A 72,089-nucleotide genomic window follows, 5' to 3' on the forward strand; every position below is an offset into this window, starting at 1 on the left:
TCGGTGATGCCATCCAGCCATCTCATTCTCTGTCGTCACCGTCTCCTCCCACCCCCAATCCCTCCTAGCATCAGACTCTTTTCCAGTGAGTCTTTATTTTAATTAATAGTATGAATGGGGGCTTCTCTGGTGGTCCATACAGTAAAGAATCTTGTCTTCAATCCGGGAGATGGGGGCTATTACATGTAAAATTGAATAATTTTAACCATCAAATATGCAGAGATCTCTAATTGTTCTATTTATGGGGTTATTCAGTTCAGTTCAGTTGCTCACTTGTGTCCAACTCTTTGTGACCCCATGGACTGCAGCACTTCAAGCTTCCTTGTCCATTACCAACTCCCAGAGCTTTTTCAAACTCATGTCCATCGAGTCAGTGGTGCCATCCTCTGCTGTCCCCTTCTCCTCCTGTCTTCTTCAATCTCTCCCTGCATCAGAGTTTTTTTTCCAGTGAATCAGTTCTTCACATCAGGTGGCCAAAGTATTGGAGCTTCAGCTTCAACATAGTCCTTCCAATGAATATTCAGGGCTGATTTCCTTTAGGATTGACTAGTTTGATCTTCTTGCAGTCCAAGGGACTCTCAAGAGTCTTCTCCAACACCACAGCTCAAAAGCAACAATTCTTTGGCACTCAGCTCTCTTTATAGTCCAACTCTCACATCCATACATGACTACTGGAAAAACCATAACTTTGACTAGACAGACCCTTATTGGAAAAATAATGTCTCTGGTTTTTTAATATGCTATCTAGGTTGGTCATAGCTTTTCTTCCAACGAACAAGCGTCTTTTAATTTCATGGCTGCAGTCCATGTCTGCAGTGATTTTGGAGCCCAAGAAAATAAAGTCTTTCACTACTTACATTGCTTCTCCATCTGTTGCCATGAAATGATGGGACTGGATGTCATGATCTTAGCTTTTTGAATGTTGAGTTTTAAGCCAGTTTTTTCACTCTCCTCTTTCACTTTCATCAAGAGCTCTTGAGTTTTTCTTCACTTTCGGCCGTAAAGGTGGTGTCATCTGCTTATCTGAGGTTATTGATATTTCTCCTGGCAATCTTGATTCCAGCTTGTGATTCATCCAGTCCAGCATTTTGCATGATGTACTCTGCAAAGAAATTAAATAAGCAAGGTGACAATATACAGCCTTGACGTACTCCTTTTGGGCTTCCCTGGTAGTTCACCTGGTAAAGAATACGCTTGCAATGTAGGAGACCCTGGTTCAATTACTGGGTCAGAAAGATCCCCTGGAGAAGGGATAGGCTATCCATTCCAGTTTTCTTGGGCTTCCCTGGTGGCTCAGCTGGTAAAGAATCTGCCTGCAATGAGGGAGACCTGGGTTCAATCCCTTGGTTAGGAAGATTCCCTGTAGAAGGGAAAAGCTACCCACTCCAGTATTCTAGCCTGGAGAATTCCATGAACTGTATAGTCCATGGGATTGCAAAGAGTCAGACACACCTTTTACTTTCCCAATTTGGAACCAGTCCGTTGTTCCAGGCCCTGTTCTAACTATTGCTTCTTGACCTGCATACAGATTTCTCAGGAGGAAGGTCAGGTGGGCTGGTATCCCCCTCTCTTTAAGAATGTCCCACAGTTTGTTGTGATCCACACAGTCAAAGGCTTTGGTGTAGTCAGTGAAGCAGATGTTTTTCTGGAATCCTTTTGCTTTTTCTATGATCCAATGGACATTGGAAATTTGCTCTCTGGTTCCTCTGCCTTTTCTAAATCTAGCTTGATCATCTGGAAGTTCTCAGTTCATATACTATTGAAGCCTGACTTGGAGAATTTTGAGCATTACTTTGCTAACATGTGAAATGAGTGCAATTGTGAACATTTTTTGGCAATGCCCTTCTTTGGGATTGGAATGAAAACTGACCTTTTCCAGTCTTGTGGCCACTGCTGAGTTTTCCAAATTTGCTGGCATGTTGAGTGCAGCACTTTCACAGCATCATCTTTTAGGATTTGAAATAGCTCAGCTGGAATTCCATCACCTCCACCAGCTTTGTTCATAGTGATGCTTCCTAAGGCCCACTTGACTTCACATTCCAGGATATCTGGCTCTAGGTGAGTGATCAAACTATCATGGTTATCTGGGTTATCAAGATCTTTTTTGTATAGTTCTTTTGTGTGTTCTTGTCACCTCTTTTTAATATCTTCTGCTTCTGTTGGGTCCATACTATTTCTGTCCCTTATTGTGCCCATTGTTGCATGAAATGTTCCATTGATATCTCTAATTTTCTTAAGTGGCAAACCACTTCAGTGTTCTCACCTTGAGAACCCCATAAACAGTATGGGGTTATCAGAGAATTTATTTAATAAATCAATTTATAACCCTGCCAGGTGGCTCATCCAATCATGGGATACAGGTTGAAGGTCATTCTCTTTTCACCCTTACTTGTGTGTCTGTCATTGAACCTAAAATTTCATCTGGAGATAAAATCAGTGACATAAGCTACAGATCCTTTGTGAAGGGGGACAGGCCCAAGGGTCCACTCTGGCTCCCATAAGTCAGGCAAATGCCCCTCCGTTTCTTCTCCCCCGAGATTCCCCGAGAGGACTCCTAACCTCTTCCCTCTTTGTCTGCACTCAGGAGGACCACAGGAGCCCGGTTCCTCTTCCTTGGAGCCTGGAGGTGAGGCTGGAGCCCTGGGCTCGCTCTCTGCCCACTCCAGCAGGCACCAATCCCTGCTGGCCACTACGATGATGTGCATAAGGCACTGTTTGCTCTTGGCCTCCTTGGTGGCTGGAGGTGACTTCAGAGCCAGCCTAGACAAATGTTCACAATAGTGGTTTAGAGTGACCTTCTCTGGAATCCAGTTTCCTAGTGTTACCGAGTCAAAGCTCACTCTGCTCGCCACATGACAGGCCAACAAATCTGAGAGACAAGGTGTTGAGGCGAGGAATATGACTTTATTTGGAAAGCAGGCAGACCAGGAAGATGACAAACTTGTACCTCAAAATAATTATTTAACGGGGTCTCGGTGCCAGTTTCTTTTATAGAACTTGGGGCAGGGTTGTGGGGGACGGGGAAGTGGGTGGAAAGGTGAAGAAGTAAAATAAAAATGCCATTAATCTTCAGTTTTCTTCTGGAATGGCCAGCCTCAGAGAGGGGATGTGTTAATTTCTTCCTTCCTGTAGCCATCCACAGATGGACAAGGTCCTGAAGGAAGGCATTTTGGTTTAACATTCAAGCAGAGGTGCAGGGTTCCCTGAGGCAGGCCATTATGTGTAGATAGTATCCTTTTACCGAACAAAAGCAACAGGAAGCAAAGATTAAAGTAAAAGAAATAGAGCCACCATGGAGTCAAAATTGGCTCTTGCTTGTAACACAAGGGCCCTGGAGTCACCACTTCCAGCGAGAACTGGAGGCTTTCTATGCTCACAACACAGGGATTTGAAATGTACAGCCCCACTCAGTGGTGCAGAATGTGATTGTCTCCCTTTCTCTGTAACTGAATTGCATTAGTGTCTAAAAGCTCCATCTCCCCCTATTTGATCATCATGAATTTTACCTTTATTAGATTTCTCCAAGGTAACCCAGTCCCTTGGGTTTAAAGCAACCATTTTAGTGTAAATGACCAATCAGGATTAAGGTTTACCTTCAAACTCCAGATCTGGCTATTCTGTCTCAGGGCCCTGCTTTTCTTGGTATAAAAGTGGGGGTGGGAGTTGGGAAGACCAGGTGTGTGTGGGGCTGGGAAATTTCTCTCTGTGGCCACCCAGTAAAGCACAGGACCTTCATTTAAATTTGAATTCTAGATAGACAACAGTTTTCAAATTATAAATACATCCTAAAAATTCTTATACTAGACAATACATATATTATTTTGAAACCACTCCCCCCCCCCCCCCCCCCCCGTGTAAACGTCAATCCAACATTTGCTCACACTTTCACAAGTTCCTGGGACTTGGGCAATCCAACATTTGCTCACACTTTCACAATTTCCTGGGACTTAAGCAACCAAAAGGGCCTTGCGGAAGGAAAAAGAAAAAAAAAACAGCCCCTCCCCGGAGGCTCAGGTTTCGCAAAGAAAGTCCCTGAGCTGTATACCCGTGTGATATGCTAATTATGTAAATTTTGGGCTTTAAAACCGGTCTGTAACTGTTGCTAGGGGTCCTCGGCTCGCTTTTGATGCGGAGGGCCCTTTTGCGCAAACGTTCAATAAAATCCTCTTGCTGATTGCATCTGTCGGCGTGGTGCTTGGGTCCCAGGGTCGCCCACCCAGACGTTGGTTTGGGCAAAGGCTGGCCCAACAATTTTTCTATACTGCAGAATTATTTGCATATTCTTTATCTGCTAAATCTGGCAATCCTAACTCTCCCTCGTGATGTTTCTCCCACACCTTTTGGCTATGTGGGGTCATCTCTAGCTACCTTGAGTCTAGAAATCAAAGCTGGGTGTCCCCTCACCACCTGTTATGCCCAAGTCGCGCAATCCCCAATAACTACCGCAGGAGCCGTTTTCCGATGCAAGCGCACAAGGGTCGGATTATTCAAGCTCGAGCAGGGACCCCCACCATCACCGACACAGCGGATCCGGATAGGAGCCCCGATTCTCAAAATACGGAGGTTTATATATATCGCTTGCGAAAGTACTGCAAAAGTTAGTGACTGTTGCATCAGCCTAGAAGTGATTGGTTGACCTTTACCTAAAGAGCATTTGGTGCATTCTGATTGGACTCTTTAAATTTACACAACCTGGCTCCTTTATATTATTTTCTGATTGGCCCTGAGAAGGGAGTTTCTCCAGGTTGCAGTTTTTCCAGGAATCCTTACTCATCCTTACTCAAAAACAATCCCAGGCATCTTTACTTAAAAACAACCTTATCTAAAATGGAGTAACTTTGGTTCTATGAGCAGCAAGCAGCAAGCAAAGTACAGAAGCAAAAATGCATTACAGGAACATTAAGTTCTACATTAGGTTCTACACACCCTGTCTACACAGTGAGCCCACGTCACCTACCGGCTAGGAGGAAGATCCTGGGGCAGGAGAAGCACCAAGGACAGCTGAAGCTGGTCGATGTGTCAGGATGAAGGAGGAAACAGACAGAACAGATTCCATCTTAAAAGCAGGACTCCATCTTGGGCCAGACTGTGGACTTTGAGCTATATGCCCAGTATCTATGGAAATGCCATACCAACTGGAAAACCAGACACCCCGGATGGAAGAGCCCCAGGGCTCGTACCTAGACTCTCCCTCGCCTAAAAGAATACCCTAATTATCTGTGTAACCAAATAGAATCATAAATTCTACTGTGCTTATTGGGGTATGACCACAGGCCTATTGATAATTGTCCACTGTTAACTACCTAAGCTTAAGGCATATGAATCACGGGTTAACTTTGATTGTTTATCTTTCTTTTCCTTTGTTCAAACTAGTCTCAGGGAATTTGGGGAGGTGGGTTTGGGCACGTACACTTAGGGTATATAAGGTTTTCACAAAAACTGGTCAGGGTCCTTGGCAAACAGGAGACTCTGCCTTGGTCTGCCAGTGTAATAAACTTCACTCCACTATCTGCATTGTCCTTCTGAGTGAGTTTGTTTCCTGGAACATGTGGCTACAACAAGGAAATGGGTGCCCCTGCTCAGGATTCTGTCAAACACTCTTTGATGGCTCTCTTTGTGCTGTGTCCACCTCCTCTGGGGACCATGTCCATCTTGGGCTCAGCGAGTGTCTGGCTCATCTCCGCACGTTTGGGTGGTAGGCGTGGAGGTTGGTGGGCCTCTCCCCAGAGCAGCACAGTACCGTGGCCTGGTGTGGGCAGGTGGCTTTGAGAGAGGTGGTGGGTGGTGAGCACCCCATGCCTAAGACACCACAGATCTTGGAAGACCATGCTGCCTACTGTCCTGCAGCTTTCTGAGGAGCACAGCAGGGGAGGAGTTCTAAGCCCAGGGGGCTAGTGGGAGAGGGGGACAAGGGGCAAAATCAAGGGGTCCATGGGGAGTTGAGTCCTCACAAGAGGGTAGGGTGAAGTGTCACTGCTGGGGCAGTGCAGGTCAGGAACACCGCTGTCCACCCTCACCATGCTTGTTGACTACAGTCTGTCATTTAAGCTCAAGGGCAAGTTCTGAGCTTTTTTTTTTTTTTAAGATACAGTGACTTTATTTCCATCCTCTGCAGTCTCCATCTGCTAAGTATCCTCATCTCTATAAACACAAAAATATTTCAAGAAAGCATGTTATAAGATAGCATATATAAGCAAAAGTTTCATAGAATTTTATCGACCCTAGTTCATATCCCCCCAAATCCAAAATTTTAAACCAAACCTTTAAAGTTTAAAAAATAACCATTAGCTTTATTTAGCATATGTTACACCTTAACAGTTAAAATAACTCACTTTATTTAAATATTTCATCCACAACATTATACAATTTCTAAAAATATTATGAAAGTATTTTGCAGTTGTTTTTTTTTTTCTTTAGTTTCTTTTTAATGTGGACCATCTTTAAAGTGTTTATTGAATTTGTTTCAATATTGCTTTTGTTTTATGTTTTGGTCTTTTTGGCCTTTTTCCCTGACCAGGGAACTTCCCCCACGCTGAACTGGAAGGCAAAATCTTAACCACTGGATCACCAGGAAAGTCCCTGCAGTTGTATCTTTATTGTAGAGATTCAATTTATTTAAGAAAATACTTGTCTGCAGTCCTGTCTGGAAACATCAGGAGCTGTCTGATGTGAAGAAAAGTTAGAGAGACAGAGATTACCATATGGAGTCATTATCAGCTGCCGTGACTTGGACAAACAGAATCCAGTATCGCAGTCCTCCCGGCCCCAAGGTGGACAGTCTTGGAGTTGCTCCTCATTCTGGGGTCAACCTCGCTGGGCAGCCTCCTGGGGAAGGCTTCTGACCTCCAGGAGAGGTCAGGAGGAGAGCCAGCTTAGTGGAAGGCGAGGCAGAGCTACTAGAAGTGCTGGAAGCCAGACCTGGCCAATTTTGCGTATCCATCATCAAGGTCTTTTTCTTTTAAAAAATATTTATGTATTTTTAGCTGTGTTGGGTCTTAGCTGTGGCGTGCAGGATCTTTGTTTCAGTATGTGGGATCTTTCATTTCAGGCTCACCTGGGCTCAGTAGTTGTTGCATGGGGCTTAAGTTGATCCCCTGCATGTGGGATCTTAGTTCCCCAACCAGGGATTGAGTCTGAGTCCTCTGCTTTGGAAAGTGGATTCTTAATCACTGGATCATGGGGGAAGCTCCTGTCATCAAAGTCTTGTCCTTGATGTCCCTTCACCATCTCTGACGTAGATTTCAACAGCTGACTTTGAAACTCCAAAGCTGAGGGCTATTCACTGGCGACCCAGCTGAGTGAGGTGATCAGGCCTGAAGGAATCACCAGGTCTCATGGCTCCTTCATTTGTTCCACATGTTGACTGAGCGTCTGGTGTGGGCTGATTCAGTGCAAGGGACCCCCACAGGTATTTGCACAACTATATTCAGCAACATTGTTCATCACAGCCTAAAGAGGAAAGCAGCCTATGTCCATTGATGGATGAATGGATACGGAATTCATTCATGGCGGAATATTATTCAGCCTTAAAAAGAAAGAGAATTCTTTCAGATGTTATAGCATAAATGAAGTTTGAGGACATTACGCTCACTGAAATAAGCCAGTTGCTTACTGTACGGTTCTGCTTATGTGGAGGTCCCTTGAGTGGTGAAGTCCGCAGAGACAGAAAGTAGGATGGTGGATGCCGGGGACTGGGGGAGGGAGAATAGGGAGTCAGTGTTTAATGGGGACAGAATTGCAGCTTTGAAAGATGAAAAAGTTCTGGAGAGGGGTGGTGATGGTCACACACAGTGCAAATGTTCTTAATGCTATTGAACTGTACAGTCAAGAACAGTTGAGATGGTAAATGTTATGTATATTCTACCACAATTAAACAAAAGAAAACAAAAACTGGTATGATCATTATGTTTATGGTAATATCACCTTGTCTCCCCTATGCAGGTGTTCCTGTGTGTGCATGCTCAGCTGCTCAACTGCTCAGCTGTGCCTGACTCTTGTGACCCCATGGACTGCAGCCTGTCAGGCTCCTCTGTCCATGGGATTTTCCAGGCAAGAATACTGGAGTGGGTTGCTATTTCCTGCTCCATCAGGTGTGCACAGGGCTTTGCATTTTATTTCCACTATAATTTTATCTATTTTCAAGCATTCAATGATGAGTCCTTATTGTATAAGGAAATAAATTGTTGGTAATATTTTGTGAGGTCATTTGGGAACCTCCTCTGTGTCTTGGTTTAAAAGTTTTGTGCTTAAGAGTTTGTGAAAGTCATATGGGTCAGCTTGGGCAACAGCTGAAGGCTCTCTTCCTGAATTTAGCAGCTTTAAGAAAAAAGCAAAATCAGCAAGAAGATTCTGTGGTCACTCAAGTGCCACCGTTTCCAGCATGCCCTGAATACTGGTGTCTTCGGCCAGTGGAGATGAGAGAAGGCAGAGTGGGAGGGGTTGAAGTTCCAGACCCCACTCCCCAGAACCCAGGTTTCCCTGTCCCAGCGCTTATTCTCAGCAAAAGGCTAATACTCTGCCACAAAAGCACCCTCCATCCTTTAAAGCAAAATCAAGCTGTGATGTTGCCTCTGTTTCTTTTTGATGTGGCAAGAGATTCACACTGGAAAGTGACATTTGTTAAGGGACACCAAGCTGTACAATCCTTCCCCAACCCATGACCCATACACCCTTCTGTGACACAATTTGAAAATGCACAAATGGTCATACACCTTACACACACGTGCACACACACAACACGAGCTCACTTAATTTTCTCCAGTAAAATTAGCATTCAAACCATGACAATTTAAAGATGGGAAGGAGCCACTCTTTACATTTATGCCAAATCCACAGATGCCCACCAGGACTGTCCTGGGCACACCTGGGTGTATATCCTTCCACCAAGAGGATTCATCATGCTCTGGTTTCTTCCTTTTTCTCAAAAGATCTTTTCACCTCCGTCCTCTTCATCTGCATTCCAGCCACACTGGTCTTCTCTCACCTCAGGACCTTTGCACATCCTCTTCTGTGACCTGAGATACCCTGTGTGTCCTGGCTCATTTCTGCAGATCATTTGGATCTCAGCTTGCATGTTGCTGCCCCTCCATATTCATCCCACAGTTCATACTATCTTGAGGGACCTGCTTTATTTTCTTCCTAGCACATATCAGAGTTGGTAATTACATATTTGTTTCTGTGATTATTTGTTAAATCTAGGCCTTCTCCTCCAGACTGTAAGCTCCACTCAGACAAGAAACAGGTGATCATTTTTACCTTAGTGGTCTGGCATGTGCTGCTACTGGATACTTGCTGAATGTTTGAATGATTCTGTTTCAACACCTTTATTTTACAGGTGGAGAAGGGAAGGCCCAGAGAGAAGGGGATTAAGCCCCTCCAGTCTGATCAGCATCATATCCTAAGGTCCAGAAGTTTTTCTCCTTTGACGCATAGTCCCCCATCAAGGTTGGGTACTCCCTGCCTAAGCGTGGACCCCTTAAAGACTGAGTGAGAATCTATATGCCTTCCCTGGAGAGCACTAAACCTGCCGGCTGTTGCCTTGCAGAGAGCAGGGTGGCAGCCTCCATGCATGGCCCTCTGCCTTCTACCCAGGGTTTGTGTAGGGGGTTAAGAAACGTGTCCCCTCTTCTCCAGGATGTTCCAGGAGATGGTAGACCCTCACTGAGGCCCCATCTCTGGTGACAGGATTTTTGCTCATTTCCAGCCCGGAGTACTGGAGTGATGATGACAAGGCATATTTTGGTTTCCCCGAGAACTGACGTTAATGGCATCACCAAGCCCTGATTCAGCGCCTTCAATCCCTGTGAAAGAACCTAACCTCCAGGACATCCCATCAAAAAAGCTCAGAATAGCAAGAGGGGTTAATGAGCCCGTGAATTAGAATTTATCTTGGTGAAATGAAAGGCAAACCGATGGCAGGGTTGAAAAAGGCCATTAGAGGGAACATGAAGAGAAGAAAATAAAATCAGCTCCGCCTCCCCTGCTAAATTCTCTGAAGCATCCCTGATGCACTGCCCTCAGGATGTCCGAATGGGGCCCAGCAGGCGCCCCAACAATTTCTCAGTGGGTTAGCAACAATGACTCATTTTGGGAGAGAAGTGATTTCTCTCTCCCTCAACCACATTGAATCTGTCAGTTTAAAAGAGTGAACATTTCTTCTTACTATTTGCTAGTTTTTAGCTGATTCTTCTCTCTCTCTGTCCCTCTTTTTAGGTAGCTGTACGGGTTCGCCCATTTCAGTAACAAGTGATAGAATTCTAACTCAAACTTTCTTAAGTGAAACATAAAACCTATAAATATGAGATGAATTTCTCGTGGACCGCAGGAATGTCTGGGTTTCCTGTCCTCTCGCTCATCTCTGCTTCCCTCCTCTGATCATTGATTTTCCTGTGGGTGGCAGGAGCCAGGGTAAGGAGATGTTTAATTTCAGCCTTGCCCAAGACGACAAAGCCCGCCCACTGCCGCCGCCTGCAGAAGTGTTGGCTGACTCAGGCCTCCAAGGAGACTGAGATGATTTCATGCTGGCAAAGCTGCCTCTGTTTATAAATCCTTCACAGTCTCCCGATGACCTGGCAGGGGAACAAAACTTCAATGGTGCTGTGGAGTCCTGCATGGATAGGACTCTGTGTTGAGGCACAAACTGGATCCAATCTTCCACCCCTGGGCCCTCACCTTGGCTTGCTGTAACTCTCTTAAAACCCCTTGATTTGCAAGTTAGTGTAGTGGGACAGGTCAGAGCACTCTAGCTATTGGGAACGGGGTGTTAAAGTGAGTTTTGAAAACCTGATGACCTAGGAGAGGGCTCTCAATTGTACGGTATGTGCGTGCGTGCTCAGTCACTTAGGTTGTGTCTGACTCTTTGTGGTCCCATGGGCTGTAGCCTGCCAGGCTCCACGGTCCATGGGATTCTCCAGGAAGAATACTGGGGTGGGTAGCCATTTCCTCCTCCAAGGGATCTTCCTGACCCAGGGATTGAACCCAGGTCTCCTGCAGCTCCTGCACTGCAGGCGAATCCTTTCCCTTTGAGCCACCAGGGGAGCCCCATTCCTCCAACTTGTACAGTATTTGTTTATAAATACTGGACAGCAGTTCTGATCATCCATCTCCCAGCATACCCCAGAGCCTCCTACTTGCGCCATGGTCCAGACTCAGTGATTATGGAGTGGCTGAAGCCATTCCCTCCATGGGCTCCATAATCCCTCATCCCCTTAGGCAACACCCACACTGTGTCCTATGGCCTGTGGGGCCCTACATGGCCTGGTCCCTCCTTGCCTTCTTTATTCAGTGCCCATTTCCACCTGTTAATTCTGCTTCAGCCTCTCTGACCTTCCTGCTGTTCTTTGAACACTCTGGGCTCACTCCTACCTTAGGGCCTTTGCACTTGCTGTTCCACCTGTATGAAAACTATTCCCACAAGCTTTATCCTTTTGGTCTTAAGTCTAGTATCACCTCCTCAAGAGACCTTCCCTAATGCAGTCTTCTCACACCAAGTCACTCTCACGTCACCCACTTTGATTTTCTTCATTGTACTTATCACTGTCTGAAATTATTTGCCTGTTTGTTTGGAATGTAATTTCTGAGTCCACTGATTGGGGAACCTGCTCTGAATCCCAACATTGTAGCTTCCTGTGTGAAGTTGGGGGAGTGAATTGGCCTCTCTGTACCTTGGTTTTTCCTTTACCAATTAGGGTTAATGAGAGGACCTACCGCAGTTGTTATGAAGTCAAGGAACATAGGCAAAATTTTTATAATAGTATCCGGTTCATAATAACTCAATCATATGAGTGAAGGCTTGAGTGCTGTGTAAGCCTTTACTCATGTGATTGCTCCATCTGCTGTCCCCCTGCTGCTCCTCCCCTTACCATTGTCAGCATCCCCACCTTCATCATCTTCAGCACCATCGCCACCATCATCACCATCACCACCATCATCACCAACATCGTTATTCCACCACAAGAATATAAACTCAATTGAATATAAACTGAATTGTTTGTTCACTCTTCCCAGGGTCTAGAACTGTGGCTGGCGTGCAGTAGGCATGTAAGAATTTATTGAATGAATGTGGAGTTACTAAATGAATACATGTGCAAATACTCCTGTTGACATGGAATTCTGCTGCAAAGCTGACATTACGTGGAATAGACTGCTGATTGCTGGAGTGTGGGTGAACAGGGTCAAAACTGAAAACCGCCCTCCCACCCGCTCTGGATGCTCTTCTAGCCTTGCCTGACTCCCAGCACCTCTGAATCACAGGGGCTCCATGCTGCCTCATTGATTAAATGTCCAGGCCCATTCAATGATGAATTTTGCATCAATTCTATCCTGCCCCTGGGAGCAGGCCTGGGCAGGAAAGCTCTCTAAATAAAGACATCTAATGATAGGTTTGTGACCCTGTGTGAAGGAAGGCGGGGGAGGGAACTTCCTTTTCATTAGCTGAAGCCCAAAGAAGCCAGGTGGGAGGAGGAAAGAGGGCTGGAGCCTGTACTGTTGTCTGAGTCAGAGGAGCCTCATTCACAAAGCCTGCCTGTGAGTCGTCTGGGCAGAGGGTATTAGAGTGACTCGGAGTGAGGTGTCCTGAGGCTGATTCAAAGGGGATGGGAAACTCCTACTTGACTTTGCAGCCTGTCTGCCTGGAGGCTGCAAGGGAGAAAGGGGTGGAGCAGCTTTGGGGCAGCCATCTGAGAGTGCCTGGCAAAGGGGGGAATTCAGATGCTTGTTCATAAGATTCAGCTCAATGTGTTGCAATAAGAATTCAGGTTCTGCAACACTAGTTGAATTCTACTAATCCAGAAAAAAGAAAATAAGAGAAATATGTTTCATTAATGTGTGCTATCAAATTGCATCATTTACAAAATGCTCTTTCCCCCCCTTCTAGATCCTTGAATTGCTAATACTCTTGCACAATTTATAGACCAACACCTGAGGTAGGTTTTCCGTCGGGCTTCTCTTGTGTGTATTACAGAAATCTAAAGCCCTCTCCAAGGCTCCACACATCCCGTTGGGAAATGATTTCCTTTGACACCAAGCTGCCTCCACTGCACATAATTCCTCGTCCCGTATGCCCTGTGTCTATTCTGTTCACGAATGCCCAGAGCTGGGACTCAGCCTTCATCCTTATTTTCCATGAAAGAAAGATAGGAAGGAAGGGAAGGAGGAAGGAAAGAGGGGTTTGCACAGATCACTCAGCATGTTCTGACGACTGCAGGACCCCTGACCCATCCCTTCCTCCTTCTGGATGCTCCTCCCATCCTCCCTGGCTGATGGTCAATTTGCCAAGTTATAAGAAAAGACTCCACTTAAAGTTTAATGAATTAACCTATCAGATATTTTCTTCTTTCTGGTCCATACCCCTTTCTCCATTACATCAACACTGGCTTTACAGCTTTTCAGGGAAAAGTTGATGCTGTGGAATGACTGACTCACAAATCTTGTTTTGACTTTGGAAGACTCACAGCATAGACTTGGAGGGTTCATCTCAGGCAGTTTTTGTCATCTCCAAATAAGACGCTAGTGGCCAGTCTAGACAGTGGTAAGACGAGGTTTGGACAGGAAGCAGGAGAAGAGGGCCTGGAACTGACCCTGTGTTGGTTGAATGAGGTGGGAAGATCTGAGACTAGAAGGGGACCTTGCTCTCTTTCCAGGTGGAGCTTGGGAGGCAGGGAGTCTCCTGGGCTCCCTGCCTGCAGAGAGGGTCTATGTCAATGATGATAGCTGCACAGGATCCCCCACATTCCCAGAGTGTCAGAGAAAATTACTTCTGTGGCACCAAGGGGGTCTTGGCTGGGGGAGAGAGATAGACACTGACATGGGGACCACAGTCAGGATGGTGAGTCTGAAGCAGTTGCCACAGGGACCACAGTGAGAACCAAGGGGAACACAGGACAGCATGGCCTCAGTCATCATGACCCCATGAAACTGGGCACACAGCATCAGGCTCCAGACCCCATACCCGCCCTCCATTGCCTGGGCCCCATGAAGACCCTCCTCAACAACTTGAGGATGGAGTTGAGGAGGGAGACTCTGAGCTGGTCTCTCTCCATTCGCTGGCCTCTCAGCTCTGCTCTCGTGTGGACTGTAGCCCTCAGATGCCATTAACAGCCTCCTCCATTGAGTCTGGCCAAAAGGGCGGCCCAAGGGGGAGGCTGAGAGGCAGGAGGAGGGGAGCAGAATAACTTCTCCCTCACCCCTCCCTGCTGTGTCTGTGGCTCAGAACCCAAGGCCCTCCCTGGGTTCTGTGACAATCTTTCCTCCCAGGCCAAAGGGAGCGGGTAGCCTTCTGCCCTGGCTAGTCCCTGGCATGTCAACGTCCCTGGTGGTTCCCTGTGCTCCGCCCACAGCCCTGAGACCAGACTCTTTACGAGATCACCCTGTGAACCCCCTGAGCTGGATCCTCTTCCCTCAGGACTCTGAAAGTCTGAGCGGGCTGAGGTACACTTGTTGACCAAGGTGGCCTTTCTCATCCATGGAGAAATGAAGGCTCAGGCAGGGACCACGAGGAGACTCCCAGGCACACAGAGCTCCCTTGGTGCACCCCTGAATATGTGGTCTGGGGTCACACTAGCTCCAGTTCCCAAGGCCTCCTTTGCACCCAAAGCTACCCGCCTCCTCCTCCTAGAAGTGGCTTCAGAGCTGCCTGAATCTGCAAACTCGGAATTCCCAGGGACATACTGTGACTGACAGAGACTCACAGTGAAAACTTGCAGAGCTCATGCAAAGCTGAGCCAATGTGAAGAATCTTCAGGAACAGAGCAGTCCTGGCCCGGGCTGTCTGCCCTTGCTTGGACATTCCCTGGAGTTAGAGGATGTAAACAGCACTAGCCCTGTGGAAAGCAGTGGACATAGGGACTCCGGGCGTCTTTCTAGGCAAGTATTTAGAGCAAAGCTTTAGGGAATAGGGATTAAAACTCCGTATTAAAGTCTCTTGCACTTCCCTGGCAGTCCAATGGTTAAGACTTCATCTTCCAATGGCAGGGGCTGTGGGTTCAAACCCTGGTTGGGGAGCTAAGATTCCACATGCCTTGCAGCCAAAACCCCAAAACATAAAGCAAAAGCAATATTGTGACAAATTCAATAAAGACTAAAGAAATGGCCCACATTAAAAAAATCTTTAAAAAATAGTTTAAAAAATGGTTTCCTTTGTAAAAAGTAAAGTCTTTTATTCCCTTGCCAAATCATTTCTGATATAACTGGTCTGCAACCCACAGCTGAGAATCAAGTCCTTGATTCATGGAAGGGTCCCCAACCTGGATGGCTGCCGGGTCTCCCCTTCTTTGGACAGAGGGGCTGGCTTTGCAGAGCTCCCAGCAAGAGGCATTTATCACTCAGGTCATTAGGAGGAAATGGTGTCCTTGGGTAATATTTATATGGTAAACATCCTGGGAATTTATAAGTGGCAAAGACAGCTATCATCACAGTAATTTTCCTCACGCCATCATAATAGCTTGAAGCGTTAAATAGCCTTGTAAAAGTCACAGCTCTCCTTATGAAGGACAGTGTCCTTACTAAAGAATGCTTTAGAGTCAGAGCATACATGATCTACTGAGGAAGGCACCCTGGGCTTCCTTTCTGTTGTAAATTACTTGGCCTGACAGCATGTCTAAGTATTGAATTATTAAGTAGAGAAATGTTGGCCCCGTTTAATATAGTTCCGTAAACCAGGTGTTAGAGAAAAGGTCACAAAGGAAAAGCTCATATAAAGTTGAGGGGAAACCTAGGACCAAGATCCAAATAGCCAAATGCTGCAGAAGAATCAGTCCCTGCTGATGAAAGATAGGAAACAGGGCAGAGTGGAGAACATGATTGTCCTGACTTACTAGAGGATTTTTCCCCCAGGCTGGAGTATGGTCCCTACTGTGAGGTCTGCAGACATGGAGGGTCAGCTTCTCAAAGCAGCTCGTGAAAGCAGATGCCCATCCTAGGGCCAGCATGTGGAAACACTTTGTTTACTCCATTCCAGCCCTGAATAAAGGACCTCCAGCCTCCCTGAATCTGCTTGAAATGCAGGAGACCTGGATTCAGTTTCTGATTCAGGAAGATCCTCTGGAGAAGGGAACAGCAACCCACTGCAGTATTCTTTCCTGGAAAATCCCATAGACAGAGGAGCGTGGCAGATTGCAGTCCATGGGGTCGCAAAGAGTTGGAAACTGAGCGACTAACGCGACTTCTACTAGCCTCCTGGATCGGCTTGGCCCTCTCCAGGGTGCTGAAAACTTCCAGCCTGTGGTTTCCACAGTGACTGAGATGTTGCATGAGTCCTGTAGTCATATCGATACTGGACTGGATATCTTCTCAGTCCTCCCAGTGTGTCTTCACTAGCCAGGGGTGGTCTCCCTTGTTCCTGTGCCGTGTCTACACTGACTGCACCCACTCCCTGCGCTGACCCAGACTCTCTTTGTTTATCCTGCTTTATGGACTTGGTTAGCTCCCTATTTCCTCTGGTGAGTCTACAAAGGCCTGGGAAATTTCCCCAGACCTTTGCTGTGTTTGCTGTGACCTAGAATGTTTTTCAAGTGTCTATACTGCTTGAGATTATCCCCTCATTATCCTGCTGTGTCTACAATGATCTAGGATCTTCCCTAATTCCCCTCAAATATCTACAGTGATCTGGCGTGTGTTTGTTAGCTGCTCTCCTGTGTCTACACTGACCTAGATGATCTCCAAAATTTCTCTGGCAGGAGAATTCTGGCCTTGGATGCCTTCTTAGTTCCTCTGTGTTTCTACAGTGACCTCGGATGATTCACCAGTGCCCCAGGTGTGTCTACACTGGCCTTGTTGTCTTCTTAGTTATCCTGTTGTATTTACACTGAGCCAGCAGTGTCTCCCTAGCTCCCTTGGTCCTGCCTTGGCTACGTGAGCTCAGTCAAGGTTTGATGGAGAAACAGCCTGGAGCAGGTGCTCAGTGCCCGTCTGTGGACATAGGCCCCCGTCCTCAGTCAGGGGCACCAGCTCCTGGTCTTGAAGCATCAATGCAGAACTCTTTCCTCATCTGTCACTCTGTTCCAGACAAAATCTCTTAGTCAGTCAGCTTTATGAGCCACCCTTTATCATGCATTCATCTGTCTAGTCTGAGGCTGGCCCTTCTGTGCTCAAGCTTGTTAAACAAGCCCAAGGTCCCTGGGGCAGCAGCTCATTCATGGTGGAGGCATTGTTGCTGCAGGAGAAGATGGAGTTCCTCTTCCTAGAATAGATCCCGTTTCTCCATGAAGGAACTTGCAGGGTGCAGCTAGAAGGCGTTCAGGCAGCTTTCCACAGTCAAGGCTTCTGAGGACCTTCTGGGCAGTGACCCCCCTCCCCAGGTGAGAACCCAGAAAAGCTGCCCTAGGGGTCTGACCCCAAGGACTTCACAGGTGTAGCAGCCCTGGGCCATGGGGCACCTGACTGGGAGATGGATGGGGCCCTTGCTCTCACCCTCAGACCATTTCTCTGCCTGCAGGATGGAACTAACGTGTCTCCGGAGAACAAAGTTGGACCTGCCCCTACACCCACAGTCAGAGGACCTTGGGGTCCCCGCAGCTCCCTGTCCTCTGTCCCTGGGTGAACTCAGGGTCAGTTGTGGGGCAGGAAGCAGGTTCCATCCACTGTTCATGCCTGCATGAGTCACCAGGTGAGTGGCTTTGAGGGAAATGCAGACCTGAGGGTGGGTCTGAGCCTCCCAGGGGCCCTTCAAACCCTACTTTCTCCGGGTGTCACCTGAGCTGCGCCCAGGGATGAAGGGCAGGTGGGTTTCCTGCTCTGTGCTGTCACTGCAGATTTGAGCTGCAGAAGGGGCAGTTAGAACTCCAGATAGGAAAGATGGAGCTCCTTTGTGGAGAGGGGCTCAGAGGTTTCCAGAATGCAGAGCAGACCTCCTGCATCCAGCCCAGCCTGAGATTGGAACCACAAGATGACTGGCTCCCTAAACCCCAGTGCCCATGGGCTCCACGTCAAGGATCAGTAGAGACCAGACTGCAGGTGAGGATTCAGTCTTTTCCTGCATCATAAATGTCGAAGCAGCAGTGGGAGGCCTGGAGTATGCAAAATGTAAACACACCATCTGGCAGAATCTTCTTTCCCCTCTAACCCCCATCTGTCAAAGGGGCCCTGACACCTGACTTGAGGGGGCGGTGGGATGTTTGCTTTGTCCCTGAGGCTGCAGGAGGGAAGTGGGGGAAGGTCTGCAGGGAGAGGCAGCGGCTGGAGCAGGAGTCCTGGAAACCTCTGTGTTCAGAGGGAACAGCTGGGAGGCGATGTCCAGGGGCTCTGCTGGGGGCCAAGATTCAGGACAGGCAGGAATCTGGGGGTAGAGGATGGAGCAAAGCCACCTGCAGAGCTGGGCTGCAGTGAGAGCTGAGGATGGCTGATCTGGGCCCACAGGGAAGGTGTTTCTCACAATCCCGTGAAGGGGCTGCTTGCTTCACGGGGGGTGAGGTCCCTGTCACTGGGAGGGTTCAAGCGTGTCAGACTTTTAGCTTCTCCCTGCAGAATCTGACTCTGGGAGAGTCAGATCTGGTCTGGGGTGGGGCCTGAGGATCCCTTTACCTATGCAGCTGCTCGTGGTGTCTTGATTCCTGGGGTCTTTACCTCTGCAGCTGCTCCTGAGAGTCCTGATTCCTGGGGTCTGAGAGCCCAGGCCTGGGACTGGCCTTGGACTCTGCTCCATGCAGACATAGCTCTGGGACAGGGTCTCCATCACAGTGCTGAGAACAGCTCTGGCTCCAGGCAGATTCTCAAACAAGGAGGTCAGTGCCCCCTTCCCCTCTCCAGCACCAGGGCTGTGAGACAAGAGCCCTAGTCCTGGGGACACTGAGCATCCAGCCTGTGGAGATGAGCCCTGGACACTGACAGCCCCGTCAGTGTCTGGGAGGAGGCAGCACTCTGGGAAGTCTGATCCCAGCCCAGGTGTCCTCCCCCAGCAGGGGTCTTCCCACTGTGACCACTAAGGACGCAGTGAGTGAGTGAGTCTCCCCTCCCTGAACAGTCGGCAGGTGGTCTTGCTTTGAAGTCAAACTCAAGTTGGGAGCAGCATCCACATTGGGTGCTGTATCTGGACTGATTGTCAGACACAAGGCTTGTTTCTGATTCAGGACCCAAGTCAACTCTGAGGCCCCCGTTCCTCTGTGTACACTTGGGGATCAGAAGAGGAAGTCCAGGGAAATGCATTTATGGGGCAGGCCCCTCAGTATCACCCTTCATCAGGATAGGACCTGGTGGGGAGGGATCTGGGGTGAGCAGCTCTCAGGTGGGAACAGGGCACCTGCTCTGGAAACTGACTCTCCTGCCCGTGCTGCTGGGCCAGAGATGCAGAGGTGACCGGACACACTGAGTCCTAGGAAGGGCCCCCAGCACAGCCCTGCAGCCCTGCCAGGAGCAGATCCATCCTCCCAGTGGAAACTGTGGTATGCTGGATCCCCCAGATTCCCACAGGAAGTGACCCCAGAAACCAGTCTCTGCTGATCACAGTGACGTCAGCACAGGGCACAGAAGGTGGGATGAACTATGGGCTCAGGTGACCAGGCCAGGTTTTCTCCTGCTTGTGATTAGACCCATCAGGGATGGGGAGCAGGCCTCAGGGAGCCTGGGGGAGGGGCTCTGTCTCAGGTGAGGATCCCAGATCACCCTGGAGCACCTGATGGATCCCCAGGTAGCCATGACCTGGACCCTCAAAGTGCGCTTGGACCTGATGCCAAGGAATTCACTCTCCAGGGGGTGCAGAGTGTTTCTCACCTGCGTCCTGCCTGGCACTGCCCAAGACAGCTTCTGCCTTGGGGCGGGGGACTGACTTGCACTTTGCAGGCAAGACCCAGGTGGCTGAGTGATCTCAGTTTAAATAATTCAGTAGGAAGCATGGAGATTAAGCAGGAGATATTTCTGCTTAAGGACAACACATTACAAACTTATGGGTTATTTATTCCTTTAATTTTGCCTCTAATGCAACCATAAATTTACATTATTAGATTTTTCATGAATATTAATTTCTAAAAGAAAATTCGTGGTGGTTCTGGTTTTCCAGTGAAAGGGGAGGGAGGGAAGGAGACTGCATTTCTCTGGCTCTGAGGGCCCTGACTTCTGGGGCAGGTCCTGGACTCTTAGGTGCCCAGTGCAGGAGAACCCACTGTGGGGTCTTCCTGCAAAGGGGCAGCCGCCCCCCTAACCCAGGAATGAGCAGGAGACAGGAAGCAGGCAGAGGCGAGGGTATAGACACACCCCTCGAGTCAAGCCTGGTTTCATGGGATAAGTTTGCTTCAGCAGAGGGGCTGGCTTTGCGGTATTTAGGGTGCAGGTGTGGCAGCAGGGGTGCAGCAGACAGGGTGCAGGAGGAGTGAGGGGCAGAGATATCACATCTTCTCTGCCCTGGGCTTTTCATTCTTCCCTCCTTTTAGCTCCCACACTCACTCTGCCCTGCACTGTCTGAGAGGCTGACGTTTGACCTCCATCGCGGGTTTGGACATCAGGGGCGCCAGCAGGAGAGCAGAGTGAAGGAGGAGGGGAAGGTGGACATTTCTCCCCACCCCTCTCTGCTCGGGGCTCTGGACTCAGGCAGGTTCCCCCTCCCCCCAGCATACACACCTGCACATACACAACACACACACGCATACTCAACCTACACACCATGCAGCCAGGCTCTGCTGACGTGAAGTCCAGGAGCTTGGAGACCCAGGAAGACAGACAAGCTATGTAGAAAATGCAGGGTGAGGAGGGATCACTGGGAGGTGATGGAGGATCAGGGAGTCTCCCCAAGGAGGGGACATTTGTGTTGGGAATGCTCGTGATGGCTCAGTGGGCAGCTGAGCTATGGATTGTAACTTAATCATTTACTTCCTGCAAACTGGAAGTCAGGAACTGTCCACCCAGATTAGATGTCTGTGGGGCTGGACGTTTTTAGCTCCCTTCCGCCAGCAGCCCAGCCCCCTTCAGGTTGTGAGTTATGAGCAGCCAGGACCCCAAAGAGCTCCTTGAGCATCTGTTTTCCAAACCAGTGCCTCTCAGAAGCACCCAAGGAGCTTGTTAAACCGTAGACTCTGATTCAGGTGGAGCAGGTTGATTTTATCTTTTGTCCCTTGAGTTCCTCAGTGGGGTTCACCCTTGTCCTGTCCATGGAGCCGGGGCTCCTGCCCGGCCACTGAAGACTGTTTCCCCTTCAGCCTTCTTCTGCTTCCTGTTTACAGAGCAGTCCCACATAGCATCTGGCTTGACTTTGGGGCTTCACTCCAACACTTGTTAATCTTGCTTTAAACAAGGAGAGAGATGCCCGAGTCTCAGAGACCTTGGCAGCTGCTGTGTTTGGCTAGCATTTAATAACAGGCTTCTTTGGAGGCATTTCCATGCACTTAAGTAAAAAAAAGAGTCATTATTTTCAAATACTGTGTATTTGAAAAGAGACGTTTTAGGTGGACAACAAAATTGAGGGAAATAATACAGAGGCTTCCCGTATAACCCCCTTCCCCACACGTGCACAGCCTCCCTCATTCTCAACATTCCCCATCAGATGGTGCGTTTGTCATAATTGAAGAACCTACATTGGCTCATTGTTATCACTCAGAGGCCATAGCTCACTTTGTGGTTCACTTTTGGCTCTATGTGTATGAGCTTGGATGACTGTACACTGACTTGGACCCATCATTACAACATCACACAGACCATTTTCACTGCCCTGGAAATCCCTTGTTCTTCAACTGTTTATCCCTCACTCCCTCCCACCCCAAACCCTGGCAACCGCTGATCTGTCCACTGTCTCTATAGTTTTGCTTTTCCAGAATGTCAATAGTTGGAATCATACAGTAGGCAGCCTTTTCAGATGGCTTCTTTCACTTAGGAACGTGCATTTAAGGTTCCTCCATGTCTTTTCATGGCTTGATAGCTCACTTATTTTTTCCAGTCCTATTGAGGTATAATTGACATATTAATTTGTGCAGGTATAAGGTGTACTCACAATATGTTGATTTGAACATATTTGTTTGCACCTATACACTGCAAAAGTGAATATCCCCATCATATCACATAATTACTGATTCTTTTCTATGGTGAGAAAACTTAAGGTTTACTCTCTTTGTAATTTTCAAGCATATAATAAGTATTATTAACTATAATCACCAAGCTCTACCTTAGATCCCCAGAACTTATTCATCTTATAATTGGAAATTTGTACCCTTTGACTAACATCTCCCCATTCCCCTCACTGAACCCCTGGTAACTACCATTCTAGTCTCTCTAACTATGAGTTTGGCTGTTTATGATTCCACAGGTAAGTGATGCAGTATTTTCTTCCTCTGTCTGGCTATTTTACTTAGCATAATGCTCTTAAAGTCTATTCATGTGGTCCTATGGCAGAATTTCCCTTTTTCTCATGGCTAAATGATATCCCATTGTATATGTATATGTATAAATAAATAAATAAATAAATATATATATATATATATGTATATGTATGTATATGTGGTGGCTCAGATGGTAAAGAATCTGCCTTCCATGTGGGAGACCTGGGTTTGATCCCTGGGTCCGGAAGATCCCCTGGAGGAAGGTATGGAAACCCACTCCAGTATTCCTGCCTGGAGAATTCCCATGGACAGAGGAGCCTGGTGGGCTATCGGCATAGGGTCGCAAAGAGTTGGACACGACTGAGCATATACATTTACACAGATAGCTAGCTGCTGCTGCTACTGCTGCTGCTAAGTCACTTCAGTCGTGTCAGACTCTGTGTGACCCCATAGATGGAAGCCCACCAGGCTCTCCCGTCCCTGGGAGTCTCCAGGCAAGAACACTGGAGTGGGTTGCCATTTCCTTCTCCAATGTGTGAAAGTGAAAAGTGAAAGTGAAGTCGCTCAGTCGTGTCCGACCCTTAGCGACCCCACGGACTGCAGCCCACCAGGCTCCTCCATCCATGGGATTTTCTAGGCAAGAGTACTGGAGTGCCTTGCCATTGCCTTCTCCAATGGACCTTTAGGATGTTTCCTTATCTTGGCTGTTGAGAAATTCTTATCCATTGCACCACCTGGGAATTCCTAGATTCAGTTTTTGAAAATGTGGATGTTTAAGGCAGTTGTTTCAGTATTTGCTGAAAAGCTGTATTTGTGTGGATCTGTTTCTGGGCTCTCTCTATCCTGTTACACTGAGTCACACATCTGTTCTTTCACCAATACCACGTGCTCTTAGTACTGTAGCCTGAAGTTGGGCATCATTAGTCTTCCAGCTTTATCCCTTTTCTTCCATGTTGTGTTGACTACTCTGGGTCTTTTGCTTCTCCATATAATCTTTAGGATCAGTTTGTTAATATCCATAACATAACTTGCTGGGGTCTTCATTGGGATTCCACCAAATCTATAAACCAATTTGAGAAAAACTGAAAATTTGACAACGTTGAGTTTCTCTGTTCATAACATCACAGTATATGTATTTATTTAGTTCTTTTTGGATTTCACTTATAGTTTTCCTCATACAGATCTTGCACATATTTTGATTTGTACTAAGTATTTAATTTTTTTGGTTGCTGTAGATGGTATTGTGTCACTGGGCATGTCCATGTGGTCAGCACACCCCTGATTAGCTCATCAGTTCACTAACCCGTCCCTCCTATTGACTGTCTCACTCCCAGGCTCTTCTTCCCAGCAGGAGGCCCACCTGCACACAGGCCAGGCTGTGGCTCCGTTCCTCCTGTCTTCCTCCATCCTCTGCTGCCTTCCTTCGCTGCTCCTTTCTCTCTCCTCCTTCCTTCCCTCCTTCCTCCTCAATTCCCCTGCTACCCCAGCCTCTCTTTAAGACGTCCCATTGCTGCTGTCTCTGCCGCAAAGCCTTTCCCTCTTTGCCTTTCCCACGGGATGTCAGCCGGTGGCACAGGTAAAAGGCACCGTGAACCACAGGACTGGCAGGTGGGGGAGGGGGAGAGAGAGAAGTGGGGAAGACAACGATGGGGGAGGGGAGGGATAGACGTGCAGGGGAGAGAGGGACTCAAAGCCTTTGGCACACACATTCCCTCCCGCACTTATTTGGCTGAAGCAAGTTGGTGCTTGAGCACCCCTGAGTTGAGCAGAGTCTTCTCACAGGGATCCGTGCACGTTCTGTTGCTTCAGTCGTGTCTGACTCTTTGCAACCCTATGGACTGTAGCCTGCCAGGCTCCTCTGTCCATGGGGATTCTCCAGGCAAGAATACTAGAGTGGGTTGCCGTCCCTCCTCCAGGAGATCTTCCCCACCCAGGGATAGAACCCACATTTCCCACATTGCAGGTGGATTCTTTACCCATTGAGCCACCTGGGAAGGAAGCCCTGAAGCTAGTAAAAACAATGGGGTCTGTTCCTTAAAACAGAATGTCCTTGGTTATCTCAGGGAATGACTTATTTTTCCTTTTGTTGAAATTCAATTACAAATCACAGTACACAGCCCAGTAGATTTCCACCTGGGCGATCATACCTGGATGACCTGTTTTCAGCTCAGGAAACAACCTTAAACAGAAGACCCCTCCCACTTAGGACTAGGTTTGCTCTGGAATCCAGCAGATGGCAACTCTAATCAGTGAAACTACTATTCAGTGTATCTGAAAAACATAATTAAAAGCAACAAATTAGAAACATGGAAGGGCCTGTGTTGACAGAACTGTGGTTCTGGAATAGAAGGGTCTTCTGGATCTGTACCTGAGATGGGTTGGTTCTAATTACAAATCCCACTGGACTCTGTTTTCTTTTGCCCTTTCACCATCTATGGTTCTGGCTCTGTTTTCATTGCTTCATGTCCCCCCTTTATTCATAAGGAATCAATCCACCAGAAAAACCAATTAAAAACTAAAAGAGATTAAAGGCATTTACAGTTACCATGTGAACATTTCTATAGCATTGGGAACAAGCAGCTTAAAAACTACTCACATTAAAATTAAACAAATACTTTACATTCAGCGTTCATTTTGTTGGTCAGATTTTGTGTTGTTTCTATGGAAACATGCAGCACTTAACGCTGAAAGCAGCACCCTTCGTCGTTCATGTACTTTTATGCCCAGCCCTGGATACTTTCACTAACATCTGAGTACTTCTTCAGTAAGGTTCCTTGCTAAAGTATGGCACGCGATGTCTAATGCAGCATCATTTTAAGGCAGATTTCATGGTAGGGAAACAGAAGTTTTGCCTCAGGGACGTCTGCACTATATCTTTGGGGGAACACAACAAAATGTCCCAAGATTCCTTCTGGTGCACGGTTTTGTATCTTCGCAGAAAATAGAAACAGACTTTTTAATGGCCTGCCTCCAGGGGAATTCAGTGTCTGTCCCAGTTCTCATTCAACCAGCAAGAAAGCCCTGAATTCCAATGGACAGTGGTGAGCTCAGACAGTTTATGATCAGAAATTAGAGAGACAAATCCAAACCATGAATTCTATTTTTGACCCAAGTGATACAATTAGATAATATCTCTGAATATAAATTGCACCCCGTTGCCTCAAAAAGTAGAAACTGACTCTCAGGAATGAGGCAGTACTCAGAGAGTACTGTGAGAACAGGAGGCTAGCTAGCTGTTGGGTCCTGGTGGGAAGGCAGTCCTGAGCTTCCTACAGCTCAGTCTTGGCAGCACAGTTCACCCCAGGGAAGGAGCTGGTTACAGTGACACCTGTGGTCATGAGAGAGTCATACAGTGGGTCCGTCACTGGGAAGCTCTGGGTGACTTGGTAACAAAGTGTGTGAGATACAGACAAGAACCTGCTCATCCTTGGTCATCAGTGTCAGGTCCTATGAGTGTGTGGATATGTGGCTCTTCTGAGCATGCTTGTAGCATATAGAGACCCATGTCTTTCACACAACATGGCTCTTAAACACAAGCTGTCTCTCTTACCCGATGCCCAGCTGGAGAAACATGGATCTGGCCCATCACTGCAGGAGGACTGTCCACGGTGGGTGCATGAGAGTTGCTGGGTCCTCATATTGCAGTGCAAGGGCTCCCTCAGTCAGGATGTCAAGGGACTTTGATTATTCATGATTTCATCCCATGTGCTGACTTTAGAACTTTATTCTGAAAATGATTTCTTCACCTATTCCATTAAAAAATGTGACCTTTTAAAAAGGGACCTACTGCCTGAGGGAAACTTCTATAATTCTAGGGTCAGAACTGGAGCCTCAGGCCAAGTGATTTGGAATAAGAAAAGCATGGCAAAAATGATTGACACATTTGTAAAAGAGAGTTCTATTAACTCTGTGTTTGAAGGATAAAAAAGTATAATTATAACTAACACAGAACACACAGTATGTGCCTGCACTGTTCAAATTAAATCATCACAGAAGCCCATTCTGTTGTTAAGGAAATGGAGACACAGAGAGTTTAACCATCTTCCCCACTGGCCCACAGCTTGTAGACAACAGAGCAGGTGTAGAACCAGTGTCTGGCTCCAGAATCTGTGGCTGTGACCACTACACATTTGCCTATAAGAGCTGTGCATGCTAAGTCACTTCAGTCGTGTCCAACTCTGCAACCCTGTGGGCTGTAGCCTGCCAGGCTCCTCTGTCCATGGGATTCTCCAGGCAAGAATAAAGTAAAGGGTTGCCTGCCCTCCTCTAGGGGATCTTCCCAACCCAGGGATCGAACCTGCATTTCCTGCACTGCAGGCAGATTCTTTACGAAATCTGGTATAAGAGCAGAACTCCAGGTTATTCATTTATACATGGAACACAACTGCTGATCAAACCACAAGGTCACCTTGGCCTGACAGAATAGACTCTTCTCTCCAAAGGATTGATAGTGGAAGGTTGTCAGTCTCTACGAGTCTCAGGGGAGGTCACTTTCAGCTCCCTTTTCCCATATCTACCTCTGGGACCCTGGGTTGGCCCACTCAGCTGCCCCTGGAGGTGCAGAGAACCCCGCTCACAGCACTGTTTCTGTTGGATGAGTCACACCCTCCAAGAGGCATCCTGGACCCTGTGTCCACATCTGTCTCAGCTGCACATCCCCAGTTCTCCCACTGCTCACAGCTAAGGGGGCATCTGAGCCCAGAGTGGTTCCCAGTGTTCCTTTCTCCTGTCTCATCCTGGGGATCCCTGCCCAACCTCTTATTTATCCTGTTCCCACGTCTCACTCACATTTGGAGGATGGCTCCCTAATTTACCCACATGAATGCAGTCCTCATGGGTGGTAACAACTTAGCCCCATTGTGGTGGATACTGGTGTTTCTGATGTCTCGTTGGTTTGTTGCCTGACATCCACTGGACATATGGATGGTCGTGGGAAGGCAGGACTGAAAAGATGAGCACTTTGCATTAATCTTCCCTGATAGCTGGGCTTCCCTAATAGCTCAGTTGGTAAAGAATCCTCCTGCAATGCAGGAGACCCCAGTTCGATTCCTGGGTTGGGAAGATCCACTGGAGAAGTGATAGGCTACCCCTGCCACTATTCTTGAGCTTCCCTTGTGACTCAACTGGTAAAGAATCTGCCTCCAACGCGGGAGATATGGGTTTGATCCTTGGGTTGGGAATATCCCCTGGAGAAGGGAAAGGCTACCCACTCCAATATTCTGGCCTGGAGAATTCCACAGACTATATAGTCCATGGTGTTGCAAAGAGTCAGACACAACTGAGCAACTTTCACTTTCACTTGCGTTAATCTAAACTGACTCATTAACCCTGAAGATGTCAGGAACTGATTACGTTAAAACAAACCATTTAGCAATTGACAGAAAATCAGAAATGTATGTATGGACATTCTAAGGGGCTGGTATCGGGGCATCTATGTAAAAATTTCTTAAAACTTCCTTTTATATTCACATTTGGACCTGTGATTGAACCTGCTCCCACATTTGGCCAAGGTGTGCCATAGGAGAGAACATCCAGTCCACCCTCCAACCTCAGTTTTTAGCTTTGGGTTCTGGTAAAGGAAAATGTGTGAAATTAGCCCCAGAGAAACTGTCTGGGCACATTGTAAGAACAGAGATGACTCAGGGGCTGCCCACGCTCATTTCATCTGTGATAAAATGACTTCTGTGAGGCTCCTTTGTCATTTTCATTATATTGGACCTTTCCATTAGCAGCAACTGGAAAGGTGACCACAGCTCGGTGAGGGTCCAGACCTAGGGCCTGGACCCAGAGTCTCAGATAAGGAGATGGAGACGTGAGACATGACTTCACATGTGTGATAACTCCTGTAACAGAAAAGAGATGGGAGTTTAGGGTTAGATGGTGTAGCTTTTAATCCCAGCTGCACTGCAATAAAAATTCTGTCATTCTTTGGAAATTACAAAACTTGAACATGCTGTTTGAAATTCTATACTCAGAGGGGCTTGTAATAGGATATTCACTGGGACCCTTTTCATCATCCAGAGAGAGCTGATGGCAACTTCAAGGGGGATAACATAGAGATGCTGGTTAGCCCCAGGAGAGGAACCCTCTTGAGCCTTTATCGAAGGCTGCTGGGGCCTCTCTGAAAGGGAGCAGTCAGTAAAGGGAATACAAAAATGGCTCAATATACAAAGATCAGTGTGGTTTGGTTTAGTCACTAAATCGTGTCCGACTCTTGCAATCTCACGGACTGTAGCCCACTAGTCTCCTCTATCCATGGGATTTCCCAGGCAAGAATCCTGGAGTAGGTTGTCATTTTCTTCTACAGGGGATCTTCTTGACCCAGGGATCAAACCCATATCTCCTGCATTGCAAGTGGATTCTTTATTGACTGAGCCACCAGGGAGGCCCCCAAATCAGCATAATACACCTCTTTAACAGAATGAGGGGAAAAGAACCACATGATCGTTTCGACCAGTGCAGAAAACACATTTGACATAGTGCAACACCCTTTCATGATAAAAACACTTAAGAAAGTTGAAATGAGGTGCCATGCATCCTAAAGTTACTAAAGCTTAATATGGTTTCATGTTATGATGGGAAATTAATAAATGAGTATGAGAGCTGAGGGAAAAAACTTGAAATGGAAAGAAATTTCCTCAATATAATAAAGGCAACATATGAAAAAATCCACAGCTAATATCATACTTAATGGTGAAAGAGTGAAACTTTTCCTCTAAGATCAGGCAGATAAAATACCTGCTTTAGCTACTTCTTTTCAACATAATATTGCAAGGTTTAGCCAGGACAATAAGAGAAGAAAGAGTAATAATAGGCACAGAAATTGGAAAGGAAGAAGTAACGTTACCTTTGTTCACAGGCAACATGATCTTATATGTAGAAAACTCTAATGTCTCCAAAACCAAAACAACTGTTAGAACTAGTAAACAAATTCAGGAAAGTGGCAGAATGAAAAATCAACATGCAGAAATCACCTGTGTTTCAATATACTAACTCCAATCCAACAAGGAAGTTAAGAAGCCAATTCCATTAAAATGGCATCAAAAGATAAAATACTTAGAAATAAACTAAACCAAGGAGATAAAACACTTGTACACTGAAAACTATAAAATGTTGCTGAAAGAAAATAGCATTAATAAATGGAAAAACATCTGTGTTCATGGTTTGGATAACTTGATGTTGCTAGAAGGTCAATAATACCCAGAGTGACCTGCAGATTCAGTGCAATTACAATCAAATCCTAAAGACATTTTGGAGTAGAAATAGAAAAATACATCCTAAATTTCATACAGAATTTCAAGTGGCCCATAATAATCAAAGCAATCTAAAAACAGAATGGTTTTGGAGAACTGACACTTTTTGATTTCAAAATTTACTGCAAAGGTATAATAATCAAATACTGTTGTACTTGCATAAGGACAGAAGCACAGACCAATGAAATGGAAGAGAGATTGAGAAATAAACACTCACATATGTGGTCAAGTGGCTTTTGACAAGACCAGCAAGACCATTCAGAGGGGGAAAGAGTCTTTTCAACAAGTGGTGTATGGGAAGCTGGATATTCACATGCAAAAGGATGAAGTGGGAGCTTTACATTACACCACGTGGATAAATTAACTAAAATAGAATCAAATACCTAAGTGTAAGGTACACTTACACTCTTAGTGTAAAACTAAGTATAAAATTCTTAAAAGAGTATAACACTCTTAGAAGAGAGCTCTTAGTATAGAATAAAACTCTTAAAAGAAAATATAGGGAAAAAGATTCATGACATTGCATTTGCCAGTGATTAACTGGCTGTATGAAGCACAACTAGAAAAAATAGATAAACTGAGCTTCAGCAAAATTTAAAACTTTTGGGCATCAAAGGACTCTGTTAAGCAAGTTAGAAGACAACTCACAGAGTGGGAGCAAATATATTCAAATCATGTAGCTGATAAAGGATTAATTCAAAATATATAAAGAATTTGGACACCTTAACAAAAACAACCCAACTAAAATAATGGGCAAAGGGCTGAAATAAACATTTTTTCAAAGACTATGTATGAATGGCCATAAGTACATGAAAAGATACTCAACATCCCTAGTCAGTATATGATGGCAAATCAAAATTAGGAGACACTATTTTTTAAAAAAAACAAACAGAAAATAACAATCGTTGGCAACGCTATGGAGAAATTGGAACTCATGTGCATTGCTGATGGAGTGTAAAATGGTGCACTCACAGTGGAAATAGTATGGAAGTAGCTGAAAGAATTAAACACAGAATTACCATATGATTCAGTAATTCTGTCTTGGTATATACCCTCAGTACAGTTCAGTTCAGTTTAGTCGCTCAGCTGTGTCCAACTCTTTGCAACCCCATGAATCACAGCACACCAGGCCTCCCTGTCCATCACCAACTCCCGGAGTTCACTCAAACTCATGTCCACAGAGTCGGTGATGCCATCCAGCCATCTCATCCTCTGTCGTCCCCTTCTCCTCCTGCCCCCAATCCCTCTCAGCATCAGGGTCTTTTCCAGTGAGTCAACTCTTTGCATGAGGTGGCCAAAGTATTGGAGTTTCAGCTTTAGCATCAGTCCTTCCAATGAACACCCAGGACTGATCTCCTTTAGAATGGACTGGTTGGATCTCCTTGCAGTCCAAGGGACTCTCAAGAGTCTTCTCCAGCACCACAGTTCAAAAGCATCAATTCTTTGGTGCTCAGCTTTCTTCACAGTCCAACTCTCATATCCATACATGACCACTGGAAAAACCATAGCCTTGACTAGATGGACCTTTGTTGGCAAAGTAATATCTCTGCTTTTTAATAGGCTATCTAGGTTGGTCATAACTTTCCTTCCAAGGAGTAAGCGTCTTCTAATTTCATGGCTGCAGTCACCATCTGCAGTGATTTTGGAGCCCAGAAAAATAAAGTCTGACACTGTTTCCACTGTTTCCCCATCTATTTCCCATGAAGTGATGGAACCAGATGCCATGATCTTAGTTTTCTGAGTGTTGAGCTTTAAGCCAACTTTTTCACTCTCCTCTTTCACTTTCATCAAGAGGCTTTTGAGTTCCTCTTCACTTTAATTGGATATATACTCAGTGCTCACGGCAGTATTATTCACAAGAGCCAAAAGGTGGCAACAAGCCTGATGTCTCCCCCAGTATCACCGCAGCCCCATGGGACACCCCATCACCAAATGCCCCTGAACCTTGATGGGGCAAGACTGCAGTGCTCTCTGGACCTCACATCTGCCCCAGGGGGGGGTCAACCCCAAAGCAGGGCCCCCTCCCCTGAGGTTGTCTCTCCCTGGTGGACCAGCCTCCCACCCCTGGAAAGCAACTAAGCCCCAAGTCAGGAGATAGAGCACTTTGCAAAATTAACTTCCTCTGCCAGAGGTGTCTCACTCAAACAGCAGTCTCTCATAATTGCTCATTTTGGGATCTGATCAGGTGTTTCCTTCACAAGAGTCTGTGGATACAATGTTAAAAGAAAATATTATTGCATTTCTGTGCTCTTTTTGCCAAAGGCACCCAAACTTGTTTCTTATTAGTTTTTTGCTGGCAGGTTTATTTTTGCTTTTCCTCTTTATTGCTGATCTCAGGGGAACCAGTGCACTTAGAGGGGAGAGAGAGTCTGACTTTCCAGCCCTGCCATGCGGCTCATCAACATTGTGCTCATAGCAGAGTCTGGTCCCAAGTCCAGACTCAGTTGGTGGAGAGCTTTCAGGGGACAACCATGAGGGCACCCGGTTGGGGCTCTGGGAACTGGAGTGTGTGCGCCCCCTCTGATGGGGTCGCTGATCATCACCTGGTGTAGAGTTCAGTGTTGGCAAACTTCTGACTATCCAAGGGTGTCTGGGGGCCTGCATTCTCGGGTGAGACCCCCTGATGTCCACAGGGGGCTTGTGGACCCCTCTGTCCTCCAGAGTCACCTTGTTTCACCCACTGCACCCCCAGGAGATGAACTGGGGGCCGGGTCACCCAGGCTGCCTTGCCTCCTGCCTTCTCTTCTGGCCCCCGCAGTGGGAGGCTCCCGGGAGATCCGAGGGTGTGTGGAGAGAGAGGGTGAGGGATTTGGTATCCATGTCTCCCTGCGGGGGACTGCGCTGCTGGCAGGACCTGTGATCCTCAGCCCGCAGCCCCTCTCCCTATGACCATTTCCCACCACATCATCCCCTCCTGCCCTTCAGGAGGGGGTGGACACAACCTCCCACTGTTGTTCTTCTCCAAGTGTCCCAGCTTCTCAGTTTGTTTCTCTGTACGGAGTTCCTGCTTTTTAGTTTCCTCCTCCATACTCGAGAGGAATTCTCTTCCTGCCAGGACTCAGGCTAATAGAGCCCTGAATTGTTAATAAATAGTGAGAAAGTACAAGTGTCTGATCCACTCCCTCATTTGACAAAGAATCCACCTCCCCTTTATTAGAACAAGCAAACAATCTCCACATCTGTGTCTGACTTTGCCCTTGGACTAATGTTCAGGACCAGAGCACAAGATCAGATGGAGCGCACCTCTCAATCCACTGCGGCCACAACGCGGCCCTCGAGCCCGGCCCTTCCTGCAGGCTGGCTGGCGGTGGGCAGCTGAAGGCAGGAGAGGTGCAGAGGGGAGGGCTGGGGAGTCTGGGGCAGGAATTTCTGGGACAGATGGGTCCTTGGAACAGTATAGAGAGATCAGCAGGTCAGCAGCGAATCCGTGTGGAGAAAGGAGGTCTGTTCTTTAGAGAATGGAGACTCCTGCAGGGGCAGCCTGTTTCATGAACCGGGAGCTCCCAACCTGGCTGTGAACCTCGGAGCTGGGAAGAAGTAGCTATTTGGTGGGATTTCTGCCTGGTGGCACTAGTGGTAAAGAACCTGCCTGTCAATGCAGGAGATGTAAGAGAAATGGGTTCCATCCCTGGGAAGGGAAGATCCCCTGGAGGAGGGCGTGGCAACCCACTCCAGTATCCTTGCCTGGAGAATCCTGGGACAGAGGACACTGGCGGGCTACAGTCCATGGGGTCACAAAGAGTTGGACACGACTGAAATGGCTTAGCACACTGCCCTGATGTATGGGCCCGCCAGCTGCTGCTTGTGGCTCTTGTTCATGCTGGCAAAAACATGGGCTTCTCCTGGTACTGCAGGGGCCACTGGCTGGTGGATGGCCACTGGCTGGCATCTCTCAGGCATATTCTTGTCCCCAGGTGGCTCTAGCAGCCTCGATTTCAGCTAAGAGAAGGGCCTGAAGTCCAGGAGAGGGAGGGCTCCTTCCCCACTTGGAACTGATAGCATCACTTTGCTGCTTGTCAAAGAGATTTGTGGCCCTTGCTGAAGAAAAAAATAAATGACACAACGGAAAAGTATGTTGAATGAAATAGGAAGCCTGTAGAGGAGGAAGTCAAAGTGCCCTTCCAGCCCCCACCAGGTAAGCAACTTGTTGATGTTTTTCCAGCTTTTAAACATTTTCACAAACTCATGTCATACATATATTTTGAAACAAATTGGGTCATAATGTAGAAAAGATTTTTATTTTAATTTCAGGTTCTGCCATGGCATTATTCCAATGAACAAAGATCTACAACATCTTTTAAAAAGGAAACATAGCATTTCACTGGGTGGCTGCATCTCCACTGGCAAAACTGATGTTCTCTTACCAGCACCTTTTTGTTATCCACATACCTCCAGCATAAATGTTGTCAGTGGAAATTCCTGTATACATGTGCTATAAGCTTGCCCTGTGGGAACTTATTCACTTGCCAAGTTGAAGACTTGACACCTGTCATCAAACTGCCCCACAGAAGTGATGTACCTCTGACCCTTCCCCAGCCTGGGGGCACCTGGAGGGTGACATTCTTGGACCCTTGCCAGTGAAAGTTATTATAGTGGTTTTACTCTTTATAAAGCCCAGTGAACACTAAATGTTTTCTTTTCACTGGCTTAACTTTGATAACGAGAGATGAGGGTTTCTTTGGCAGCTGTATTCTTTATTTTTCATTATTTACTGTGTGCTCAGTCGTGTCTGACTCTTTTCTACCCCACGGACTGTAGCCTATCAGGCTCCTCAGTCCATTTAATTTTCCAGGGAAGAATACTTGAGCTGGTGACCGTGCTCTTCTCCAGGGTTTCTTCCCAACCGAGGGATTGAACCTGCATATCTTGTGTCTCCTACAGTGGCAGGCAGATTCTTTACCACTGTGCCACCTGGGAAGCCCTTGTATTGTTTATATTAATATATGCATCTTATTTTTGATATCCTTTTAAAGCTCTTTCTTTTCTTATAGAAATCTTCTTATTGATTTGAATACTCTCTTGGTATAGTAAGAGTATATAGTACAAACCTGCTGTTTGTCATATTTTCATATTTTCTTTGGATATTTTTCTCCGGCCATTTGCCTTATGTTATTAAGATTTTTTAAAAAATTAATTATTTATTTTAATTGAAGGCTAATTACTTTACAATATTTTGGTGGTTTTTGCCGTACTTGACATGAATCAGTACATGTGTCTCCCTGTCCCGAATCCCCTCCCACCTCCCCATTCCATCCCTCTGGGTTGTCCAAGTGCACTGGCTTTGAGTACCCTTTTGTACAGTCAGAAACTTTTAAATCTATATTATTAACCTATCTTTTGCTTATTATTTTCCATTTTCCTGCATTGTGCTTAACAAATCCTTTCTCACCCTCAAGATTTTAGATTATTAACCTCAATTTTCCTCAAAATGCATGTAGATTTTTAAAGTTAATGTATTTTATTTATTTTTAAAAAGATTTCTTTCTTCTTAGTTTTGGTTGCTCGGGATCTCCCTTGCTGTGTGCGGGCTTTCTCTGGTTGTGGAGAGCGGGGAGCTACTCTTCGTTGCGGTGCATGGGTTTGTCATTGCGGTGGCTTCTCCGTGCAGGGCACAGGCTCTGGGCACGGGTGCTTTAGCAGTCACAGCACCTGGGCTCAGTAGTTGTGGCTCATAGGCTTAATCGCCCCGTGGCATGTGGGATCTTCCCAGACCAGGATTCAAACCCATGTGTCTCCTGCATTGCAAGGTGGATTCTTAACCACTGGACCACCAGGGAAGCCTAAGTTGATGTATTTTAAATGACAAAAATGTAATGCATCTAGTAAAAATTTCAGAGAATTCAACAGAGCCCATTTTTGGAAGAGTTATTATGAGCCGGTGACTGTACTTAATGCTGGGTGTGTCATGGAAAAATCCGTGCCCTTAGAGTTCATATCTAGGAAAGCTCCCCAAATATCATGCAAGTAACTATAAAATTCACAAACGAGCACAAGATAAATGCAAAACCACCCCTGAGAATTCACAGATCATCATACAGACCATGTAAAAGTTCTGCTGAGGTTGTAGGAAGATGAGGTATTGGGAGCAGTGATGCTGACACAAGAGTGGCTGACCCAGGTCACCTCCCCATTAGCACGTTTCCCAGAGACAAGAACAGTTGGATTGGGATGTAGCATGAGTGGAAGTTCACTACACATGGTGGTTGGAGGGGACGGCAGTGGAACAGGGAAGAGCATTCTGAGAGTCGGAAACAGCATGTGCAAGGGTCCTGGGGCAGGTGGATATGGAGCATACAGGGCAAGATGTCACTGAGATGGTGGCAGAGGGGCTGCGGGGTCACAGAAGGGTAAAAATGTAATGTATTTCTTCTCTGTCCCCTCCTGGCTCACTGCCTTCTTGTCCCACTCTCAGAGGCTACCACAGTCGAAATCTGGGTGTTTACCTTCGTAGATAATTTCTATGCATATGTAACTATAAATGTACAATATTAATGATAGAAATATAATAATAATAATGGGAAAAATAATGTATACATATTTATATTTGCTTTCTAATTATGAAAAGTTAAACATACTCAAGGCTAGAGACATAAAACTCACAGACCCATCACCCAACATCAACAACCATCAACATTTTGCCACCCCCAGAAGCAGTCAAGAATACACAGAACTATAAGAAAAAGTCTCAGTGACCTGATGGTGTGGATACCACGATGGTGTGGTCACTCCCCTAGAGCCAGACATGCTGGAGTGTGCAGTCAAGTGGGCCTTAAGAAGCAAATCAAAACCACAATGAGGTACCATTTCACTCCAGTCAGAATGGCTGCTATCCAAAAGTCTACAAGCATAAATGCTGGAGAGGGTGTGGAGAAAAGGGAACCCTCTTACACTGTTGGTAGAAATGCAAACTAGTACAGCCACTATGGAGAAGAGTGTGGAGATTCCTTAGAAAACTGGAAATAGAACTGCCATATGACCCAGCAATCGCACTCCTGGGGATACACACTGAGGAAACCAGAATTGAAAGAGACACACGTACTCCAATGTTCATCGCAGCACTGTTTATAATAGCCAGGACAAGGAAGCAACCTAGATGTCCATCTACAGACAAATGGATAAGAAAGCTGTGGTACGTATATACAATAGAGTATTACTCAGCAATTAAAAAGAATACATTTGAATCAGTTCTAAGGAGGTGGATGAAACTGGAACCTATTACACAGAGTGAAGTAAGCCAGAAAGAAAAACACCAATACAGTATATTAACTCATATATATGGAATTTAGAAAGATGGTAATGATAACCCTGTATATGAGACAGCAAAAGAGACACAGATGTATAGAACAGTCTTTTGGACTCTGTGGGAGAGGGCAAGGGTGGGATGATTTGGGAGAATGGCATTGAAACATGTATATTATCATATGTGAAATGAATCGCCAGGCGTCCAGGTTCAGTGCATGATACAGGGTGCTCAGGGCTGGTGCACTGGGATGAACCAGAGGGATGGGATGGGGAGGGAGGTGGGAGGGGAGTTCAAGATGGGGAACACATGTACACCCGGGGCAGATTCATGTCAATGTATGGCAAAACCAATACAATAATGTAAAGTAATTAGCCTCCAATTAAAATAAATAAATTAAAAAAAAAGAAGCATTACTATGAACAAAGCTGCTGCTGCTGCTGCTGCTGCGTCACTTCAGTCGTGTCCGACTCTGTGTGACCCCATAGACAGAAGCCCACCAGGCTCCCCTGTCCCTGGGATTCTCCAGGCAAGAACACTGGAGTGGGTTGCCATTTCCTTCTCCAATGTGTGAAAGTGGAAAGTGAAAAGTGAAAGTGAAGTCGCTCAGTCGTGTCCGACCCTTAGCAACCCCATGGACTGCAGCCTACCAGGCTCCTCCATCCATGGGATTTTTTAGGCAAGAGTACTGGAGTGGCTTGCCATTGCTTTCTCCGATGAACAAAGCTAGGGGAGATAATTCCAGCCGATCTGTTTTAAATCCTAAATGATGATGCTGTTAACGTGCTGTACTCAGTATGCCAGCAAATTTGGAAAACTCAGCAGTGGTCCGAAGACTGGAAAAATTTTCATTCCAATCTCAAAGAAGAGCAGTGCCAAAGAATGTTCAAAATACTGCACAATGGCACTCTTTTCACATGCTAGCAAGGTAATGCTTAAATCCTTCAAGCTAGGCTTCAACATTACGTGAACTGAGAACTTGTAGATGTACAAGCTGGATTTAGAAAAGGGAGAGGAACCAGAGAGCAAATTGCCAACATCGGTTGGATCACAGAGAAAGCAAGGGAATTCCAGAAAAGCTTCTACTTTTGCTTCATTGACTACACTAAACCCTTTGACTGTGTGGATCACAGCAAACTGTGAAAAACTCTTCAAGAGATGGGAACACCAAACCACCTGACCTGCCTCCTGAGAAATCTGTATGCAGGTCAATAAGCAATAGTTAGAACCAAAATGGAACAACGGACTGGTTTTAAATTTTGAAATAAATTTGTCAAGGCTGTATATTGTCACTCTGCTTATTTAACTTATATGCAGAGTACATCATGCAAAATCCTGGGCTGGATGAATCACAAGCTAGAATCAAGATTGTAGGAAGAAATACCAATAACTCAAATGTGCAGATGATACCACTCTTACGGCAGAAAGTGAAGAGGAACTAAGGAGCCTCTTGATGAGGGTGAAAGAGGAGAGTAAAAAGCTGGCTTAAAACTCAACATTCAAAAAACTAAGATTATAGCATCCAGTTGCATCACTTTATGACAAATAGATGGGGAAAACAGTGACAGAGTTTCTTTTCTTGGGCTTCTAAATTACTGTGGATGGTGACTGAAGCCATGAAATTAAAAGATGCTTACTCTGAAAGAGATGGGAATCCCAGACCACCTGACCTGCCTCTTGAGAAACCTGTATGCAGGTCAGGAAGCAACAGTTAGAACTGGACATGGAACAACAGACTGGTTCCAAATAGGAAAAGGTGTACGTCAAGGTTGTATATTGTCACCTTGCTTATTTAACTTATATGCAGAGTACATCATGAGGAACGCTGGGCTGGAAGAAGCAAAGCTGGAATCAAGTTTGCTGGGAGAAATATCAATAACCTCAGATATGCAGATGACACTACCCTTATGGCAGAAAGTGAAGAGGAACTCAAAAGCCTCTTGATGAAAGTGAAAGAGGAGAGTGAAAAGGTTGGCTTGAAGCTCAACATTCAGAAAACAAAGATCATGGCATCTGGTCCCATCACTTCATGGGAAATAGATGGAAAAACAGTGGAAACAGTGTCAGACTTTATTTTTTGGGGCTCCAAAATCACTGCAGATGCTGATTGCAGCCATGAAATTAAAAGACGCTTGCTCCTTGGAAGGAAAGTTATGACCAACCTTGATAGTATATTAAAAAGCAGAGACACTACTTTGCCAACCAAGGTCCGTCTAGTCAAGGCAATGGTTTTTCCCATGGTCAGGTATGGATGTGAGAGTTGGACTGTGAAGAAGGCTGATCGCCGAAGAATCGATGCTTTTGAACTGTGGTGTTGGAGAAGACTCTTGAGAGTCCCTTATACTGCAAGGAGATCCAACCAGTCCATTCTAAAGGAGATCAATCCTGGATGTTCATTGGAGGGACTGATGCTAAAGCTGAAACTCCAATACTTTGGCCACCTCATGCGACGAGTTGACTCACTGGAAAAGACTCTGATGCTGGGAAAGGTTGGGGGCGGGAGGAGAAGGGGACGACGGAGAATGAGATGGCTGGATGGCATCACCGACTCTGTGGACATGAGTTTGAGTGTACTCCGGGAGTTGGTGATGGACAGGGAGGCCTGGCGTGCTGTGATTCATGGGGTCGCGGAGAGTCGGACACGACTGAGCGACTGAACTGAACTGAACTGAACTCCTTGGAAGAAAAGCTATGACAAACTTAGGCAGCTTATTAGAAAACAGAGACATCGCTTTGCTCACAAACATCCGTATAGTCAAAGCTATGCTTTTTCCAGTAGTCATGTATGGATGTGAGATCTGGACCATAAAGAAGGCTGAGTGCTGAAGAACTGATGCTTTCAAATCGTAGTGATGGAGAAGACTCTTGAGAGTCCCTTGGACAGCAATGAGTTAAAAGCAGTCAATCCTAAAGGAAATCAACCCAGAATATTCATTGGAAGGACTGATGCCGAAACTGAAGCTCCAGCACTTTGGCCACCTGATGGAAAGAGCCAACTCATTGGAAAAGACCTTGATGCTGGGAAAGATTGAGGGCAGCAGGAGGAGGGGGCGACAGAGGTTTAGATGGTTGGATAGCATCATGGACTCAATGGACATGAGTTTGAGCAAACTCGGGGAGGCAGTGAAGGACAGGGGAACCTGGTACGCTGCAGTCCATGGGGTCACAAAGAGTCATATATGACTTGGTGACTAAACAGCGGAAACAGCAAGAAGCAGGTAGGGTTCCCCAGATAACATCGGGGTTGGGGAAGAGCTCAGTGAAGGACAGTGTGCACAGCAGTGGGCGGGGTGAACAGTGTAGCACTTCAGGATCTCCAATAGCAGGAAGCAGTTCTGTGTCTGAGTGGAAGGGAGGGTGGTTACCCAGATCACAAGAGCTGTGACTATCTGTGAAGGAGGCATGCGGGCTTGGGGTAGGAGTGGGTGAGGCACCAGTGCCTACGTACAGCCTGGTGACTAATGCTCTGAACACTCCCCTTTACCTCTGATTGAACCAAGGGGTTCCAGAGGGAAAGCGTTCCTTTATTCCAAGATAAGGAGCTTAGCTTATTTAACTTATACGCAGAATACATCATGAGGAACGCTGGGCTGGAAGAAGCACAAGCTGGAATCAAGATTGCCGGGAGAAATATCAATAATCTCAGATATGCAGATGACACCACCCTTATGGCAGAAAGTGAAGAGGAACTCAAAAGCCTCTTGATGAAAGTGAAAGAGGAGAGTGAAAAGTTTGGCTTGAAGCTCAACATTCAGAAAACGAAGACCATGGCATCTGGTCCCATCAGTTCATGGGAAATAGATGGGGAAACAGTGGAAACAGTGTCAGATTTTATTTTTGGGGGCTCCAAAATCACTGCAGATGCTGATTCCAGCCCTGAAATTAAAAGACGCTTGCTCCTTGGAAGGAAAGTTATGACCAACCTAGATAGCATATTAAAAAGCAGAGACATTACTTTGCCAACCAAGGTCCGTCTAGTCAAGGCTATGGTTTTTCCCGTGGTCATGTATGGATGTGAGAGTTGGACTGTGATGAAGGCTGATCGCCGAAGAATTGATGCTTTTGAACTGTGGTGCTAGAGAAGACTCTTGAGAGTCCCTTATACTGCAAGGAGATCCAACCAGTCCATTCTAAAGGAGATCAGTCCTGGGTGCTCACTGGAAGGACTGATGCTAAAGCTGAAACTCCAATACTTTGGCCACCTCTTGCGACGAGTTGACTCACTGGAAAAGAGTCTGATGCTGGGAAGGATTGGGGGTGGGAGGAGACGGGGACGACAGAGAATGAGATGGCTGGATGGCATCACCGACTCTGTGGACATGAGTTTGAGTGTACTCCGGGAGTTGGTGATGGACAGGGAGGCCTGGCGTGCTGTGATTCATGGGGTCGCGGAGAGTCGGACACGACTGAGCGACTGAACTGAACTGAAGGAGCTTAGCATCCTGAACATAGAAGACTAATAGAATCTGAGGTGTGAAAGAATACCGAGCACAGCTTTCTTTTTCAGTGCAGTATTAAATTGTTTTGTTATTTATTATTTATTTGGCTGCACCTGGTCTTAGGTGTGGCATGCAGGATCTTAGATCTTTGTTGCAGCATATGAACTCTTAGTTATGGCATTCAGAATCTAGTTCCTCAATCGGGGATCGAATCCGGACCCTCTATATGGGGAGCGCGAGTAAGCCACTGGACCACCAGGGAAATCCCTTCACTGCAGTATTTTAAAGCAAATTGCATACATGGTGTCATTTCACTCCTAAACACTTCAATAAGCATCCTAATAAAGAACCTCACCTTTCATAACTACCATATTATTATCATATTTTATCAAACAAACACCAGTTTCTTAATTTAATCCCATCCATGTGCAAATTTCCTTGTCTGAAAAACTATGTTATTGATTGGCTCATTTGAACCCCAGTTGAAGCAGATTCTATATACGGCATATGAATTCTATATCTCTTGTCTCTCTAAATCTAGAATAGATCCCTCCCTCTCTTATGTCATGGATTTCTAATTTCACATTGACTCATTGAAGAAACAGTGTCGATGTCTTTGTTAGAATGCCCTGTATTCTGATTTCAGCTGAATTGCTTCCTTGGCTCTTGTTTCATTTGCTCTCCTGTTTCCCAAATAGCTGCAGGCCTGTCATGAAGTCTGAAGGCTGAGTAGATTGAGATTGGTCTGTTTTGCATGACTACTTCATGGGTGAAGCTGAGTTCTTTACACTACATTCTATCATGAGGTACATAATGACTGTCCCTCTCACTTCTCAGGATGTTGATGGATTGGTGATTTCAAATGGTGATGCTCTAACTCCTCCATGTAAATTTCCTCATCGATCTTCCACCTAATAATTTTAATATCCATGGAATGATCAGAATAGATTTTTTAATAAGATGCTGAAGCTTTTGATTCTTCAATTCTGCTGAAATTATTAGCTTGAGTTCTGTTTGGAAGAGCTATTCCATATGACTAGGACCGTGGATTTACCATGAAGTATTCACATCAGAAAGGCAAGATTAATGCTTAATTTTCCTCTTTATCAATTTTCAGAGAAATAAATTGGTATCTTAGTGGTGTTCAATGAGTATTTTGGAACATAATTTTTCTCTCTGTCATCTCCTAATCTGTTATTTTACTCATGGCTTTTACTTTAATTAAGGTGAAATTCACATAACGTAAAATTAAGGATTTTAAAGTGTACAATTTAGTGGCCATTAGTACATTTAAAATGCTATGCAGCCATCACCTTTATTGTTTCAAAACATTTTGACCACCCCCTATTTTTTCCTCCAGCCCAGCCCCTGACAATTGATAAACAATTTTCTATTACTATAAATTTGTGTATTCTTAACATTTCATATGAAATGAAAAATAGGTGACTTTGTTTCTGGCTTCTTTTATTATACTTAGCATAAAGTTTTCAATGTTTATCCAGGTAGTAGCACTTAATCCATTTTGTGGCTGAATAGTTGACTCACAGGAAAAGAGTCTGATGCTGGGAGGGATTGGGGGTGGGAGGAGACGGGGACGACAGAGAATGAGATGGCTGGATGGCATCACCGACTCAATGCACTTGAGTTTGAGTGAACTCTGGGAGTTGGTGATGGACAGGGAGGCCTGGCGTGCTGTGATTCATGAGGTCGCAAAAAGTTGGACATGACTGAGCCACTGAACTGAACTGAACTGAATATTCTATTATTGGAGAAGGCAATGGCATCCCACTCCGGTACTCTTGCCTGGAAAATCCCATGGACGGAGGAGCCTGGTAGACTGCAGTCCATGGGGTTTTGAAGAGTCGGACACAACTGAGCGACTTCACTTTCACTTTTCACTTTCATGCATTGGAGAAGGAAATGGCAACCCACTCTAGTATTCTTGCCTGGAGAATCCCAGGGATGGGGGAGCCTGGTGGGCTGCCGTCTATGGGTTCGCACAGAGTCGGACACGACTGAAGTGACTTAGCAATATTCTATTGCATGGGTGTACCACTTTTGTCTATCCATTCATTTGTTGGTGGATATTTAAATTTTTTTGGCAATTATCTGTAGCGTTGCTATGAACATTCATGTACAAGTATTTTTCTGTGGTCAGTGCTCAGTCGCTCAGTCGTGTCCGACTCTTTGTGACCCCCTGGACTGTAGCCCACCAGGTTCCTCTGTCCATAGAATTTTCCAGGCAAGAGTATCTGTTTTCAACTCTTTGGGGTATAAACATAGGAGTGGAAATTTTGGATCATTTGGTAATTCTATATTTAACTTTTTGAGGAAATTTTCAACATTTTCCATAGCAGCTGCACCATTTTACATTTGTCAGCACATCCTTCCCCACATGTGTAATTTTCTAAAAATTATTGTTATAGCCATTCTGGTGTAGACTGAAATCTCACTGTAGTTGTGATTTGCTTTTCCCTAATGATGCTGATGTTGAGTGTATTTTCATGTCCTTGTTGGCCATTTGTGTATCTTCTGTGGATGTCTGTTCAGTTTTTAATTGTGTTGTTTGCCTTTTGTTGTTGAAATGTAAGAGTTCTTAATATATTCTGAATCCTAAACCCGTATTAGATTTGTCGTTCAGTCTCTAAGTCATGCCTGACTCTTTGCGACCCCATGAACTGCAGCACACCAGGCTTCCCTATCCTTCACTATCTCCCTGAGTTTGCTTAAACTCATGCCCATTGAGTCAGTTATGCCATCCAAACATCTCATTGTCTGCCACCCCCTTCTCCTACCCTTGATCTTTCTCAGCATCAGAGTCTTTTCCAATAAGTCAGTTCTTTGCATCAGGTGGCCAAATACTAGAGCTTCAGCTTCAGCATAAGTCCTTCCAGTGAATATTCTGGGTTGATTTCCTTTAGGATTGACTGGTTTGAACTCTTCGCCATTCAAAGGACTCTCAAGAGTCTTCTCCGGCAGCACACTTTGAAAGCATCAATTCTTCAGCACTCAGCCTTCTTTATGGTCCAACTTGCCCATCCGTATGTGACTATATGGACCTTTGTTGGCAAAGTGATGTCTCTGCTTTTTAATACACTGTCTGGGTTTATCATAGCTTTTCTTAACTATTTGCAAATATTTCTTCCCATTGTGAAGGTTGTCTTTTCACTTTTGTGATAATGTCCTTTGATATACAATAGTTTTTTAATTTTGGTGAAGTGCAACTTATTTTTTCTTTTGTAGCCTGTACTTTAAAAAAATTTTCTTTTAAATTGGAGGATAATTGCAGTATCGTGTTGACTTCTGACATACAACAACATGATCAGCCACAAGTATACACATGTCCCCTCCCTCCTAAACCTTCCCCGCTCTTGCCCCACCCCACCCCTCTAGGTTGTCACAGAGTACCATGTTGAGCTCCCTGTGTTGCCTGTACTTTTGACGTCATATCTAAGAATCCATGATCAAATCCGAGGTTGTGAAAATTTACCACTAAATTTTCTCCAAAGAAATGTACATTTTTACCTCTTAAATTTAGGTCATTCATCTATTTTTGTTAGTTTTTATATATGGAATAATATAAGGTTCCATTCATTCTTGTTCATGTGGTTATCCAGGTGCCCCGTGCCATTTTTTTTTTTTTTTGAAGAGTCTATTCTTTTCCAAAAGAATGGTCTTGAAACTTTTGTCAAAAGTTGCTGACCATGAATTTATGTGTTGATTTCTGGATTCTTAGTGCTATTGCATTTGTCTATATGGCTCTATTTATGCCAATAACACATTCTTTTGATTACTGTAGCTTTGTGTAGGTTTTTAAATTGGGATGTGTTATCTTCCAATTTTATTCTTTTCAGAGATTGTTTTGGCTACTTGGGATAACTTGCAATTCCTTATGAATTTTAGGATCTGATTTACTATTTTTGCAAATAAAAAAGCCATTGAGATTTTGATGGAGATTGCTTTACATCTATGAATTGATTTGTATAATTTTGATTTCTTAACCATATTAAATCTCCAATCAATAAATACAATACATATTTCCTTTTATTTAGGTTTTTAAATTTTTCTTTCAGTAATGTTTTGTATTCTCAGTGTATAGGTCTTGCACCTCCTTGATAAAATTTGTTCTTACATATTTTATTATTTTGATGTTGTTGTAAGTGAAATTATTTTCTTAATTTTTGAATTGCTTATTAGTAGTGTATAAATGGAGAAGGCAATGGCACCCCACTCCAGTATTCTTGCCTGAAAAATCCCATGGACGGAGGCGCCTGGTAGGCTGCAGTCCATGAGGTCGCTAAGAGTCGGATACGACTGAGCGACTTCACTTTCACTTTTCACTTTCATGCATCAGAGAAAGAAATGGGATTCTCCAGTGTTCTTGCCTGGAGAATCCCAGGGACGGGGGAGCCTGGTTGGAGGCCGTCTATGGGGTCGCACAGAGTCAGAGACGACTGAAGAGACTTAGCAGCAGCAGCAGCAGTGTATAAAAATCAAACCAGTTAATCCTAAAGGAAATCAACCCTGAGTATTCAATGGAAGGACTGATGCTGAAGCTGAAGCTCCAACACTTGGGCCACCTGATGTGAAGAGCCAACTCACTGGAAAAGACCCTGATGCTGAGAAAGACTGAAGGCAGGAGGAGAAGGGGATGACAGAGGATAAGATGGTTGGATGGCATCACAGACTCAATGGACAGGAGTTTGAGCAAATTCCAGGAGACAGTGAAGGACAGGGAAGCCTGGCATGTTGCAGTCCATGGTGTCAAAAAACACTGGGACATGACTTAGTGATTGAATAGCAACATAAAAATACAACTGATTTGTTGTTTTGATCTTACATCCTGAAATTGCTGATTTCTTACTCACTCATAGGCTTTGTTTTCTATATGTGGGTTCTTTAGGATTTTCTATATATCAGTATAAGATCGAGTTATCTGTAAACAGAAATAATTTTCTTATTTCCAATTTTTCAATAAAATGTCTTTTATTTCTGTGCTTCCCGTAATTTTTCTGGTTAGGAATTCCAGTATAGTGTTGAATAGAAATGGCAAAAGCAGGTCAGTTTTCTTCCTGAACTTAGGGGAAAAAACTCTTAGTCATTAGCCATTTAGTATAATATTGAGTATGATGTCAAACATAACTTTTAAAAAAATAATTTTTTTCCATTGTGATAAAATACACACATCATAGCATTTACCATTTTAACGATTTTGAAGGGCACAATTCAGTGGTATTAAGTACAGTCATATTGTTATATAAGCATCCTCTGTACTTATCTCCAGAACTCTTTTCTTCTGTTTTCCTAATAGCACTAAATTGTTCCTCTGTGTTCTCTTAGAGCTTTCTGATCATCTTTAGAACATTTATTTTCAGTTCCCTGTCAAGCAATTCCTGAGTTTGGCCAATTAATGGAGGTTTAATGTGTTCCTTTGGTGGAGTCATGTTTCCTTGATTCTTTGTAATCCTTTCATTCTTCCGTGGTATTTGTGTATTTGAGGAAGCAGTCACTGCTTCCTCTGTCTTCAAGGAAGGACCTTTACCTGTAAAAGGAAGCACTCAGGAGTGTGCTGTGATCCTGGGTCTAATGGTGCAGGGTGTCAAGCACGTGGGTACATGGCAGTGCTGGTTCCAGAGTGGTGGCATGATTTATTGACTTATGTCGTTGGGATCTACAGCTTTGACAACTGCACAGTTCTTGGTGATCTCTGAAGGGCATTCAAGAAGGGTTGTTGGGGTCCTCAGCTGTGCTTTGAGTTCCATCAGCTAGTCATCAAGGCAAGCAGCAGTAGTGGCCAGACCCAGTGCTGTCTACATGCTCAACTGCAGGGCACAGCTGCAAGTCTTACACAGTGGCAGGGTCCAGTTGCAAAATAGATAGTGTTGGGGGCTGGGGTAGGCACAAGAGACAGGGACAACCATGGGAATGCTGGTAGCTACCAGGGCTGTCAGCATGCTCTTCCATGGCCGCACAGCATCTCCCCTGGTAAGTGCATGGCAGTGGAGGTCAGGGAAGGGCGTCAGGCTGGTAGTGTGTGAATACACAGTTGCAGAGACTGGCCCTGAGTGCATGCACAGCAGTGGGCATCAGGCGTGGGGGTCTAGGCTGGTGTTTCGCTCTGGTGCAGCAGCCGAGGAGTGGCATGGCTTCTAGTGCTGTTCCCAGGCTCTGGTAGGGGCTAGGTGGGGAGGGAGCAGAGAGGGATTCAGGCAGCTGTGTGGGGAAAGCTGGTGAAGTCCCTGAGGGGTCTGTGATGACCATGCTGGCTTTGGTTTCTTCAGTGGCAGAGACCGCTAGGATCATCTGCTGAAGAGATCCCTGTGCACTGTGATTACTTTTTACAATGTTTGGTAGTATTCACCAGTGAAGCCTGGGCTTTTCTTTTGGGGAGGTTTTTTCATTACTAAGTCCCATCTCTTCGATTGTTATGAGTCTGATCAGATTTCCCATTTCTTGAGTCAGTTGTGGTAGTTTGTTTATTCTAGGAGTTTCTCCGTTTAATCCAGGGTATCTGATCAGTTCATGTACACTTGTTCACAGTGTTCTTTTTTAATCCTTTTATCTGTGTAAGGCCACCTTTTTGTTTCTGCTTTTTAGGATTGATGATGTATTTAATCCACTACAGTCATCATTCTTGTTCTAAAAATATGAATTAAACTTATTGGAGGACAATTGCTCTACAATATTGTGTTGGCCTCTGCCGTACATCAACACAAATCAGCCACAGGTGTACATATATCCCCTCCCTCTTGTACCCCCCTCCCGTCTCCCACCCCATCCCACCCCTCTAGGTTGACACAGAGCACTGGGTTGAGCTCCCTGTGCCACACAGAAATTCTCACTTGCTCTCTATTTTCCATATGGCATATGTTTCCATGCGATTCTCTCAACTAACCCATCCCTATGCAGTGAGAGATACACCACGATGGCTCTTGTGTCCTGTTGACACAATTCCACTAGCCCTTTGTAGCTTCTTTGCTTTATGAAACATCAAAATAAACCAAGCTTATCATATCCATTTCCTGCTCAGACTGGAAATCAACTCTTCAGGTGGCTCAGAATCTTACCAGATCCATTGGCGATACGCACTGGCAATTCCCCAGTACCTGGCACTCTGTCCTTTTTTCCTTTTTGGTTCAGGTGATATTTAATCTTCAGGACTTAGATTAAATGTCACTTCCTCAGGGACATCTTTACTACATCCCAGATACTATGGAACCTCTAGTTTCCATACTTTGTCAGTGTGATATTTATCATAAAATGACTGGTAATTTTTTGTTTCAAGTCTGGACTATTGATATTAATGATGATGTGAGTTTGAGCCTTTCAGGTCATGACGTGTGAAGCTTGACAATGACTTTAATCATGATGGCCGAGTCATGTGCTAAAGAGACTCTGGTCCTGATGGTACTACTTAGCCCTGACTGCAGCTCTCCCCAGAATCAGTAGTCACATGGCTTTTTCAAATACTCAAGCAAAAAACAAAAAAAAAAATCCTGTTTGCTGCTTAAACTAGAAAGAATCAGGTTTAAGTCATTTCCAGCCCAGAGTGACTTATAAAATTATCTTCTCCAAGCTTTTTAGAGTTTTGCCTCCCGTCTACCACCTGCTTCCATGACAACTGCACATACTGTAATGAGCTAGTTCCATGCATAAAGAAGGTGAAGAGGCAGCTTGTGGTATTCATCTCCTCAAGCTTTATCAACTTCACTGTTTTGAAATGAGATTCTCTAGCCATTATAGACTTTCAAATGCTTCAAAGATCCCAAATGACCAGATGCTGCCCTTCCAAATGGCAGCCTATCTGAGGAGAATTTAAACCGTAAGTGTACAGAGAGCAGTACAGGAGGGATCAGAACAAGTATGTCTGCACTGACCTGGGATGGCTTTCTTATTTCCCAGGTGTGTGTGCTCTGGTTGGGGATTTCCCCCTTACTCCTGCGGTGTCTAATCTAGCCTGGGATGTCTCCCTAATTGCCCATGTGCGTTTACCCTGATCTGTGACCTCGCCCCTAATTCCCCACCGTGTCTACTTTGATCTGGGATTCACCTTAATACCACCCTTATTTTCTCTGAATGGGATTTCTCCCAAATCACCCAGGTATGTCTACGCTTCCCTGAGATACCTCCCTTTATCCCCAGAAGAACCTACACTAACCTGAAATCTCTGCTTAATTCCCCAACTGTTCTATTCTTTCTTGGATGGCCTCTAGTTCCCTCGGTGTGTCCACCCACCCTAGCATGTCTCCATAATTCCCCAGGTGTGGCTACTTTGACCTGGGCTCTTTCCCTCATTCGCTAGTTATGTCTACGTGGATCCAATATGTCTCCCCAGTCCCCCAGTTTTGAGTGAACTGGGCTGTGTGTATGATTCTACAAGGGCATTTACCCAAATCTGTGATGTTACCTGCTTCCCACTGTGACTACCTGACTTGGGAGGCCTTGTTAATTCCCTGAGTGTTTCTACTGTTCCCCTGGTGTCCTTAGTTGCTCAGTAGTACCTGACTCTTTTCGACCCCATGGGCTGCAGCCAGCCAGGCTCCTCTGTCCATTGGGATTCTCCAGACCAGAATGCTGGAATAGGTACCCATTTCCATCTCCAGGGGATCTTCCCAACCCAGGGATCAAACCCAGGTCTCCCGCACTGCAGGTGGATTCTTTACCAGCTGAGCTACCAGGGAAGCCCACTGTTCCCTTGGATGCCTCCCCAGTAATCCAGTTTTACTTACTGTGACCTTTGCATGTCTCCATAATTCCACAATGTGTTTATTCTGACCTGGCATGTCTCCCTAGTTCCTAGATATGTCGACCTGAGCTAAGAACTCTCCTTAATTCTCAGGTGTGTCTACTATGACCTGGGGAGTCTCTCATATTCTCTAAGTGCATGTACACTGAACTGGGAAGTCTCTTTGTTTCTTGAGTTGTGGTTTCTGACTGTGGTTATTTCCATGACCCGGGATGTCTCCTGTATTCTCCGAGTGTGTCTTCCCTGACATAAGATGTCTCAAGATGTGTATTCACAAGGTGTGTTTGTTCTGACCTGGAATATCTCCTTAACTGTCCATGGGTTTCTCCCTTGTCCTGAGATGTCTCCCCTGAGCTATTTTCTTTTTAATCTTCATGTGTCTACATTGACCCAGAATGCCTCCTTGATCTTCCAGGCATATCTGCAATGACCTGGAATGTCTCCCACATTGTCATGGGTGTTCTCTCTGACCTGAGGGATCTCCATTATTTGCATATGTGTACTCTGACCTGGGATGTTTCCCTAATTCCATGGGTCTGTCTACTGACTTTGTATATTTCCTTTATTCCCACATTTCTACACTGTACTAAAAGGCTGAAAACTTTTTCTCTAATGTCAGAAACAAGGAGAGAATGCCCACTCTCAGCACTCCTATTCAATACAATACTAGAAGTCTTAGCCAGAGCAATCAAGAAAGATAAAGAAATAAAAGGCACCCAAACCAGAAAGGAAGTAATAACATTATTTTTATTAGTAGGTGATAAGATCTCATATAGAGACTCACCCAAAAAACTGTTAGAATTAATCAACAAAACAGTTAAATTTTAGGGTACAAAATCAGCATACAGAAATCCACTGTCTTTTTAGACACAAACAATGAAACATCTGAAAAAGAAATTAAAAACTCATTCATAATAGTATCAAAAGTAATGAAATACTTAGAAATAGATTTAACCAAGGAGGTGAAAATCTGTAAACTGAAATTTACAAGAGTTTAATGAAAGAAATGGAAGAGGACTCAAATAAATGGAAAAATACCCTATGTTTGTGGTTCAGAAGAAATAATATGTTTATGCTTCTATAATGCCCCAAGGGTTTCCACCTGGATTTTGCATGTTTTCCTAATTCTCTACTTTGTCTAAACTAACCAATGATGTCTCCTTAATTTTCCAGATGTGTCTTTGTGTCTTCCTGAAATGGAGCAGGACCATATGGTTCTTGCCCCCCACTATGTCTTCTGCCTGCCTTTTGCCTGTGGAAAACTTTAGTCAGAGGATAAGTTTAATCAGAGAAGTGAGAAAAGCTGAAACAAAGGAAAACAGTCAAAGAAAACTAAATAATAATAACGTAGTCATCAAGCATAATCCAGGACTTTTAGTTCTTTCTCAAGGGCTAGAGACAATATTCTGAGCATATTCTGTGAGCTGTCTTATAGATACCAAAATACCAGCTGGAGAAGTTAACTATGTGATGATCAGATTGTACCCAGGACATGAGCTGCCACAATTCTGAGAACTGACTGCAAAGAAATGGGAACAAACGGACCCTGGAAATGAAGATTAATTGTTCCTAAAACAATCAAGATGGTGCTAGTCAGACCACTGATGACCAATCTGAAGATGATTGTTAGAGATAACTGTGCAGTTTCTGCCTGTACCCTTCCCCCAACTCTGTCTATAAGAGCTCTCACACCCTGCTTGTTGGGGTGGAGTTGGCCTTTGGACAGATGTGTACCACCCCCACCCCGCAGTTGCCAGCATCTGAAATAAAGCAAATGTTCCTTTCCACCAACCTGGCCTGTTGATTGGCTTTTGAGTGGCAAACAGCTGGAGCCCATGCACATACTCCCCCGTCGGTGGGATTCCCTGAGCAGTTTACACGCCTTAAGGTATGGATGTGTCTGCTTTCTTCTGGGATGTCTCCTATACTCCTCATAGCTGACCTGGCATGTCTGTCTTATTTTCCAGATGTGTCTTATTAAATTTCCCCAGGTGAGTCTACCTATACCTGGGATGTCACCCCAGTTCCCCATGTGTGTTTACCTTGACCTGGGAAATATCCCTAATTCCCCAGTAAGTCGACTCTGACCTGCTTTCATACCCTTATTTCTCAGAAGTGTCTATACCGACCTGGGAGGTTTCCCTAAATCCTCCAGTGTGTTTACACTGATACGGGATGTCTCCCTAATTCCCATGTAATTTGCTGACCTGTATTTCCATGATACCGCAAGGGTGTCTCCTCTGATGTGGGATACCTCCTAAGGTATCCCACATCGGAGGTCTGTCTCCCTTTGCCTGGCCTGTCTTCTTAATTCCCCAGCTATGCTTACCCTGGCATTGGATGTTTCCCTTATTCCTCAGACTTGTTTACTTTGACCTGGGATTTCCCTTAACTATCCAAATGTCTACACTGACCTGGAATGTCTGCCTTATTTCCCAGGTGTATCTACTTTGACCAGTGATGTCTCCCTAATCCCTAGGTGTGCCTAACTGATCTGGGTGTTTCCTTAAACATCCTGGTGTGTCTACTACATCCTAGGATGTATCTCTAATTACTTAGGTATGTCTCCCTTGATCTGAAAGCTTTTTAAAATCTCCCAAGTGTGTCTTTTGTGACCTGGGTTGACTACTTCCTCAGGACTGTCTACTCAGACCATGAATGGTTTCCTAATTCCCTGGAGTTTCTTATCTGTCATGGAATAATGGCCTGATTATCATTATATGTCTACACTGACTGGGATGACTCATCTGTTTCCCAGGTGTGTTTACTCTGACCTGGATAACTCCCCTGTCCTTCCAGTGTCTATACTGACCTGGGATGTGTTGCTAATCCACTCAGTGCATTGTCTTCCCAATTTCCCAGTTGTGTCTACACTGATGCAGATGTCTCTCTAATTTCACAGGTTAGTCTGCACAAATTTGGGATCGCAATAAAGATCCAGAGGAGTTTACTTTGACCTGGGATGTCTCATTAATACCCTAGGTGTTTCATATGGGTGATTTCTCTAATCCTCCAGGTGTGTCTATGCTCACCTGGGATGTCTCAATAATTCCCTAAATGCAATTCCCTAAATTCCCTAAAGGCAATGGCACCCCACTCCAGTACTCTTGCCTGAAAAATCCCATGGGTGGAGGAGCCTGGTGAGCTGCAGTCCATGGGGTTGCTAAGAGTCGGATATATGACTGAGCGACTTCACTTTCACTTTTCACTTTCATGCATTGGAGAAGGAAATGGCAACCCACTCCAGTGTCCTTGCTTGGAGAATCCCAGGGATGGGGGAGCCTGGTGGGCTGCCTCTATGGGGTCACACAGAGTCGGACACAACTGAAGCAACTTAGCAGCAGCAGTACATTGACCTAGAATGCTTACCTAATTCCATGGTTTGTCTGCCCTGACCTGGTCTGATAGCCTAATTTCTCAAGTGCATCTACTCTGACCTGGGAAGCCTTCCTTGTTCTCCTGGTGTGTTGGATGCATCCATAATTCTCCAAGTGTCTACACTAATTTGTGTGCTCATGCATGCTTAATCCCTAAGTCATGTCTGACTCTTTGAGACCCCATGGACTGTAGTCCGCCAGATTCCTCTGTCCATGGGATTCTGCAGGCAAGAATACTGGATTGGATTACCTTTTCCTTCTCCAGGGGATCTTTCCAATCCAGAAATTGAACCCACGACTCCTGCATTTCCTGCAGTGGCAGGCAGATTCTTTATCATTGAGCCACCTTGGAACTGAGTTGTTTCCAAACGTGTCCACTGTGTTATGGGTCTTATCCCTTATTCCCTATTTTTCTACACTGACCAGAGATATGTTCCTATTACCGAGATGTGTTTACACTGACCTGGGATATGTCTCTAATGTCCAGGTTTGTACGATATGTCCTAGAATCTTTTTCACATTATGCATATTTATGAGCTTTGACTCACAACTTCTTTGGCCCAGGATATAACAGTTGTAATCCAGATATGTCTACAGTGACCTGTGATGTCTCTCTATTTTTCTACTTGTGTCTGTACTGACCTGTGATGTCTTCCTAATTACCTAGTGGTGTCTTTCCTGACCTGGGATGTACACTCATTTCTCAGATTTGTCTACCTTCGCCTGAGGTGTCTCCGTAATTCCTGAGTTGCATCTACAACTCTGAATCCCCAGACTTGTCTATTTATCTGGAGTATAGCCCTAATTACCTAGGTGTGTCCACATTGACCAGGCACGTCTCACTAATTCTCACTCTTGATGTGGTAAGACTTTCAAATTGTCTATTGTGTGTAATGTGACCTGAGATGTTTCTAAGACCTCAATGTTTAACTTGTCCTGAGATGTCTCCTTAAAGCCCCAGGTATGTCTATCCTGACCTTGGTGTGTGCATGCTAAGTCACTTCAGTGGTGTCCGACTCTTTGTGACCCTATAGAGCGTAGCCCACCAGGCTCCTCTGTCCATGGGATTCTCCAGGCAAGAATACTGGAGTGGGTTGTCATGCCCTCCTCCAGGGGATCTTTCCGATCCAGGGGTCGAACGTGCATCTCTTATAACTCCTACATTGGCAGATGGGTTCTTTACCACTAGTGCCACCTGAGAAGCCCATCCTGACCTTGGATGTTCCCTAATTCTCCATGCACTTCTGCTCTGACCTAGTTCCTAATTACCTGGGGAAGTCTACACTGACCAGGGATGTCTAATTTCCTAGGTGTGTCTACTTAGATCTGCAACATATCCTTAATTCCCAGGGCAGTTGATCCTTCTCTTGTATGTCTGCACGATTCTTCAGGTGCTTTACATTGACCTGTGATGTTTCTGTCATTCACTAGATGTGCTTACCCTAATTCTGCCTAGTTTTCCTGATGTGTCTACAATGAACTGGGATGTCTTTTTAATTCACCAGCTGTGCCCACCTTGACAAAGAATTGTCCCTGTTTACTCAATGATATGTGTCTATTCTGAGCTTGGATATCTCCCTAATTTCTCGGGTTGTTTATCCTGACCCAAGATGTCACACTACTTTCCCAGGTTTCTCTTCTTAGACTTGGGATTTCTTCCTAATTCAGGAGATCTGTTCAAACTTATTTGCAATATTTCCTTAATTTCTCAGGTATTTCTATTCTGATATTGGTTGTCCCCCTAATAACTTAGCTGTGTCTATATTTTGGGATATCTCACTAAGTCCCTAGAATTTCCTACCTACTTTGAGATGTCTCCATAATTCCCCAGTTGTATGTACCCTTATGTTGGCTGTCTCTCTAAATTTTCAAGTTTTTCTACTATGACATGTTTCCCTAATTCCCCAGGTTTGTTTACCCAGACCTGGGATGTAGCTTAATTGTTTAAGTGTGTCTATTGCTGTCTTCTTAATTCCCCAGGTGTATCTACTCTGAACTGGTAAGTCTCTAGTTCCCCGGGTGTGTTTACTTGACCTGGAATATCTCTGTAAAGCCTCTGGAATATCTACACTGGTGAAAAATGGTTCCCTAATTCTCCAGCTGTGCCAACACTGAAATTGGGCAACTCCTCCTGAATTCCTCAAGTGTCGATATTTACCTGGGATGTTTTCTGATGTCTGCCTAATATCGTTGGTTGTCATCCCTGACTAGGTATGTCTATATAATAAACCATATATATCTACCTGACCTGGGATCTTTTTCCACTTCCCTGGTTCATCTGTTTTGAGATGTCTTCTTCATTCCCCTGGTCTGTCAATCCTTATATTATATGTCTCCCAGATTCACTAAGTACATCTCTGATTGGCATGTATCTCTGTTTCTCAGTACTGTCTACACTGACATGAGATGTCTCCCTTACCCCCATATATGTCTGCTGTGACCTACGATGTGACCCTAATTCTGACCCATCTAACTCTGACTTTGGATGTCTCCCTAGTTCTCCAGTGAATCTACTGTGACATATAATGTCCCTTAATTCCCCTAGGAGTGTGTATACTAACTCGTCTCCATATCTCCCCAGCTGTGTCTATTCTAGTCCGAAGTACTTACCTAGCTCCCCAGATGTGCCTTCTTTGACCTGGGTGTTTCTCAAATTCTCCCGAAGTCTACTCTGATTTAGATGTCTTGGTAATTCCAAGAGTGTCTGCCCTAACCTGGAATATCTCACTTGTTCCCATGTGTGTCTATACTGACCTGGGCTATCTCCTTTAAATCTCCAGGTTTGTCACTAATAACCTAGGATGACTCATATTTTGAGATACATTTACACTGCCTGGATGTCCCCTTGTTTTCTAGGTGTGTCTACTCTGCTATGGTGTATCTTCATTGATCCACAGGTGTGTTTACACTGACCTCAGATGGTTTCCTAATTCTTCAGGTGAGTCTACACTGACCTGGGATATCTCTCTATTTCCTCTGGTGTGTCCTCTCAGACCTGGGAAATCTACATAAATTCCTAGGTGTTTCTGCTCTAACCTGTTTTTTCCCCCTCTATTTGTAAAGATGTGTTTACCTTTGGTTCTGCAGTGTGTCCAACTTGTCCTGTGAGATCTCTCTAGATCTTTCAGCTTATAATTTTTATGTGTAATGCTGCTCTAATTCTCCAGGTAAGTCTATTCAAACAAAGATAACACCTTATTTCCCCAGGTGTGTCTTCCCTGACTTGGCCTTCTCAACAGTGTCTCAGTTGTGTAAACACTGGTCTGGAATATATACCTAGTTGCCTAATGAATCTAAGCTGACCTGAGAGGTGTCCCTTACTCACCTGGTGTTAGGATGACCCAGGATTTCACTCACTTTCTTCAGAAACGTCTACTCTTAATTGTGATGTCTCCCTGATTTTCCAGATGTATCTTCCTTTTACTTGGGATAGCGCTGTATTCCCCAGGTGTGGTTTATTTGAACTTAACTTCTTGCCTTACTTACCCAGATGTGTCTATATTGATCTGGAGTGTCTTAATGTTCCAGGTGTGTCTCCACTAGCCTTAGGTGACTTCCTAACTCTCTCGTGTGTCTACACTGATCTGGGATGTATACCTAATCTCTCAGGTGTCTGCTCTGACATGCGTGCATGCATGCTCAGTTGCTTCAGTCATGTCCAACTCTTTGCAACCCCATGGACCACAGCCCACCAGTCTCCTCTGTCCATGGGATTCTCCAGGCAAGAATACTGGAGTCAATTCCCATGCCTTCTTCCAGGGGATCTTCCCGACTGAAGACTGAACCTGTGTCTCCTGCATTGCAGGCCGATTCTTTACAGCTAAGTCATCAGGGAAGCCCTATTATGGCATGGTGAACTATCTTATTTTTCAGTAGTAGCTACTTTGACCTATTGTGTTTCCATAATTTCTAAGGTGTACACTAACCTGTACTGTCTCTATAATATCTACTCTGGTCTTGATGTCTCCGTACTTCTACATGCTTGTCTACTCTTATCTGAGATGTTTTTCTTATTCACCATGTGTCTCTACTGTAACCCGGGGTGTCTCCTAATTCAACAAGTGTATCTACTCTGACTTGGGAGACATCCCAAAGTGCCAGGTGTGTCTATTCTAACCTGGGATGTTTCCATAATTGCTCAGGTTTGCTTATACTAGCCCTGGATACTTCTCTAATTCCTCAGGCATGTCTACCCATATTTTGGAGGTTTCCCAACTCCCAGGTATGTCTACACTGAATTGGGATGTCTCTCTAATTCCCACGTGTGTCTTCTCTTACCTGGCATGTCTCCCTATTCCCTAGGAGATCTAATGGGGGTCTCTCCTTAGTCCTCTAGGCTCATCTACTTTCAAGTACCCCAGGTATAGCTACACTAATCTGGATTGTCCCCCTAGTTCCTTAGTTTTGAGAATACTGACTTGGTTTGTCTCCTTAATTTATAAGGTGTTTCTCTTTTGACCTGGGATTTTTCTCTAGTCACCAAGTGTGTCTATCTTGAACTTGGATGTATCCCTGATTACTCAGGTATTACTATAGTAACCTTGAATGTCTACCTAATACCAAAGGTGTGTCTAGCCTGGCTTGGGATGTATTACTATCCCTAGGTATGTCTTCCATGACCTGAGATCCCAGATGTGTCAAACCTGATTCTCTTCTCAGAGAGACAGCAGTGAATGTTCTTGAAGTGGATCTTAGTTCTTTGCCTAGGTATTGAATCTAGATAGCCTGAGTGAATACCAGGAATCCTAGCCACTGGTCTACCAGGGGCTAGAGGCTAGAGACAAAGTTGCTCTTGCCCTGTTTGCAAAACGATTTTCTCAAGGAGACAAAAACAGGTACAAAGCTTATTATGAGAGACACAGCACAACAAGTGGGAGAGCACATGGAGAAAGTTTAAGACAGAAGCAGGACAGAAATGCACATCTGGAGAGAGTGAGTGTGGGCGTCCTCGCTAGTGAGGAGGAGTTCAATAAAGAGGTGGTTAAATCACATATAGGAGCAGTTGTTCTGGGTCTTTGCTTACCTTTGACCAATCATCTTGTCTCTTTTCTGCACTAGACCTGTCCTAGGGCCCTTCCCAATATGTGTACATATCTTTTTTGCCAAGACAGATTCTAGCATGGAAGCCTGTGGGAAGTTTGACAACACCTATTATGGGATGGTGTCCCCTCCCTTTGTGACCTCTGAGGAGCCTTCTTGCACATGTGCAGCTAAGGAGGTTTCCTTGACCTCAGGAGTGGTAGATGTGGTCTTCTTATCTCTTTATCCACCAGAACTCAGTTCCTGCCATTAATTTTGTTCTTGGAGTGTCTAGGGAAAACAAAGCTCAAATTTACCCTGCTTGACAAACTCAGGCTGCTCTATCAAAGGGCCCATCTATCTCCTACCTCAATTCTGATTCATCTCTTTAATTACCCTGATGTGTCTATACTCACCTGGGATGTCTAATATCTATTTGGACTTAAAATGTTTCATTAATGCCCTAGATACATCTGCACAAATAAGGAAGACTCTAATTCCCCAGGTGTTTGTACTCTGACCTGGATGGCTCTCTAATCCTTTAGGTGTGTCTATACTGAATTAGAATGTTTCACCAAATTTTCAGGTGCATCTATCCTAATTTTGGATGTCTGCCTAATTATTCTGGTGTGTCAACAGTAATCTAGGATGTCTAATTCCACAGAAGTGTCTTCTATGACCGGTTATATCTTTTTATCTCCCCAAATGTATCTTTCCCAATAAGGAATGTCTTCTCTGTTTCACTGAGATGTCAACCATAACCAGAGATGTCACCCTAACTCTCCAGGTATAACTAGTATGAGCTGGATTATCTCTCTAGTTCATGAAGTGTGATAGATTCTTATTATAATTTTAGATACTCTGAAAGATACAGGGTCACCTGTAATGAGTTTCAAGTCTTTCACTTAGATACACCTGGGGAATTTTAGAGAAATAATTTTTAAGTTTACTCATTCCCAGGCTACTAAAGTCAAAACCCCAGTTTAGAATAGAAACATCTTGGGAATTAGAGAGACATCTTAATCAGTATAGATATACTTGTGGAATTAGGTAGATATATCAGGTCAAAGTAATGCACCCATGTTACAGGGAAAGCTCACTGGTCAAGTTAGACACACCAGGGTAACCAGGTACATCTCCCAGGTAAGAATAGTCATTTTGGGGTTTAGAGGGAAATTCTAGGTCAGGGTAGACTTATCTGGGATGTAGGGATCACAGCAAGATATGTGTATTTAGTCATGCTCTGAAGAATTCCAATGATTGTGCCCAGACCCAAGGCAGTACCTCAGAGGTGACATAGAACATGTCCCCCCTGTGTACTAGCATCTTGGGCTGGTTTCCACCACAATCCATATTAAGCCCCTCATGGGAATTATGGAGACACTATTTGTGAGTGTAGACATACCTGGGGACTAAGGAATACAACCAAGATCAGAGTGGTCACACCTGGAAAACTAGGGAGACAACCTCATTAACTGTAGACATACCTGGGGAATTATAGATAATCCAGTTCAGCAGAGACACACTGTGAAACTGGAGTGACACCCAGGTTAGGACAGATACTTCAGTAGAGACAATCCAGGTAAGAGTAGACAAATATGGAGAAAAAGAAAGATGTTCTAGGGAAATGTATACACAATCATTTATTAATTAAGGAGACATTTATGTTCAGGTTATAAACACCAGGGTAAGTATAGAGGCATCCCTGACCAAAGTATAGAGACCTCGGAAATCAGAAAGACACACAAGTTAAAAGAATGCACACCAGAGGAAACACAGAGTTTCCCAAGGCCAGTATGGAAATACTCAGGGAATCAAGGTGACATCCTAGGTCATGATAGCTTCTGCTGGGGAAACTGAGACATCTTCTGTCAGAGTAGACAGAAGGGAGACATCCCTGGTCAAAATAGATGTACTTACTGTGGAGTAAAGTAGACATTTCCAGTTAGTGTAAGCACACCTGAGTTATTAAACAGACATCCTAGTAAGGGTAGACATGCCTGGGGAATTAAGGAGACATCATTTACCAGGATAGACACATCTTGGGAATTAGGAGGATGCTGGAGAAGAAACACCTAGAGAAACAGGGCGATAGTCCAGATGAGGTTAGGAACAATGGGAGTATTAGTATCTCAAGTCAGAGTAGACACACTTGGATTATTGTGTAGACATACCAGGTCAGGATATACACACCAGAGAAACTTTCCAAGTCAGGGAAGACACATGTGGGTAATTAGGGAGAGATCCCAGATCAAACTAACATTCTTGGTGAATTAGAGTGTGACCACAGTCGAGGTAGACACACCTGGGTAATTAGAGACATCACAGATCAGAATAGACACATCTGGAGAAATTGGGGGACATCTCAGATCATTGTGAACATACCTTGGTAATTAGGGAGGTCTCATTGGTCAAGGCAGATTACCTGGGGAAATACAGGGTCATCCTTGAACAATATATACACATTGGTGTGTGTATATATCCCAGGTAGGGATATATCCCAGGTCAGTGTCTACACACTATGGAATTAGACATCCAAATTTACAGTAGACAAAACTGAGGAATAAGGGCTCCTAAGTTACAGTAGACAAATCTGAAAAATTAGAGGTATCCAAGATTAGGTCAGAGAAAAATAGAAAATAAGGGATACATCCCAAGTCAGAGTAAACACTCCTAGAGAATTAAGGAGATATGTTTGGTGAGTAGATATACTTGTTGAAATGGGTCATTCCAGGCTGTATTAAACTCATCTGGAATGAGAGAGCCATCCCTGGTCATGTTAGACAATCCAGAGTAACCAAGGACATAACCCACATCAGGGTAGACAATTCTGATGCAATAGGGAGTCATCCTAGGAGAAAGTAGACACACCTGGGTATCAGTGGAGATATCTCAGTTTAGGGGAGATAGGGAGAGTTCAGAATAGACATCTTAGATCATATTTTCCACATTTGGGAAACCAGGTAGACACCCATGTCATGGTTAGACAGATATAGGGAATTTGGGCAATAGTCCAGTGAGTAAAGGCACGTGAAGAATTACTGGGTTTTCCAAGTGGCTGGAGACAAACCTGTGAAACGAAGGAGACAAGCCAGGTCAATGTAGGCAGACTGGGAATTTAGAGACATCAGAGTACATACATGTGGAGATGTCTCAAGACAGTGTAGACACATCATTCAACTTAGAGTGACATCCCAGTTCAGTTCAGGGGAATTTGAGATCTTGTGTCCTAGCAAACACAGCCGGGGAGTGTGGAAACATCAAAGGCATAGTCTATATGGATACAAAAACAAGACACACATACATGATGACTACAAGAGACTCAATTCAGATCTAAAGAGAATCAGAGACTGAAAGAGAAGGGATGGGAAAAAGCATTCCTCAAAAATGGAAGTGGAGAGAAAGCTGCATTAGCAATACTTTCAAATGAAAGTTACAGTGAGACAAAGAAGGACATTACATAATGATAAAGGGATTAATCCAAGAAAATATAACAACTGTAAATATATATGCATCCAACATTTAGACACCTGTGTTAGTCACTCAGTCGTGTTCAACTCTTTGCAACAGCATGGACTGAAGCCTGCCAGGCTCCTCTGTCTGTAGAATTCTCCAGGCAAGAATACTGGAGTGAATTGTCATTCCCTTCTCAAGAGAATCTTCCCAACCCAGAGATCAAACCCGGGTCTCCTGCATTGTAATCAGATTCTTTACTACCTGGTAAAGAATTCCCCCAGGGAAGCCTCAAACATAGGAGCATCTAAATGCATAAAATGAGTATTAATAGATATCAGGGGAGAAATTGACAGTAACACAAATAACAGAGAATTTAAAACTCTGGTTACATCAAGAGAAAGATCATTAAGAAAACATAGGTCTTAAATGACACATTAGACTAGACTTGTTGTTCAGTTGCTAAGTCGTATCTAACTCTTTGCAACCCCATAGGCTATAGCAGGCCAGGCTTCCCTGTCCTTCACTATCTCTGAAGTTTGGTTCAAACTCATGTCCATTGAGTTAGAGATGCTCTTCAACCATCTCATCCTCTGTTGCCTCCTCCTCCTGCCCTCAATTTTCCCCAGCATCAGCGTCTTTTCCAATGAGTTGTCTTTGCATCAGGTGGCTAAAGTATTAGAGCTTCAGCTTCAGCATCAGTCCTTCCAGTGAATATTCAGGGTTGATTTTCTTTAGGATTGACTGGTTTGATCTTCTTGCTATCCAAGGAACTCTTAAGAGTCTTCTCCAGCACCACAAATCAAAAGTGTCAATTCTTCAGCGCTCAGACTTTTTTATGGTCCAACTCTCACATCCATACATGACTACTGGAAAAACCATAGCTTTGACTATATGGACCTTTGTAGAACTCTTGCCTGGAAAATTCCATGGGTGAAGGAGCCTGGTAGGCTGCAGACCATGGGGTCACTAAGAGTCAGATATATGAATGAGCGACTTCACTTTCACTTTTCACTTTCACACATTGGAGAAGGAAATGGCAACCCACTCCAGTGTTCTTGCCTGTAGAATCCCAGGGTTAGGGGGAGCCTGGTGGGCTGCTTTCTATGGGGTCGCACAGAGTCAGACACGACTGAAGTGACTTAGCAGCAGCAGCAGGCAAAATGATGTCTCTGCTTTTTAATATACTGTCTAGGTCTGTCAAAGCTTTCCTTCCAAGGAACAAGTGTCTTTTAATTTCATGGCTGCAGTCACCATCTGCAGGGATTTTGGAGCCCAAGAAAATAAAGTCTATTACTGTTTCCATTGCTTCCCCATCTATTTTCTATGAAGCAATAGGACCAGATGTCATGATCTTAGTTTTTTGAATGTTGAATTTTAAGCCAACATTTTCACTCTCCTCTTTCACCTTCATCAAGAGGCTAATCTTTAGTTCCTCTTTGCTTTCTGCCATTAGGGTGGTATCATCTGTATCTATATCTGGGTCTGTTGATATTTCTCCCAGCAATCTCGATTCCAGCTTGTGATTCATCCAGTTCAGCATTTTGCATGATGACTAAGTAGATACATATAGAACATTCCATCCAAAAGCAGCAGACTACACAAGTTTCATAAAATTTAAGAAGATTGAAATCATATCAAGCATCTTTTCTGAGCATGAGACTAGAAATCAACAACAAGAAAAAAAACTGCCAAAAACACAAACATGTGGAGTATAAACAATATGACATTATAACATTGTTATATGCTATAACAACCAGTGGGTCACTGAATCAAAGGGGAAATAAAAATACCTGCAGATAAATGAAAATGAAAACATCCAAAATCTGTGGAAGGCAGCAAAAAGCAGTTCTAAGAAGGAAGTTTATGGCAAGACAGGCCTCAGGAAACAAGAAATATCTCAAATAAACAACCCAGCCTTACACCTAAAAGTAATAGAAAGAGAAAAACAAACACAGCCCAAACTTAGTAGAAGGAAAGAAAGTGTAAAGGAAAGAAAGTGTAAAGAAATCAATCAATGCCGTAAACAGAGAATCAAATGAAGTTAATCAGAAGGTACAAACTTCTAGTTATAAGATAAATAAGTAATATGATGTAATGTACAAGATAAATATAATTAACACTGCTGTATGTTATATTTGAAAGTTGTTAAGAATGTAAATCCTGTTCCATCAAAAGGAAAAATATATATTTTTTATTTCTGTAATTTTTTGTGTATATGAGATGATGGATGTTCACTAAGCTTATTGCCTTAATTATTTCACGATGTATATAAGTCAGACCATACAATGTTGCATGTCAATTATATCTCAATAAAACTAGAAAAAAAACACATCTAGAGATTTAGGCAGTGATACCATGTCAAAGAAGACGAACCTGAAGAATTATAGAGGCATCATTGTTTCAGAATAGACACACTTGCTGAACAATAGATATACTTCATGCCAGTGTATGCACACATGAGATTTAGTGAGACATCTCGGCTTAGGAAACTCACGCCTGGGAATTTAGTTATCTTTCAAAAAACAGGGTACAAAAACTTAGAAATTTGAGAGATCTCCCAAGTCAGTGTAGAAACACCTGGGCATTAGGGAGATATACACGTTAATGGAGACACATAAGATGAGATAGAGGATTTGGAGGACATCTCAGGTTAGTGTAGATACACCTGGGAAATTGGGGAAACAAAGATGCCAGGTTGTACACATCAAGAAACAGGCAGACACCTTAGGTCCCTCTATAGTGACTATTCCTGAGGAATAGGGACACATCCTATGTCATTACAGAATCACTTTGGCTATGAGGGGCATCTCAGATCTATGTAGACACATCTGTGGATTTGGTAAGACGTATCCCTGCTGGCTCAGATGGTAAAGAATCTGCCTGTCAAGCAGGAGACATGAGTTCAGCTCCTGGGTTGGGAAGATCTCCTGGAGAAGGAAATGGCAACCCACTCCAGTATTCTTGGCTGAAAAATCCTGTGGACAGGGAAGCCTGGCAGGCAACAGTCCATGTGGTCACAAAAAGAGTTGGACATGACTTAGTGACTAAACGACAACAATAAATATGTCAGAATAGAAACGCTTGGGGAATTAGAGGGACTTTGCTCTTCAGGGTAGGCACACCTAAGGTAGTAGGGACTTAAAGGAAGACAGTTTTGGGGAAACAGGTATCCTTCCCAGGTCAGAAGAGACACACTGTTTGAATTAAGGAGATATCCCATATCACATTAAACACACCTGGAGAATTTGAGTGACATTACAGATTGGTGTAGACAGACTTGGGGAATAATGGAGACCTCTCAGCTCAGATATACGTACCTGGGAAGATATTCCAGCTCGACTTTCCTTTCCCAACTTTACAATTGACATATAATGTAGTAAAAGTTCAAGTTATGTGATAATGATTTATATGTATATATTGTTAAATGATTAGCATAAGGTTAACTATCACATTCCGGAGAAGGCAATGGCAAGCCACTCCAGTACTCTTGCCTAGAAAATCCCATGGATGGAGGAGCCTGGTAGGCTGCAGTCCGTGGGATCGCTAAGGGTCGGACACGACTGAGCGACTTCACTTTCACTTTTCACTTTCACACATTGGAGAAGGAAATGGCAACCCACTCCAGTGTTCTTGTCTGGAGAATCCCAGGGATGGGGGAGCCTGGTGGGCTTCCGTCTGTGGGGTCGCACAGAGTCGGACATGACTGAAGTGACTCAGCAGCAGCAGCAACTATCACATTCACTGCAGAGATGTCAGCACCATGGCAGCATAAGATGTCCCTCGCTATCTGTCCCCTTTGACAACTAAAACTTGGCATCCACCTATACACAGAGTTCCTCTGCAGGACTTATGGGATCCAGTATCACACTCTGAGGGACTGGAGAAGAGTCTCGGTCCTCTGTCCTTCTTCAGGTAATAGGCAGGCAGACCACAGCACGGGCTTTTGAACTGGTAGCACCCCGTGAACCAGCTTCATCTCCTTTCATCTGTGGCCTGGAAGTGCCTGGAGAACGCTGACTTGGGCAGACACCCATGGGTGGGAGAGCCTTTGTAAAAATCCAGGTTTCCAGAGGAGATGTTCTAGCACTCTGTTGGAAGAAAAAAGAAAGAAATATTTATTTTATATATTAAAAGTTTGTATATGAATCTGGATTTATTGGAGTGGGTAAGAGGAACTTTGCCAGCATCACCTCTCCCCCTAGGGTGGCACAAGCCTAGTGCTGCAGGAGGGCAGTTATCTCTCCTGGATGTGTTGGGCCAGCCTTTGCCCAAACCAACGTCTGGGTGGGCGACCCTGGGACCCAAGCACCACGCCGACAGATGCAATCAGCAAGAGGATTTTATTGAACGTTTGCGCAAACGGGCCCTCCGCATCAAAGGCGAGCTGAGGACCCCTAGCAACAGTTACAGACCGGTTTTAAAGCCCAAAATTTACATAATTAGCATATCACACAGGTATACAGCTCAGGGACTTTCCTTGCGAAATGTGAGCCTCCGGGGAGGGGCTGTTTTTTTTTTCTTCCGCAAGGCGCTTTTGGTTGCTCAAGTCCCAGGAACTTGTGAAAGTGTGAGCAAATGTTGGATTGCCCAAGTCCCAGGAACTTGTGAAAGTGAGCAAATGTTGGATTGACGTTTATGGGCGTGGGGGGGGTGTTTCAGATGGAAAAGGAATAGTGTGAGTGAATGCCTGGTATGCATTCCCAGGTATGTATGATGCTACTAAAGAAACCCATTCCTCTCCTGCAGCAATGAGTATTAACGTGGGCATCCGTGACTTGGGGAGTGAGAGCAGGAAAGATGCAAATAAGAATATCAGAAGGCATTAAAGGGATGCAATTTCTGCTGGTTGCATTTGGGACTCCAGTAGGAAGCTGACTCATGAGCTGCTGGGAAAACTTTACCCAAAGATCCTCCCAGCTGGACTGTGAGCATTCCTAATATCCCCAATTCCAGCTCCATCCCTCTCCCCACTCTGCAGCAAGCTCCCTGTGTGTAAATCCTGAAGGTAGCAATGAAAGCAAGCTCTGGTAGACAGGGAGCAGGTATGGAAAACAGGCCAGGGTCTGTGGCCAAGGGAAAAACCACCATCTTGACCTGTAGCGCCACCTTCAGGAAAACAAGATAGGTCTGTGGAAAGATCAAGAGAAGACATACAAGTTTAAGATTCCTGCCACAAGAGGGAGCAAGAAACATGAAGCAGGTGTTTCTACAGGTCAGAGAAAACAGAACATAACAGGACCAACAAAAAGTTGTCTCTCACTTGAAGGTAGTAAAATGGAGAAGGTGACTGCTGTATAAAACACGGAAACAGTGACACAAAACCCCTTTTGTGAAGGAAGATGAAGAATCAAGGCAACATGATATCATGAAAAGATCACAATAATTCTCCAGTTGTTCAGTCGCTAAGTTGTGTCTGATTCTTTGTGACTCCATGGATTGCAGCATGCCAGGCTTCCCTGTCCTTCACCATCTCCCTGAGCTCGCTCAAATTCATGTCCATTGAATCGATGATGCCATCCAACCATCTCATCCTCCATTGCCCCCTTCTCCTCCTGCCCTCAGTCTTTCCCAGCATCAGGGTCTTTCCAGTAACTGATCCCAAAGACGTGGAGACTAGTGATTTACCTGATAAAGAATACAAAATAGCTGTTTTGAGGAAACTTAAGGAGCCACAAGAAAACACAGAAAAGACAACTCAATGCAATCAGGAAAACACTAAAGAACAAAATAAGAAATTTGACAAAGAGATAAAAATCATAAAAAAGAACTAAACAAACTGAAAAATTGTGAGCTGAAGAATTCAGTGAATGAAATAAAGAATGAAATAGAGATCATCAATATAAGAATAGATCAGAAAGAAGAAAGAACCAGTGAGTTATAAGATAGGATAGAAACTTTGAGATAACCCACTCAGTGGAGGAAAAACAAAACAAAAAAAGAGAGCCTAAGTGATGCACCTGCATTAGCTATCAATGGATTTCTTAGCAGAAATCTTTCAGGCCAGGAGGGAATATGATGATATCTTCAAGGTGGTGAATGAAAAAACCCTACCAGTCAAGAGTACACTTACCAGAAAAGGTATCCTTTGGAAATGAAGGAGAATTAAAGACAAACAAAAGCTGGTGGAGTTCATCGGGGCACTAGACCTGCCTTATAAGAAATGCTGAAAGGAACTCTTCAATCTAAAATGAAAAGACACTAAGTAGTAACATGAAAATATGAACATATACAGCACACAGGAAAAGGTAAATATGAAGTCATATGAATAAAACTTTAATTCTGTAAAATGATGGTGTGTTAATCTGTTAATTATAACATAAAGATTAAGAGAAAGTATTAACTACAGCTTGTTAAAACTAAAATTAAAATGAAAAAATACAAAATATGCAAAGAGATAAACTCTAACAACAAAAACACAAAAGGAAGAAATAAAGGGTAGTTTTTGCATGTGATTGTCCACCATAAACCTTAGACCCTGCACAAGAAAGACAAATTTCTAAAGCTGTCTAGCTTTGAAAACCAGTAGGGATTATGTCCAGGAAAACCACAGAACTACAGGGAATGGAGAATTTGCTCTTAAAGGGCTTATGCACAGATTCATTTGCCCCAGGATCCAGTGAAAAGACACCCATTTGAAGAGTACCTAGACAATTCCTGCAGGAGACACACTGATTACTCTTAAGCATATGCTGCAGAGGCAGGAGACTATTGGGACTTCGTCTGGGGACAGAGACACTGGTGGGTGCCATTTTTGTGATCTCCATCTATCCTGATAATGTTGGATGACATGTGTCATTTTGGAATATTCCTTCTAATCTACAAGCCTGGGCTTGGAGCCCTTTCCACTGTCACACTGAAGCTGTGCGTCACAGCTAGACTGGGTGAGAACTTCATCCACCCCTCTGCAGCAGCAGGCAGGCATGTACAGCCCACACACAGGACAGGTCTTGAGTGCCTAGCTGTGGTAGCCAGGGAGGACTGTGCTTCTGGGACCCAGAGGACATCTCCCACACAAGGCCACTCCTTCAAGACTGGGAATGGTAGCTAAATTTCCTAATACATTAAAAAAAAAAAAAAAGAGAGAGAGAGAGTCAAGCAAAACAAGGAGCAAAATGTTACAAATGATAATACCTCAGAAAAAGATCTTAATGAAATGGAGATAATCAATCTACCTGACAAGGAATTGAAAGTAATGGTCCTGAGGATGCTCACTGAACATGAAAAATGAATGAACACAGAAGAGCTTTGACAAAGAGATAGAAAATAAAGAAAGTACCAAGTAGAAATCACAGAGCTGAAGAATATAATAACTGAACTTAAAAATGTGGTAGAGGGGGGTCAACAGCAGCCTGGATAAAGCAGAGAAAGGATCAGTGAGTGGGAAGGCAAAGCAATGGAGCCCAAAAAGATAGAGCAGCAAAAAGAAAAATAAAATAAAAGTGAGGATAATATAAGGGACTTTTGGGACAACAAATTTTATTACAAGGGTTCCAGAAGGTGGAGAGAGAGAAGAGGGGCCAGAAAGCTTTTTTGAAAAAATAATAACTGAAAATATTCCTAATCTGAGGAAGGAAGCAGATAACCAAGTTCAGAAGTCTGAAAAGTTCTGAATAAGACGAATCCAAAGAAATCCACACTGAGACCAATTGTACTTTAAACGGTAAAAGTTAAAGAGAGACTCATAAAAGCAGCAAGAGAAAAAAAATTGTTATGTGCAAAAGGAAAAACCCAATGCTATCAGCAGGTTTTTCAGCAGAAACTTTGCAGGTCAAAAAGGAGTGGCAGGACATATTCAAAGTTGAAAAAACTTCAAACAAGAATTCTCTAATCAGTAAGGTTATCATTCAGAATTGAAGGAGGGATTAAGAGTTTTCCAGATAAGTAAAACTTAAGGAATTTATCACTACTAGACTGGATTTACAAGAAATGTTAAAGGGACTTCTTTAAGCTGAACAGAAATGGCACTATTTGGTAACAAGAAAACAAACCAAAGTAAAAATCTCACTGGAAAAGGTAAATATATGGTAAAGGCGAAGGACCAATCACTTATAAACAAGTATAAAGGTTAAAAGACAAAATTGTAATGTTAATTACAATAATTATTTAAAGAAGGCATAAAATTAAAAGATGTAAATATAAGACATGTAAAAAATTGAAAATATAAAATATGGGGAGATGTAAAATGTAAGTTCTAGTTTGTGTTCAGATTTAAGCTGTCACCAACTTAAAGCTTAAAACACTGAGAGAAAGATTTATATGAACCTCATGGTAACCACAAAGCAAAAACTGATATTGAATATAGAAAAGAAAATGAGAAAGGAATCAAAACATAATATTAAAGAAAGCCATTAAACTGAGTGGAAAGAGAGAAAGAAAAGAATTAAAAAAAAAAACAGAGAGGAACTATTACAGAAAAACAGAAAACAGCAGAATGGCACCTATTAATAGGTGTAAGTATACACCTATTAACAATTACTTTAGATGTAAATGGACTAAGTTATCCAACCGAAAAATGTAGAGTGGCTTAATAGGTTAAAAAACAAGACCCATCTATACGTGGTCTACAAAAGACTCACTTCAGAGAAACACATAGACTGAAAGTGAAGAGATGGAGAAAAATATTCCAAACAAATTGAACTGAAAAGACAACTGCAATCCTCATATCAGACTTTAAAGCAGACTGTAATAAAAGACAAAGAAGGACACTGCATAAAAGATAAAAGGGCCAATTAAGCAAGAAGATATATTTATATATACACACTCAACATAAAAGCATTAAAATATATAAAGCAAATATTAACAGATCTAAAGGGAGAAACTGACAGCAATATAATAGTAGTACAGGACTTTAATACTCATATCAATGGACAGATTATCCAGAAAATCAACAAGGAAACACAGGCCGGAGATGACTTATTAGGCCAGATAGACTGAACAGATACACACAGAACATTTTATCTAAAAGCAGGACGTACATTCTCTAGCATACGTGGAACATTCTCCAGGATAGATCACATTAGGCCACAGAACAAGTCTCAATTAATTTAAGAATATTAAAATCATATTAGGTATCTTTTCTGACTACAGTGCTATAGCAAGTAGGAACATATTACTATATGTTCCTATATGAACAAGAAAACTGGAAAAAACAAAAAAAATGGAGATGGAAGATGTTACTGAACAACAAATGTGTCAACAAAGAAATCAAAGAAGAAATCAAAAATACCTAGGGACAAATGAAAGTAGAAACACAACATGCCAAAATCTATGGGATGCACCAATAAAAGAGAAAAGCGAAGGTGAAAGTTGCTCAGTCATGTCCAACTCTTTGTGAGTCTGTGAACTAAACAGTCCATTGAATTCTCCAGACCAAATATTAGAGTGGGTAGCCGTTCCCTTCTCCAGGGGATCTTCCCAACCCAGGGATCAAACTGGGATCTCCTGCATTGCAGGCAGATTCTTTACCAACTGAGCTATCAGTGAAGCCCAACTTGACATCCAAAGGATTGAGAGAAAGAACAAAACCAAAATTAGTAGAAGGAAAGAAATAAAAATCGGAGTGGAAAATAAATGAAATAGAGAATAAAAAATCAATTAGAAAGATCAATGAAACTAACAGCTGGTTCTTTGAAAAGATTAACAAAATTGATAAAGTTTTAGCTAGACTAAGACAGAGAGGGCTCAAATAAATAATATCAGAAATGAAAGAGGAGAAGTTTGTCTGATGCCACAGACAAACAAAGGATTATAAGAGACTACTATAAACAGCTATAAGACAACTAATTGGACAACCTAGAAGAAATGGAAACTTTTAGAAGCATCTACATTCTAAGACTGAGTCATGAGGAAATAGAAAATATGAACACATCTATAGCCTGGAAGGCTATTGAACCAAGGATCAAAAACTTTCAACACACAAAAGCCTGGGGCCGGATGGCTCACTGATGAATTCTATGAATCATTTAAAGAATAACTAAGGTCGATCTTTCTCAAATTCTTCCAAAAAATCAAAGGGGGGTGGGGAACACTCCAAAATCATTTTATGAGACCAGGATTACCCTGATACCAAAACCAGAACCAGATAAGAACACAAGAAGAAAACTACAGACTAATATCCCTGATGAATTTAGATGCAACAATTATCAATTAAATGTTAGCAAACTGAATTCAACATTGCATTTCACCAAAATCAAGTGGGGTTTATCCCTGGGATGCAAGAATTGATCATACTTGCAAATCAATCAACATGATAGAATGAAAAATAAAAATCTTATGATCATCTCAGGTAGATTCAGAAAGAGCATTTGAAAAAATACAACATCCTTTC

Source organism: Moschus berezovskii, chromosome 19 (genome assembly GCF_049115385.1).
Source record: "Moschus berezovskii isolate FMDL1 chromosome 19, NW_MosBer_1.0, whole genome shotgun sequence".
Taxonomy (NCBI): Eukaryota; Metazoa; Chordata; class Mammalia; order Artiodactyla; family Moschidae; genus Moschus; species Moschus berezovskii.